Source organism: Lepeophtheirus salmonis, chromosome 13 (assembly GCF_016086655.4).
Source record: "Lepeophtheirus salmonis chromosome 13, UVic_Lsal_1.4, whole genome shotgun sequence".
NCBI lineage: Eukaryota > Metazoa > Arthropoda > Copepoda > Siphonostomatoida > Caligidae > Lepeophtheirus > Lepeophtheirus salmonis.
The window spans coordinates 23,488,459-23,560,547 of NC_052143.2; the positions used below are offsets into that span (position 1 = coordinate 23,488,459).

Genomic DNA, 72,089 nt, shown 5'->3' on the forward strand with positions numbered 1-72,089 from the left:
CACTGTACAGAAAGGGGTTTTGAGACTATATTATTCGAATGGTCGGTGTAACCTTAGCAAGAAACAGAACAACCATAAGGTAGGGAAATAAATTTTATTTTAGGACTTTGAATGGGATTATTTGTTAATTATTATTTTATGGTCATGCAGCTATCGACGGTTTTTGATGATGATTGAAAGGTAAATATGTATTGTAGTACATGATTACCAATGTTGATTAGAATGAGGTGATAAACTGAATGCCCTTGTCGCCAAGAAAAAAAAAACTTGCCCAACTCTGATTACTGTAAGTATTTGGTAACCCGGGGCGCTTATGTTGATTTGATAAAAAAAGGAAGACATTTCAATTGTTTATGAACATACTGGTTAGATAACTTTACATTTTAAAGTTATTGGCAGTGTAACATGTCTCCTCCGTAACAAGTATCCTCACTATCCCCTACATGCCAATCGCCACCTGCAAATCAGATTTTAGCATTCTGTTCCAGTAGTACTTACAAAAAATTGAAGATTTCAAGGGTTATATATTTTGGGAGACCTATAGTGTCATAGGGGGGGGGGCGGTCTGAGTGGGTACTTTTTGAATGATCTTATAGATCATGAAAGTTTTTAGTACTCCAAACATATACAACTCGAACATATTAACTTGACCAGTTCAATAATTCCGAATCATGGGACTAAGGCTCATCATATAGACATGAATGTAAGCAAATGGCCCACTAAAAATAATAATTTCTGCTCTTTTTTGTTGCGAGGGCCGCAGTATAGTCCTGCTGGAACACACAGTTTCCCTCTGAGTGGTTGGACTTCACCCAGGACAAAACCACCTCCTTGACAACGTTCTGGTATTCCTTGATCCCAATTTTCAGGGCTTTAGGGAACCAATAAGGGGGCATCCTCTTCTCGTCTGATACCACGATTCCCAGCATAATCGCAGGGACTGGGAACTATGTCTGGTTGAACTGCAGAACCTCATCGACCACGTAGGCGAGGTAGCGGTAGTTTATAGAGTTACTCGACTTGTCCATTATCCAGTTTTTCTTGTCTTGTAGATGTACTGGGACTGAATCAAATCAGCTTTACTTTGCATTTTGGCATCCATCTCGACAATGAATGAGCCGATTTTTCATTTGAACGCTAATGTGCATCTAAATATTTAGGTTAAAAATATTGAAACCTAGTTCTCAAATGCGGCCTCCCTGACACTATTAAAGTGGAAGTCACGATTTACTGTCATACAGTGTATATGGTACTACGCTATGGTTGAAACGAGGAACGGAACGAAATAATGGCTGAACGATGAACGCTGAACTTTAAAAAAAAAAATCAAGGGAACGTCAAAATAGCCTTCAAATAAACAAATGTAAATTTTTCGACATATTTTATTTGGATTATTATAAGCTATCGCAAATAATGCATGGTTGTCACAAACCGTACAGCACACTTGAACCAGCCTCAAGCACACTTTATGGGAATCACTATACATTAGCACTAATTATTATCTGATTTGCATGCAGAAATGTGAGATCCATCAATTTAATCATTGTAATTCAAAGATATTTCAATATTTGACTGAATTTCGTTAAATATAATGAAACACAAATGTTACCTTTTAATTTATACACTGTTTTCCTCAGCTACCGTTGAGAGAGTATTTTCTAAAGGTGTTCAATTATTTAAGGATAGGTGCCAGAGTTTAAAAGATGAAAACTTTGAGAAAAAAACTCAAAAGCTTTTGTAAGTGAATCAAATAATTAAAAGTTGGATTAATCATTTTATAGATCTTTTATTATTTTTAATATAATTTTAAATCTTTAAAAATAATTTATTCTTGTACCTTATTTCTCTTCATTTTTTGGGAATTAATAATTTCAGGAAATGAAATGAAATTGTAAAGAGTTGTCAAATTTAAGTACTCCTTGAAGAACGAGAAAAGGAGCGCCTCTCCCGTCCATAATTACTTTAAAAATGAGCAAGGGTACGCTCACAAAAATAGTGGCTGAGCGGGAGCAGGAGAGGGCTCAGGACTTCTTGAGTGGACTAATGCTCTGTAATATACACAAATCCCATTAATCCTCGTACTTGTGATATAAGGTACTTGTTTTTTTCGAACAAATACAAGAAATAAAACTTTTGTCTAATGTTATTTTATTTAAAATATATCTATATCAAGGTTAATAGAAATACAAGGTTAGACCATCATGTAATCGGGCTTGCTAGAATTTTCAATTTATGTATCGTACTGACTGCTGTGCAAGAAAAACAGATTCTGACAAAACACGCAACTACTCATCTACCATGACCTCAATATTAAAAGCGTGGTGGAAGTCAAATATCAGTACTACACGCGTTATGGTATAACCTTGTATTTCTATTAACTTTGACCCATGTATAGTGTGACCCTCAGACAGAACGTACTTCTTAATGCAGCCCTAGACAACCCTCTAGTAGGACATGACGCCTGAGATTGCATTAATTCATTTGTTTGCAGTATGAGAACACCACATGAAAACGAATAACATTCTTAACTGAAATACCCAATTAGCTGAGAACAGTTTACATTTAGATTTATTTATAATAAGAATCGTTTAACTGAGATAAACACATTAAAATGATATAAATATATAAGGCTTTATACCTCTGTTATATAATTAATAAATAATATAATATGGAAGGAAAAAAATAAGTGAAATTCGTCATTAGTTTGTAAATTGGTCATATTTTGTTTTCAAAGGAGATTACTGAGTGTGGATATTTTGGATAGGATTATTCCAATGAAAGAAGACTTGTTAAAGTCAACAAACATATCATGTAAGTGTAAGATAAAATTGAGTTATCATAGCAATGCATTCTATACATGAAATGGAGTAGTGTAGCGTACATGTATAAATAAGGAGATAAGAATGGATAGACTTGATTTCTTTTGGGGTATTTTGATTGGTTTAATTAGCACGCAACTGTCAGTTATTTGCCTTCTTAAATCTTTGAACGTTGTTTTTTCGCTTTCTTTTCTCATTCAATTTCTTCAATTCCTTTTGAAAGGCTTTGATAGAGAGTCCGTACATGATGGGGTTCGTGAGAGAGGAGACCATCCCAATACAAAAACTCAAAAAATTCCATTCCATTTTGGATTTGTCCAAGTAGAGCGTGGCTGCTGGGAAGGGAGTCCAAAGAGCGATAAACACCAGGACAATGATGAAGGAATTAAATGTTGTTATAATTTCCATTCTTCTGGCTCGTGTTGGGGATGGACTTTTTGTAATAGAGAGAAAGGAAGAGGAATTTGTTGAAACAACGCTTCCTCGAGAACTGAAGGAAAATACACTCTCATTATCAACTCGAGAAAGAGACTCTGAAGAATATTTCCGTCGTGTAGAGGTTCTATTTTGAATAAAGATTTCAGGGTCGTTGACTATGGGTGGAGCAAGGAAGTTAGGATCATAGTAAACCCCAGGAGATGTTGAGAATCTTCTTTTTCGTTGTTGGATTACATTATTAGGATTGTTCGTTTCTACAGACTCATCGTCGGAGAAAATATATGATAAACAAGGAGCACCTGGACTGAGGACAGTAGTGGAGGTCGGATTTTGAAGGCTTAGCGGAGAAACTGGAATCTGAGACATGGTACAGCTTTCTTCTGATGATGGTTGATTTATCTGAAACAATACATGTATATTTAGATTCATGAACGAGAGTACAAAATTAAATGCTGGACCAAGGCCGTCCGAAGTATTATATTTTGGGGAGGGCTTGGTTTTTGATTTTTTTTTCAGAAATCTAGATCGATTCACAAATAATTACAAAAAATATTTTTTTCAAAAAAAAATTCAAATATTAAATTTTTTGAAAAAAAAAATAAAAATCTACAGTTATTCACAAAAAATTAGAAAAATTAAATTAAATAAACAAAAATCAACAGATATTTATAAAAAAATTCAAATGTTAAATTTGTTGCAAAATTTTTTTGGAAAAAAAAAAAAAAATCTACAATTATTCACAAAAAATTAGAAAAATTAAATTAAGTAAACAAAACTCAACAGATATTTATAAAAAAAATCAAATGTTACATTTGTTGCAAATTTTTTTTGAAAAATCCATAGCTATTCACAGAAAGTTATTTTTTTGGAAAAAAAATTGGAAAAATACATTTCTTGGAAAACAAATTCAAATATTTAATTTTTTGAAAAAAAATTCTAGTAAAAAGCAAAAATTTCTTAATTGGGGAGGGAGGGGGGAGTCTACATCCCCTCCAGCCTCCACCTGCGGACGCCCCTGAGGACATACTTGAATAGAGGGTAGAGACGTCGTAACTTCTCTTTGACTTTGGTTTTTATTTCTCTTACTCTTCCATATGGGTTGTAGTTTTTTCCTTCTCTCATAAAGCTTGGAGGTCAGGCGGAGCTTGGGAGTTTCTTTCTCAAAAAAGAATTCCTCTCGCTGAAGAGGGATGTCAAATGGATTCACGGTGGTACTTGTTCCAGCAGCTGGAGCAGTACCTACGGTCACAGGTGCTGATAACTGTCTAAAAAATCTATTGTGATTGAGTTGTTTGGCTTTAGTAGGATTGTACATGAAATACTCGAATCACTATACCACTATAACTGAGGACTGAAAATAAATACAAAATAAATATTATTTTTGCTATATTTATTCTTCAATACAAATAGGCAAGAAAAATGTATCGTGGTGTTAACAGTTAATTATTTTATTGCCAATGTACATATTGCATATGTGATGCACAGATTAGCTTTTCTTAGAGCCCGCAGGTTCTGCATCTTTTGAGTTATGTAACCCGACCCAATCTGGAACATTTTATCTAATTTGACTATTATAGAAATATTATATGTATTTAATTACAATTTAGGAATTTATTTCTGAAATTGCTCATAAACCTTTCAACTCACACTTTGACATATTTCATCATGAAATTACATTCTAAATTATTTATTTACTGTGTCGTTACCTTTTTAAACAGAAGTTACTATTCTGTCACAATTGATAAAACCAGTTGTCACCGGCATGAAAGAAGCTGCCACCCTCACCCATTGCGTTCAATGTTTGTTTCCAAAATAAGGACATCACATCAAATTCAAAAGTTACCTGTATTAATGTTGTCAAAATATAATATGTGGCATAGAATCATAAGAAAAGGGTGAACTTGCTTGGCTTTCTAGTCTTTCGTTCGAGACTGGAGAGGACTAGAATGGGGACGACACTTTTTTTAAGTAAGAAATAAGACTATTTAAATAAAAAAATATTAAGTGAGGAAGGAGCTGATTTTTTTTAGAATTGCGTGTTGAAAATACACAGCCTTATTTGATCTGGCCCATAAGCTAAAACTCAACCTGCTCATCACAAATACATACATACTAGGTGTGTTCAAAAAGGGAGATGTTTGGCGATTTCTTCCTTCTAAAAAAACCAGGATCAAAGAAATTGCATCAAATTTTGTGTAGAAAATTAAATTAAGTGCTCCAAAACACAGGAAATATTAACTGTGGCATTCGGTGAAACTGCTCTGAGAAAAAATAAAATATTTTGTCTCGTACCATAATTTTTTTTCGAATGTTTTGGGCATGAGTCAAGCGCCAGCGAAGTTTGTTCCGAAATTACTTAATTTTAACTAAACATTTTGTCGTATTTTTTTGCCAAAAAAAATACCACAATCATACCTCAGCCATCATATTCACCGGATTTGGCCCCATGTGACTTTTTCTTTTTCCTAAAACTGAAGACTAAGAGACCTATGAAAAGGCAGAGATTTCCAACGATTGAGGATATGAAGCGATGAACTCTTTATATCCTCAATCGTTGGATATAAAGAGTTCATCGCTTTATATCCAACGATTGAGGATATGAAGCGATGAACTCTTTATATACTCAATCGTTGGATATAAAGCGATGAACTCTTTATATCCAACGATTGAGGATATAAAGAGTTCATCGCTGGAAGAGGTCAAGGCAAAAATTGTTTATAAGAAGTGCTTCGAGGATTGGAAAAATTGTTCGCACAAGTGTATTGTACCTGAGAGGATTACTTTGAAGAGGACAACATAAATATTGATGAATCAATAAATTATTTTTTCCTAAAAAAATACAATATCACCTTACTTTTTGAACACACCTCGGATGTAGGTATATATTTTATATTTCTAAGTGATGTGTGTTTCAAAAACATCCAGAAAAATTTGAAGGAAAATTAGTTTTACAAGGGAAAATTCGGAACTCAATTTAGATGAATATTTAATGTAACCTATTATTCAATAGATAGGATTACATTAGCTCCTCAAAGTTCATTGCTCTCCTCGTATCCCCCCTTCTATTACTATCATAATATGCATTGCCTTTCTAATTCACTTACAATAATAAAAATAAAAACAATACCAGCAAATGCACATATATATATTTATTTAGATATATATATATATATGCATTTGCAACAAATTATGGAAATTAAAAACGTTTCTTACTTGTTATAAATAATACAACAAGGCCAATGGGCTGATGAACATACAAGAAGTTATTGTAGAAATCCTCGTACTTGGAACTCTTACGACAAAAGTAAACAACAGCGTTGACTGGGAAAAAGGACCATGCGAGAAACGCAACAATAAATCCCAAAATCCATACGATCCCTGTTTGAAAAATTAACTTTAGTAGAAAACATCTTATTAAAACATAAAATAAAGCCTATTCAGAACCCTTTTTTGAATTATGTTCTTTTAATCACGTGATTTACTAAAAATATTCTTTTTTCCTCCATGGATATGTATTTACATGTTGTGTACAAGTTGTAACTTGTATAATCAGATTGTACAAGTTAATATTTCTACGTCTTTTAACTACGATATTAATCATTTTAATTATCAACTATTCATTAATGCTATCATTTCATTTTTATCAATTAAAGTGATGCATTTATTATGTACGAGTTATTTACGAGTAATAGACATTTAAACTTAACATTGTGTCACTGAATATGTCTTGTCAATGAGTAATTTTCACTTAGAAAGTCAATATAGCTGTACTTACACCATATGTATATAGCTAGGCCGCCTAAAGAATATTCAACTTTTGGATAATCATCATCACATGCACCATAAATTATTTATCTAACTTTTGGGTTGTAATGTGTATAATCAGTTTATACATATGACATCATGTACAAAATCGCAACTTGTACTCAATATATAAAATAAAAACAAACATGTACACTTATATAAGCATGACTTGTAATATATCAATTATATACGAGTATATACAGAGTGGACCATTAAAATCTGAACACTTTGAGTTTTAAACTTCAAGAAGATATAATTTATTAATTAACAATGACATTTCAACAAATTAATGCTATAAATAGATTTGTGTTTGAGCTCTCTTAATCATTAATGTAGCCGCTCCTAATGGCAATGATGGCTTCCGGGCGCTGGAAGGCCTGCCACTCGCAGTAGACGTAGCCCTCTGAAATAGTATTCCAGTGCTGGCTTAAATTGGGTTTGAGGGCCTTGGTGCTTGTATAAAAGACACTGCAGGCCTTCTCCTCGACATGCACACAAAAAGTGTAGTTGAGGAGGGGGGGGGTGGCATCATGGCTGAAGGGGGCCAAAAGTGTCAAAAAAGGGTTCAAAACACTAATTCAAAAGAATCTGGGAATAAAGGAGATATATTTTTATGATTGGTGGTGTTAAAAATGGCCCCTCCACTCTCAAAAGGCTCTTTCCACTGACTTTTTAACTATGGTTATTTAAAAAATACCACTTTTTTAATAAATCTCTGGGCAGTTTGTTGTAAAATCCCGAGATCCCTTGCATGGGCGCTCATGGACTTGACGAAATTGGGATGGGCTGTTTTCTTTAACTCCTCCGGATCCAGTTTGGCCTTTTTGACAGAACTCTTCTTCCTCTCTAATGGTTTGAGCATGTCGAAGGTGTCGACAGTGGTCCAAAAGACGCCAACTGCTTGGAGTGCAAGAATCGAAATTTGTCTATCAAGTTCAAGTGTCATTTTCTCGACTTATAGGTTAGCAAGATCACTCTGGTTTGTTTTGTTTTTTAAGTAATTGCTTATGCTTTAATATATCGAAATATGAATTAATTTCAATTACTCAACTCTTCATTAATTATTGAACCATATATTGAATATATGTAGGTAATTTTTAACTCATGTAAATGCCAAGTCATACAGATAATTACGTAGATTGATGGAGGATATACATATATAATAATATTTATGTTACTAATTTTACAAGAATTAGTTTGATCTTTCAGGACAAGCCCCCTCCCCGAATGACAGACATTTGCTCACTCTGTCTCCCTCTGATGGGTTTCAGCCCTTGTGTTTATAAATAGATTGTAATTATTATCCCTTCAATAATATAAATATTAATCCCTCAGTCTTTTCTATATACTCAATGCTCAGTCCTACAAGTAGTCATTATTACAAATATCTTACCTATTAAGACGTTGATACGTCGAAGGTTTGAGTCACGATCATAAGGATTGATGATGGATAAAAGTCTTTCAATACCGATAATGGAAATAAAAAATAATTGGACTGTGGAGATGAGGCTTTGTTGAAGTATTTCTGCGGAGCATATCCAATCAAATGGCTGTAGGTTAAAAGTGAAAAATATATTAATAAGGCAATGATTATATTTATGTATGAATGTATGTTTGAAAAAATGCATTTCGGATCAAAGAAATAACAATTGTCATATTAACAAAGTCATGTAGAATCGAGTGTGTATACAGGGTGTATTGTATATAGTGCTCCCCGATGCATACGTATATCATATTAGGGGAGAAGAAATGATTATAATGTACAGGGAGCACTGTATAAAATGGAAGAAATCTCCCAGACGTTTAGTTCAACTCATATTAAAAAAGAAATAAAGGGAGCTTGTTATTTATATAAAATTAAAAAAATGAATAGGACTTAAGATGAGATTAAGCAAGGAGTTAAAGTACTCCCTGGCCCATGATTTAAATTATTACTAAAGTTTTGTTCTTCTTTTATTCTTGAAGAGATAACGTCTAACGCAAGCCCACTCACTCTTCTCAACAACTATGAGAAGGAGAATGATGATTATCCAAATGGTAGTTTTCGAAATCCATTTCTTAGGACTTCCTAAATGGAAATATGTGCATACATTTATCTAATTATAATGCATTTATGTTTCTTTACCTTGGTTACATAATTCACTTGTATTCTCAAAGAAGAAGTTGAGTGATTAATACATCCTGTCAACATTTTGAGCAATAAATTACATTGTAGTCTTTTTATAGAATTAGACTGTATTTAAGTCCGAGTTTATAAGTATATGATGATTTCTTTACATATATTCTTATCAGTACTCTTATTTTAACCCCAATGAGTAGATACATTTGTAGAGTTTAAATATGTTATAAAATCAATAATAAGCCAGCCAAGTAATTTTTCTTTTACCCAACGAGATATACAATAATTGTTTGGTAAACAAGTATTGTTATAATATAATAAATTATTCTGATAAGGTTAAATGTGGAACTCTATAGGGATATGTGTGATGGATTAAATAAGTTGATCTTTCTATAGAACTTAGGAGACTTCCATTAATATACAACTGAAGTTATTTCTTTTTTTTTTTTAAATTAGTATAATGGACTAAGTCTGCATCATCTCTGCCTTTATTAAGCGACAGTAAAGTTATGTACAACAGGATTGATCTTATTTAGTGCTACACATTTTATTATTCTCAATCTGTAAGGACATTGGTGCAAAATCACGGAGGAGGACAACAATACATCTTATCTCTGAACAGAGCAGGCTGAGACGGTTGGAAAGAGCAAAGAAGATTCTAAATTTTTTTTAGTGGCAACAAAAATTTGGGCAAAGTTTTGTTCTTTTCAGAGTGCAAAAATTTCAACGCTGATGCGACTGTGAATATGCAGGGCAGCCGCTACATCACAATTCAACATCAAGACAATGTGTCAGCTTCCGTAAGACATGTCTTCAGAACAAAAAATCCAGCCAGGGCTATGGTTTTGGGTGTTGTTGAGTCTGTAACCCCATTTTTTCGGAGAGGAAGGAGCGTCTCAATAGAGATGCTTACATCGAACTTTTAGATAAGAAAGTGCTACCTTGGATGAAATAAAAGTTCTGGGACAACTTTTTTTTCCCACACGATGGAGCTCCATGTCATTGCGTCGTTAAGTTCCTCAGAGACAACTTTCCCGACTTTTGAGACTTGAAAATGTGGCCGCCCCCCTCTCCAGATGCAAACCTCTTGAACTAATTTATTCAGGCGCGTATGGAGGAAAGAATGGGTGCTACTCCTAACAGGCGTTTGTAGTCCCTAGAGGTTTCTATGAAGAAGGAGTGGACTCAGTTTGAGTCTGACTACATAGTTATGGTTTGAATGGGACTTAGTTCTCGTATTGGGGCGATTATTATCGGTAAGGGGTCTCAGATTTAATAAAATTTATAGCAAGCACTACTTTCAACTAATTTTGTCAAATAAATGTCCTCACAAAAACTCTTTCTAAAATTTTACTGTAGACAAATTGAAAATAATAAAATATGTACCACTAGATAGGATTAACCCTATATATATTCTCGTATACATCTGAAGAATCAAATCTTACATTTATAGTATCACACAACCTTTCATACGAACAGAAACATGGGGGGGAATGCCCTAAATCAGTTGGAACTTAAGCAATTTTTCCTTACCATGGATTTATTATCCAATAATTTTTGCGAAGTGTTCAACGCTTAACAAGAGCTAATTCTAATTCAACCAATCAAAGTTCAAAAGAAAATAAGTAGAACGATTGACATACCCCCCCATATTTGTGTTTGAGAGTTAACGTCATGATATCTTAAGGCATCCTTTAGATAATTAAGTCTGAATCCGACTCAAAAGGCATCCCATGCAATAATCTTTACAATATGAAGTCATCATCAATCAACCTTGTCAATCAAAGTTCCAATGTTTATAATAATAATTGACTTAAGAATAATGGCAAACTATTCTTGTTTATGAAAGAAACTTAAAGTCTTATAAAACTAACTCAATTTGTAAGTATGTGAAGGTACTTTTATGTAATATTAGCGAAAATTATACCTTGTAAAGAGTCTTTTAAAATTAAGGACTTTTTCTAGAACCAATTACAGGGACAAGACAGTACAGAACGGAGAACGAACCGATTTTAAGTCCCATATTAAGTATAGATACAATCTGAGTTTGTAAATACGAGGGTATTTTGAAAAGTCTGTGCAAAGTCCGAGAGAGGGTACCATTAGTCCGCATCATGTTTATATTTAGTTAGCAGCATCTCTTGCAAGAACACACAACAACTTTCAGCCAGATCAATTAATTTCTTTCTGTTTGGTATTCGTTTGAATAGAAGTATCGGCCAGAAAAGAATATGGCAACAGTCCTTTGAATTCGCAAAAAATAATCCTCATCGCCTATCTGGAAAATGATAAAACTATTACAGGTGCATATTATTCATCCTTATTGGAGTGTTTGAAAACCGAGCTGTAAAAAAACTCCAACGATTGGCTCTCAAAAATGTTTTTTTGCTATCACGACAATGCACCAGCTCTCAACTCAGCAGTTGTGATTGCAAAATTAATGGAAATAGGGTTCCAATTAGAGATGCCCATAGCCCTAGCAGCCTCTTGATGTGTTTTGAATTTAATAAAGTCTATATTTTAATAAATTTAATAAATAAGATTTAATAAATCACTCCACTTCCTCGATTCAAACGAATGTCAAATACAAAGAAATATATCGATCACACTGAAATTGGGTGTGTGTTCTTCCTCTTTCAAATTTATGTAATTGCTAAATAGCCAGAGATAGTTACATTTATAAAGCCCAGAATAATGGGAGTAAAAAAAAAAATTGTACTGTAGTAGCGATATAGCGGATGTTGTTAAATATAGAAAAAGTCTTTCCAAATAATTTCCACATGGTTTCACCTTTAATTTACATAAAATATGTATTAAAAAATAACTTTTAATCTTTTTTTCCTAACTTTATAAGAAAAAAGGAGGAAAACTGCCAATTAGGGAATATTTTGCGTCTTTGTACAGTAAAAGGATTTACATGCAATCAATAAAGTTGATCTGTAGGTAAATCAAATATAAATAAGCTTTCTCTTCACTTAAAAAATGTATAATTAAAAAATCAAATAAATTTTTCTCTTGTTAATAAAGTAATTGGAACCTTATTGATGACCATGGCTATTTTTATAAAAAAAAGTTTCAAAATTGATTGCCTCATTGTTTATAAATGTATGCACACCATAAAATATTATTCGTTTTTGATTGCAATCCTTCCTATTTATAAAACAAATATGAATCCTTTGCCAACATTCATGATTATGAGTTGCCTTATTTTGTAGGGAAGCAAAAATAATGAGATCTCATTTATCATGACTTCAGTTTTTGGAGAATTAGAGTTGGATGGAGCGATAAAAATAGGGTTGTTGTTAAATGATTTGACTACAATCTTTATTTTTAGACATACAGATCCCTTTATTATTCCAATACTATTAAACGGCTATTGGCATAGGTGTTGCAATTTATACAACCATGATAATAATATGTACAGTTGCTCTAAATGTGTGTATATAACAATCAAGTTCTAAAATGAAGAAAATGTATATACATTTGTGCTATTTATTACCGTGAACAAACACATTGCCGAGTAAAAAATAATTGATGATGATTCCTGTTGCGAAAATATCTAAGTATGATTCAGGGGCGTCTGCAGGTGTTGGGCCGAAGGGACTGTAGGCCTCTTTAATTTATGAATTTTTCCTCTTACTTGAATTTTTTTTGTGTCAGTATGAAAAAAATTTATCAAGAAAATTGGCGTAAAAACTTTTTTTATGATTTTTTTTCTTTAAAAAAATTTAATTCAGGTAAATTATGCAGAAGAGTAAAAAATTGAATATTTGCAATTTTTTTCTTAATACCTTATGATTTTTGAAATTTTTTTCCAAAAAATTTAATTTTTTGTGAATAGGTGTAGATTTTTGTAATTTCTTTCAAAAAAAAATTGTATTTAAATTATTTTTTTTCATAAAATTTAATATTTTTTGTTTTATTTCCAAAAAATTTAATTTTCTATAAATAGGTGTGGATTTTTAAACATTTTTTGAGAAAATTTTTTTTTTGATTTTTTTTGTGAAAAGCTGTGGATTTTTGAAATTTAAATTTTCATAATAGCTAGTACTTTTCAATTTTTTTTTCCGAAAAATTATTTTTTTAGTAATATTGAATGTTGAAACTTTTTTCAAAAATTTTTAATTTTTGGATTTAAAAAAAAAAAAAGTCTAAAAACCAAACCAAAAATTCTACCGACGCCGCTGTGATTCCCACTCATGTTAAACAAAAATGGAAGGATAAAATGTTTAACTATTTGCCACGTATTGCAATTTGTTGATTAATTTCGTTATGAGGATGCCTTAGCGGTTCGTACCACTATTAGAACAAAAATCATGTCAAACTTTCAATAGTTAAATAAATAAATCAAAAAAAGAAAAATATATTTAAAGAACAGAAAATACATCATGCAATGAAACTCAATAGACAATACAAACTAATTAATCGTTCAGATCAAATGTGTTTGAGCTCCTATGTACCTAGGCAAGTCCTGATCGATACTACTCTATCCCAAGGTCTTCTCTGACTCGAATTATTATCAAATATATTTATTATTTTTGTTCGGCAAAGTGGTTTTCGTCAATAAAGTTTAGGGAAAGTGCCATTTTAACAATGAAATTTTTCAATCTTTTTTGTCCAAAAAAATAAAAAAGGAAATGTATTTACATATAGTTGTGGCATAGTTTTTGGACAAGCGAAGAAATATTACGTCCTTTTTGCATGTAAATTCCGCTGTTTGAAATTAGAAAGCAAATACAAACAGTTAAATGAAGCAAGTAAGAGGCCCACAACTTATTACGCATTTATAAAAAATAGCTAATGTTTCATATTGTTACTTCATGCTTAAATGGAGAACTTAGATGCTTAAACTCCCACACATGTTTGGATTTTAATAATATGTAACTAACAGCTAGATATATAACTATGGTAAAAAAGGATTACACAAGGTATATGTATAAAATATTACAGGGTGTTGAAGCCAAACTTGGAATTTTAAACGTTTATTTTGGGAAAATGTAGTATATGGAAATGATTTGAGAGACAATTAACTTTTATATAACATATTAAGGAATGCTTAAGGCAGAACTTTTATTCAAATGCTTCAATAAATGCCTCCACACGTGGTCTGAAGTTCAAGCAACGGTTAATGATGAACTGGTTAGAAAGGATGTCCTACTACTTGATGATGGTGGACGTGAGATACTCAACATTGTGTTGAGAAGTCCTATGGGTCTCGGACTCCAAAACGCCTCACACACCATAATTACGTGACTATTTCTGAGCCAGAAGTTAGAGGGCCCGAAATTTTCATATACAGAGTAAAAACTATTTTATTTTATCCACTGCTTCTTGACTGCCTTATCACACCTCTCCAGGGCCTTCCTGATGCTGTATACTGTGGCCAAGGACGTTATTGGGACCTCTTCTAGGCAGAGACAATCAGACCCACGTTTTCTTTTTAATCGTGCTGAAACGTTTTCCAGTTTACGTGAACTTATTGGGCATAAACAGAAAACTGAATATCATAACTTTCAAATGTTTTTTAAAACAATCTATTAAGTTGAATATTAATGGAGATTAATGGATTTTAATTACGTTATAAGTTTTGACCGCACATTATATATATGTATTCTCTTAAATACATTTGAGACAGGTGTTCTCTATAAACTAGTATATATATATATAGACTTAATTTATTTCAGATTTTGTCCTTATTTGTTTCTTTGTCATAGAGGTTCTGCCAAGGATTTTTTTTTGTCCAGATACCATCCGTAACCAGTGTCGATTTCGTTACCTACATTTGTTAAGGAATGTTTTTTGCATGACGATAAAGAGAGAAAGAGCACGAGATCAAACAATTCTTTGAAATGTTTTATCTGACTTTAATAAACATTTTATATATTTCTAACTATCTATATATTCTAATGATTAGTTGAGGAATTGTATACTAGTGGGCACAATTACTATTTTAAGTGACTCAATGATTTATCGAACCTGATAGATTGAACTTTATATGGAATTAGTCCAAAAAGAAAGCATTTCAAGCATAACTTTTATGCAGTCTTCAAGCTCGACAATGCACAAGGTCTATTCAACGCGCAAAGAGAATAAATTCATTTTATATGTTCGTTATTTGACAAAAAAAAGAATAATATATTCTTAATTATTTTATGACGAAATAAAAACTCGACACATTATTGTGACGAAGAGGAATACAAAACATTAGAACGAAATTTTACAAAACACGCCGAAGTGAATACTGTATGCAACACATCTGTAAGAAGCAATGACGAATGACAACACACCTTAACAGATGAGTTAATAAGTAAAATTTAATGCAAATAAACTACGGATTTACAAAATTATAATGAAAAAAAAATTATTTTTAGTTTGCAGAATTTTGGAACTAGTAGTTTTTTTTGGTAAAAAATAAATTTTTGACCTTCTTTTGATTTGGCGCACCTTTAAAAATTTTTTTGGGTTCATAGATGACTGATTTAACATTTTAATTTTTAGCAAATCAATTTTGATTCTTGTATATATTTTTTGCTTCAATTGTAAAAAAAAATCTCATTTTCGTCGCCTCGTATTTTTGGAACCTTATAAATATTCATTAAACGGGGAGGGTCATAAATCCTAAGGCACCCTACCACTTTATTACTGATAAAAAGCTATTGACCCACTTTTGGGCTGGGAACCACCAGTTGAGAAACATTGTTCGAAGATTAATGATATATAATTCCTCGTAAACACCTACAAAGGTTTATTTCTATTTAATGATTATAAGTATACACATATTTAAATATATGAACAATGTACCTACAATAAAGGTACGCATAATTTGAGACTACATAGACAATATATATTTAATAACCTTATTTTCTTTTGAAAGAAATAATGAATATGTAAACAACATTAATTATCGTCAAATAATAATAGTATACCGGGTGATCCAATGAAATGTAAATACTTACTAATTCAATAACTAATGCAGTTTGAGTGATATAAATTAATTCATATTTCGATATATTAAAGCATAAACAATTAGTTACAAAACAAAACAAGCTTGAGCTTTTTAGCTTACGTACAAGTCGAGAAAATGACACTTGAACGGGATCAAGAAATTTCAATTGGCACACTCCAAGCAGTTGGGAGTCTCCAGGACCACTGTCTACCCCGTGAGAAAGTCCGAATTGTTGGATCGAAAGAAGGGGTCTGTCAAAAAGACAAACTGGACAAGGAGGAGTGAATGAAAACAGCCCCTCCCAATTTCTTGAAGTCTAGAGGGCTCATCAAAGAGATTTAGGTGTTTCTCACCAGACCGTACAAAGGAACTATTACAAAAGTAGGTGGAAAGAGCCTTGTGAGGGTGGAGAGGCTACTTTTGACAACAGCAGTGGAAAACCCCATCTACTACGTTGCAAGACTCTTTTGAACCCTTCAAAGACACTTGGTGCCCTTGTATCCCTGATGACAACCCGTCGACTTAACTTTTTGGATGGATGTCTAGGAGAAGTTCTGGAGTGTATTTTATCTGAAAACGAGGTCCTAAAAGCCATTGTCAGCTACCACTGGGACGCCATGATAACAGACTACACCCGAAACAGATGCCAGGCCTTCCGCTGCCTGCAAGGTATCATTGCCGCTAAGGATGGCTACATTAATGAATAAGATAGCTCAGACACACATCTATTTAAAGTATTAATTTTGTTGAAATTCTATTGTTAATTAATAAATATTTATCATGTTGAAGTTTAAAATTCAAAGTCTTCAGATTTTATTGGACCACTCGATATAAAAACAAACTATTACATAATCTAAGGATGATTGTTTAAGCCTGCATCTTTGTACTGCATCTTTTGACACACAAGCCCCTCGTGTTTCTAGGGCACATACTCATAAATAAAGATGATACGCGTTCATACACCGAATTTACTAAATGATTGTTTCTATAATGACTTCGACCTATATTTTGGTTCAGACCGAAATACAGACCTTAGACTAAAATTCAATTGTTTTCAAATCGTGAACCGATTTTTTCTGATCCAATATGTAAAAACATTTTCTATCCTATCCTGAAGTGTACAAATTTGATGTTTGTACTCCATTTATTTTATATGACAAGATTATTGTGCAGATGTTCACAATTTAAAACACTCATGACGTCATCAACAATTCATCTATAGAATTTGTTTACAAATACTTTTAAATGAGACGATCTAGACCGATTTTTTCTTTGAGAATAGGTTCTAGTGGTACTTCATATAAGGACTGAATGAGTTCGGTAAACTAAAAAATATTAGGGTCTAGGACTTTTAGAACGACATCCCCACTAATAAAATTATGTAGTACGAAATCTCGGTTGAGTGGAAACGAACCCTATTCGGTAAATTAGAAAGGGTAATAAAGAGATAGACCCGTAGTCAGACTTGAAGTCATCAAGGACTGGACCTCACTCATTCATCCAAGATTTTTTTTTACGACAAATATGTAAAGTCAATAAAATATACAAATATAAAACATCTTTAATCAGCATATACCCTTGAGTGATACCTGAATATTAAAGCGATTTAAATTGATGATGATCAGAGTGAGAGGTACATTTATGATGAGATCCAAAAGACTTGAAAATGACAAATGAAGAACAGTTCTATTGATGGAGCATCGATATAAGTTACGGGATTTTAGTATCGTCCAAATTACGACCACATTACAAAAACCACCCAAGAACATGAGAGATGAGCCCCCAATTGTAACCAAAAGAGTCGTCGTTCCACTCACTGATGACGTCATTTCAGTGAACAACAAATCTGAAGAAAAAGAAAGATAATAAGACGAATTAAGATTTTCGAATTTTTTTATAGAATATATTAATTATATATGTATAAGTTAATTTATTTAATTTCCTTTTGAATGCCACAATTTTTCATTGTAATATTGAAGGTATTACACGCAAATTTCACGTCAAATAAGTAAAAAGATTTAGAGAGTTAACAAATTTAAAACAAATGAAAAATAAATTTCTTGTACTGTCGTAACATATTTCTGATTAAATAAAGCTATCAAATTTCCATTTCTCCTTACTTTTCATAAATATATATTTATGAGTATGCACATAAGACTGTTTCTTAAATTCTTTTTTTTAAAGTTCGGAAAACATAGTTCCAAAATGTTTATTTTTATATAAAATGCCCTTGATCTTTCTAAAAATATTTTTTTTTATAAATAACATCATTTTACTACGGGTCGAGTGTGGCCTGATAAAATGATTAAATAAAAATTGAGGATAATTAACAGAAATACGTATTATTTTCTTAAATTTATGCATTTGATAGTGACATTGTGTTTTTACGAAAAAAAAAAAATCCATATGGGGGGTCTAAATTATTCACTAAAAGTCATTCGACGACCAATTTCAGTGTTCTCTGGTTTGATCCTATATTTATATATACTAAAGATCATTGGCATAATTATGGACTTCTATAGAACTCAATATGAAGAACATCAATAAGAATGAATAGTGACCTCTCAAGCAGAGCTCTCCTTGCTCTAGCAAACTTTCTTCTTTGAATGTCTTACAAAGGTGCTCCTCTGTCTACAATGCAGGGGTTTTCAGCACTTTTATTTATATGCTTTTCTATGATGACTGAAATTGTACTCCTTGTGGTGGGCACAGTCCAAGAATATTAAAGGTGGCACAAAAATCTTATTATCATCATAAAATGCTATTTGTTCTATATAAATTATGAAAATAAGAAAGTTCAAAGGGATGTGCAACCTCATAACATTGATCAATATGTCTCAAACTTTATATTTCTTCAGTTTTTACCAAAAAAAAAAAAAAAAATGGATTATATACCCCAACATTTCAAAGGAAGCAAATGTAAGAACCAGGTTAAAGTACGTAAATACATTGATCCTGCTTTATAAAAGTTTTCTAAATCTCAAGATCCCTTATTTAAGGAATAAATATTATCCTTATGAAGAAGAAAAAGAAGATAGCCTACAGCTCCTTTCTAATATTGAGGTTTATAAAGAACGTGTAGAAGGCTCAGGTCTCCCCCTACCACTCACACTATGATAAATTACCCTTTTTCTAAACTTATTAATCATTTTTAAAAAAGAAAAAAATGTTGGGGGGGTATGGGGGGGAACATATCTTTTATTTTGTTGTACATTGGTTTGTTAACATTTTGAAACCTATGTATTAAGACAAATATAATCACACAAGAGAGTTCAAAAATAATTATAGATTTGGATCCTTTATCTAAAGCTCCCTTTATTCATCTTTTGCAAAGTCTTTTATACATTACATGTCAAATAAATGAGGCTTGAAGAAATAGAGGGAAAACACCCAGCAAACATGGAGGCCTATTTCTTTTCAAAGAAAATGCTTAAAGATATTCCATAGTCTTTTCTATCCCCTCACGCATAAACTCTATTATATGATTTTATTTTCACTTCTTCGTCTCCTCTTATACATATGTACATATCTAAATAGAGACAATAAGTCATGAGCACAGTTGTTGTGAGTCAAAGTCAGATTCAATTTGTTTTTATTTAACATGAATAATTATTAATATATTCCACTTTTTATTTATTATTATAAATAAAAAGTGGAATACTCTTCCCCATAAAATTTTTGGTATTAGGATCCTCTACAATATGAATAATGAGAGAAAGGTTGTTGACGTCAATCGCAATAGGAGAAAGCCGGCATCATTTAGAGGATAATATCAGATGACAGCTTAATATTTTTGAGTATAAATATTTGAAGATGTTATATTATTGTGTATCTACCAACATATCTATGTAATATTTCGTTACACACACAGAACATTTGAAAGTAGATCTCTCTTGAAAATGCTTCAATTTATAAGTTTATCAATGAACAAATTTTTAGGGATGTTCATAAATTGATCCTTTTTTCTTTATGGCAAACATTCAACGACAAGGAATATAATAACTTCATGTACATATGTACAGGATGGGAACTCAAAAATTGTAAATTGTATGACTAAATTAGAATAAATTAGATATTTATCAAATCAAGATAATATGACACAAAAGCAATTTGTGATATGTTTCAGTGCTTTATTCAGCTATTTTTTTTAAATTAATAAACCAAAGTAGTATAATGATATTAGATCAAAAAAAACTATTTTGATCTAAGAAATAATAATGTAGTCATATTTATGGAAGATACTCTAAACTGCAAAGAGGCTGAGTTCAGGGCTGGAGGAGGGTTACATGGAGACATACCAAAAGTCAACCATTTTTTTGCTGCAGAAGTACTTGTTCTTTTTGGCTGTATGGGGCTTTAATTGAATTCTTGTTGTTATAGGCAGACCGGATGGAGATTCCAACGGACTCTGTAGCCTTCTTGTTACTGACTCCGGTGCGGAGGAGGTTGCACACACGTTGCCTTTTTGCTGTTGCTCCAAATTTTTACACTTTAGTAGTATGGTACAAAAAAATAATTTATTTATGTCGCAGCTGCTATTTGGCTGTGTAATGAAACCTTGTGGTTAAAAATAAAGGGGATCAAATCGTAATTAAATGCTACTGCCAGTTTTGGGTCCCTACTTTCTATTTATATACACATCCTCTATAGACGACTTTATCTCTTATATTAAATCTTTTCAATATATATAATAAGAACTTTAAAGCCTTTAAATAAAAAATCCGCTGTCCGAATATAATTTCGAGTCAGAGTCATATTGCGACGTAAAACACTATATAGATAAAAATAAAAAGTTCAAATCAATTTGTTAAAAAATTTACAACATATGAAAGATTAATGATTTATTCTATGTATTATCTTCATTTTAATGACTAAAAAATGTGTCTAATCATATAAAAATTGAGTAAAATGAAGAATCTTATTTGGAGGCTAATATTTTTCTTAATTGCGATAAATAGCTTTGCTAAAACTAAAGATTAAACCTTATATTACAACTTAAAAAAACCTTGTCGTAAAAAAGAAAGTTAATTTTGATTGATTTTTCCGTTAAGTTTTAAATTTTCTTATGCAATATTTAATCAATAAGCAATGAGAGGCTGCATAAAAAATGTTTCAAACCCAAATATACTTCAGTTTATTTATAAAATTAACCCTAATTTATATATGCTTCATATCAAAAATGTATTAGATTAGTATTAATTATAGATTTAGTCATCGAATTAAATAATTTATATTTAATGTACATCACATATCTTTCGTTCTATATATATACATATATTTAAATTCTTCTTGTATTAAAAATATATATATATATCACACACTGAGCTTTATATACACTCAGTTCTTATAGCATTGTTATTTTTACTCACACGTAAAAACCTAGGTGTCTAAAAGCAGACAGATTTTTGTTTATTGATATTGATAGTGCGCAGGTTATAGCCTATGGGTCCAGCTTTGTTGAATTCGAAATGTCATAAAACTAATTTTTAGCAGAGTTGAATATTGTATAATTGTGAAATACACGATGATACCCGTGGGATCAAAGTTACCTCGCGCATCACTAGAATCAATGCCAATTTTTAACATCAAAGTGATACATTCAAAACCACATTATATTCCCAATGCAGAACTTTTGTGCAGATATGGAAAAAGTTTTTTGTTTGGGAGAGGGACAATGCCACGTTAGTAATTTTTGTTTGTTTAAGAAAATTATCACAAATCCCAATAATTAAATTAATATTTTCCAATTATAAACAGGCTGGAATTCCTTGGATGTCGATTTTTATTTCCACACCAATTCCAACAAAGATATGCAAAGCTCTTATAAATAAATTACGTGCACACACACAAATGTGGAAACTAGTGTTGTGTTGGTCCTTATTTATTCGATCCAGTCCAGTCTTATGACAGGTTCTATCGGTCCTTAGGACTGTCTATCATTGGGAACGATCCTTGAAATCGGTCCTTGGGACTGTCAGCCCTTAGGAACAGTCCTTAACTGTCGGCCCTTGGAATGTTTCATAGAAATATCTATGGATTATAAGTCAAATTAGATATATGAAATTTGTATTAAAATTATTGCACGTATCTTGTACAAAATATGATTTTTTAATAATTGTTACTTAGTTATATAATTTATTCTATTATATAAGGGAATAATTAAAAAAAAGAAAAACACCCTCATTGACGTCACGAGGGATCGATTTTAACTTCTTTAAGGACCGACAAATGGAACTGGACTGTACGGTTCTTGCCCCTAAATAAGGACCCACACAACATTTGTGGAAACCCACCTTTACACTTATAACTCTCGAGCAAACCCACATCACGGCTTTACCACGCTAACACAAAAATAGCCTATGTATTTTGTTGTCATCTGTGGATTCCCCCCCCCCACCCTTGATACGTCATACCTATTTAATAATATGTTTTTTTTCATAAATACATAAAGTAATAAGTTATTCTATACATATTCTTCTCCGCTTCCAAAAGAACAGGAATACAATTGCTTGTCGTTTATATAATATACATATTGACCATTTTATTATTTAGCCAAAATTTCTTCATAGAAATAATATAATAACTAATCATAACTACTCTTTTAATCAATTATTACTAAGTAATATTATAATATAGTATCAAATAAAATATTATGTAATTTATTTTAAAAATGGTGGGGAAATAATATGACAGTGGATGTCTGCGAGTATATATGATATAAATAACGGTTGATATGATTGACTTATTTGGCTATCTAACATATAATTTTGGGCCTTTTTTCTTTTCTTTTCTTTTCGAATGAAAGGTTGCGTGGTACAACTAAGATAACGACTTGAAATAATTATTAGCCGTCATTCATGAGTACAAAGGCTCGTAATTACTTAAAAATGAGATTTTCCCTTATCAAAAATTAAATAATAACTAATTATAATAGCTTTAGAAATCAATAATGATGTTCAGGTTGCAACTACAAAAAACCGCTCCTGTTTTCTGAGGCATATTTTATACACATCTTACATCATCAATCTAAATATATATGAATATGTTAGCTTACATGTCACTAAATGTGTGATAATACTTCTAGATTCATGGGTGTTATGAGATGGAGTTATGTTAATTAGCTATTCAGCTGATTAAGTACCTACAATCCAAATGCATAATATTATGTATATATTTATATGATATGCTTTGTTTATGTATCATATAATTTGAAATTTTTATTTGTCCTCATATTTACGCAAATAATAATTAGAAAAATAGGGCCTCTTGTGCAGAATTATACCTTCAAAACAAAATATCAAACATTGACCTCAACGTATGGTATTTTTTATATTTGTATTCAAATTATAATATTACTCAATATTTTGCACCAAGAGCTTCGTTTCCTAGAATTTAGTCTCATCTTTATTTATATTACAGGGTGAGTACTCAAAAATTAGAATACTCTTCGAGGTTCTCTAGCCGAATGCAGCAAGATGCCTCCCTACTTCTCCAATGCCAACGAGAAAGTCAACCCAGACGTCTACTACAAGGTCCTCAGGTACCATATCTGGCCATAACATGGCTTCCTAATTACCAACAGACTTCTGGCATTCGTTCTCTACCGGTATGAACCCCTTTGACTTTGCTGTTTAGTGCGTCTTGGAGGGCAAAAAGAACAAGATTTCTTACCCAAATTGATGCTCTGAATGCAGTGATCACGGAGGAGTGGAACAACTTGTCCTCGGACTTCATCAAGGCTAGATGTGCTTCAGTTCGTCCCCGTATTGAAGACATCATTCAGAACGGAGGAGGACATAAAAAGTGTTTTCAGTAGATCAGGTACAATATGTTGTGACAAGAGAGGAAGGAAAAAAGTATATAAACAATGACATTTGATGAAGCAGGAAATGGGAAGGCGTGAACTTTCCAACCTTCCAAACGATAAAACGGAATGGAAGACACAGATCTCAACAAGCAATAATAATTGATCGAAATACACTGAAAAAGAAATAAATTAAGTGCAGTTTAGAAAGGGATTCAGCCGTTTTATCTTCAAAATTAATTCCCCTTCACTTATCCAACTTTATGGGCTATTTTATTAAAAGGTTTTTCATCTAGATTCTTCATGGAAAGGGGGTTTGAGGTGGTTGCTAATCTTCTTAAACTGAGTTAAACTACAAATAAATGAACATGGAAGCTTGAAATTAAATATAACACATTTGAAGCCTAATGTTGAAAAATTGTTATCGGAGCATCAAACTAACCCTTCTCAATAATGATTAAATCATAATTTTATTTTAATTTTATATAGGTAATAATATTCCTATTTTTTTAATTAGTTTCGTTCCAACCTTAATGTTTCAATGAATTTTGCATTTTTCAATAAAAATTTTCTCTTTTTCAATATATTACAATTAAAACACTATCAAAGTGAGAATCACTGAGTAAGCTGTCAAAAACATTTCAAACTAATAAGTTTAAGAAAATTTAATTTGAGGATAAGTAAATAATAAAAACCTTTTGCATTTGAAGAAAAATATCCTTTTGTTTACATTTTTTCATCGTCATTAAATAAACCTCTGTTGATGAATATATTTACAAAAATAGATCAATGTATGGAAATATTCATTACGTCATTCCTAGATTATATGCATAATTAAATAGAAGAAATAAAATTATTATTTATATAACACACTTAAATACTAATTTCGATTCATTCAAATTAAATAAAATATATACATTGTTTCATTCAGGTAAAATTTTTGTTACCTACTTAATGATAATTAGCCTTGAACAAAAACCAGAAGTTCTTTTATTAACACTTATATATTATCATATACATTTGAAGATTTTGGTTTATAAAAAACAAATATTGATTGATTCATATAAAAAACTGTACAATTCTGTCAAAAATGTCAAATTTCGTATTAAAACAAAATAAAGTTATTAATTTATTCTGAAAAAAAAATCATCCCGATAAAAAATCAATTCTGACTAGTAAAAAAGAAAAAGAAAAAAGAAAGTCCTACTTACAATTGTAATTAAATTAATCTGTTACTGGATATTGACAAACTCCCTCACTGTGTATGAACAGTGTACATAGGTATTAAAACTCCCAATTTACTTTTGGGATATAACTTGTAATATACAGTATCCTTAAATTTTACAGATTTAAAATCCCCACCCTGTATTTAGAGGTATCTTAAAGTAAATGCGTAGTGTTAATGTGTTTATTTACACATATTCACTGGCAATGTTATTTTGAGCATGTACTTGTTCAACACATTTTTCTCATAGGTGACAAAAATACATGTTGATTAATGAGTGCCTTAGTGGAAGGAGGTAAAATGGATAATTTACTTTTATGTGATAAATTGACGGATCAATCGAGAAGAAATTGATCAAAAAATATTATTATATATTGTACTAATAATTTATTAATTATATCAATAGGAAATATCTAATATTTCTTCAGCTGATGAGTTTCAAAATCGTGTATTCAGTTTGGGAATAAGCAATATAATAGGGAGACCCAGCTATGCTAAGCTGTAGCCTTTTGGGCATATAAAAACAAACACACAGATAAAACCGAAAATAAGCATGGTAAGCCTGACAAGTATGTTTTCGAGGACGTCATGTCGTTTCATTTAATCAGCTACAATCAGCTGTGACATGAGAGGAGACAAGGGCTTACACATATACCTCTGCAACAAATCCACACGATTACTCTCTGTCTTTTATGATGACAAGCAAATGTTCAATCCGGATTTGTATACATCAATTATATATTGTATGTATTAGAAAAAGAAGTTCACTCCTCGGGAATTAATTAATAACGGCAAGATCTAGGAAAAGAAAATTCCCTCTTCAGATTGCCTACTCCTAAAGAAACGGGCAACCTAAAAAATGCAACCAATGAGCATCACTGGAGAAGCTTCAAGTCAGAATGCCATATTTTTTGAAATATGTCATTAAAAATATTCCTGATGCAGACAAAAAAAATAAATAAATGTCTTTGATAAAAAAAAGTAAACAAATTTATGGACTTGAGCTTAATCCACTTCTACTCCCCAGCCAAAAACCCTACGATATTCCACAGTGTGCGAAGGATTAGGCTGTATGTAAAAAGCATATAGAACAAATAGATTTACCGAAAAATAGATGGTTTCAATTATTAATTTGACGAAATCTATAGCGGATGCGGAAAAATTTATTTCACGATTTCCACTTGCAAGTAAATGCAAAAAACAGTATGCTCTTATTCTGCAAAAAAAGAAGTAAATAACACTTATTCGGATTGTAAAAGGGAACACAAACATACCAGCAAAAAGTTTGTACTTGCAAAAACATACAAATTATGTTCAATAAAGTAACCGACAAAGTAATCCTCGATAACATGTTCATTTCGGAAAATTATGAAATAAAAGGTTCTAAAAATCGAAAATACTTTGTTGAGATATTTGAATATATGTCAAAATTGCATCGTTTTGTGGCATTTTATCTTACAAATTGACATTTGATTGAAAAAAATAATAAATTATTCAGAAGACGACAGATATATCAGTTAAACATGAATTTTTATTTGTCAAACTGATATGCAAACGAATTTCCTGACAAATTTCTACAAACTTCATTTTTATCTACGAATCCAATATTCCATTATCGATCCATTTTTTGCACCTGAAAAAAAAGCGATACTGCAATTTTCATCAATTTCTCTTTTGGCAATAATTATTTTCATTTTAAATAAATTTAGAAAGCGTTGTTATTCGGATAGATTGTTTAAGACGTAATTCACTTTTTGATTTATAACTGAACCCTCTATATAGTCTCTTTGAGCTTCAAAAACTCTTTTTGTGTTATGGGCATATAACACCCGTTCATCGTTGTAGTATGCCCAAGTGAACAAAAATGAACCATGCAAAGATTCAGCCTTCTAGGCCAGCAGTGTAGGCATCTATAAAAGACATACACACACAAACTATATTATATTTATATATATATGTGGATAATGTTAGTACTGTACAATATTAAGAATATTGATTCAATATTTATTTAAAAACTCCAGTATTGCTCCAACATTTAATTCACTTTATAAATGAGTTTGTAAGAAGGAGTAATAACAAAGTTGCTATAAATATATTATGAGAAAGAAAAAAACAATGTGAAGAAGTAACATTGATATAAGAAAATTGTCCTGGATGTATAACATCCATTATATTTATGAAATAATAACAAAATCAGACAGCTTGAGCACTTATTGTTCATAAACAAAATATATATGTTTTACTTATATCTATATATACCATTTCTCTATTTCTAAAAATAACTTGTTAAATAAATGGTTGAAAGAAGAATCAGGCCAATCATTGATATATAGTATACACATATATTTGATAAAGACTGAGCTTCTAAAGAAGAAGAAAGAGTTGCTATAGAAATAAATTCGAATAAATTAACTTTTACACTACGTATATTACAAAATATTTAATTCTTTGTAATGATATCTATAATTATTTCAAAAACAATAGACAACCAGAAACATTATTTCCTTTCATTTCTTTTTTATTTTATAAAAGAGGTGAGAAACTATAATATCCAACTAAATATTTTCGATATACAAACTATTGATAGTAGGCTTTAAAGGTCATTAAACGTAGAACACATTACTAATAATAATGCATACAAATGCTTAAGAAGCATAAAAGAGATGAAGTAATCTTGATGAAATAATGTAATGATATATTGTTTATTGTATGTAGACGTTTAATATATAAAAATAAAATGGTTAATGTAGGAATGTTAGTTTGCATCTGAAGAAAGACTAGCGATGTTACGAGTCGACAAGGTTTCCAAATCTCTAAAATGTGAGTTATTTCTATTAAAGTTAAAATTAACTGCATTTTCAGAGTTGATTGGAGTATTCAACAATATTTAATTAATTATGGTCTCTATAAAAACGATAGTCTAATGACGTCACTAGGGTAAGAAGTTGAGAATATATTTATCTTAAATGAAATTTTACTAAGTATTGATAAGGAATGTACTAAACAAAATATTCTTTTGGTTAGAATAATACGTTTAAATCCATTTTTGTCTGAACAATACCAAAACTTTAAAATAAATTCGGATATTTCCAACTTCTTACTCCAGTGCTATATATATATATAGATATACATCTGAGTATAGATCGTTATATAGTAACAAAACTAGTAATTACTGTTCTCTTTTCTGCTGCCCAGACCTTATAATATTGACCATGTAATTATTAATAAAAAAACAACTGTTTAAAAATAAGCAATTGGCTTTTTTACTCTCTTACGGTGTAGTACAGTGTGGTCCAATAAAATCTGAACACTTTGAAATTTAAACTCCAACAAGATATAATCTATCAATTAACAATAGAATTTCAATAAAAAATAATCTATAGATAAATGTGTGTCTGAACTCCCTTCATCATTAATATAGCAGCCCTAAGCAACAATGATGGCTTCCAGGCGGTGGCAGAAGACCTGGCATCCACTGCTAACGTAGTCCTCGGTCATTGCATCTCAGTGCTGGCTCACAGTGGCATTGAGGACCTTGGTGTCGGATGACGGAAACTACAGACCTTCCTCTTAACATGCACCCAAAAGGTGTAGTCGAGGGGGTTGGGATCAGAGCTATAGGGGTCCCAAAAGTGTATCTTGAGGTCATTCAAAAGAGTCTTGCAATAGACAAGATAGGTGGATTTCATTGCTGGTGTCAAAAGGGACCAATCCATCCTCACAAGGGTCACTTTTTTGACAGCTCTCTGGGCAATCTGCTGTAAAAACCAAAGATCTTTTTCATGGCCCCTCATGGACTTGAAGGGATTATCCTGGGATGCTTTCTTTAACTCATCCGTGTCCAGTTTGTCCTTTTAGACAAATCCCATTTTCTGCTCCATCGTTTCGGACTTGCTGACGGTGTACACGGTTGTCCTTGAGACGCCCAACTGCTTGGAGTGCACGAATTGAAATTCGTGGATGACGTTCAAGTGTCATTATTTCGACTTGTACTTTAGCTCACGTTTGTTTTGTAACTAATTGCTTATGCTTTAATATATCCGAATTTGAATTAATTTCGATCTCCCTACTTTCATTAATTATTGTTTTATAAAGTTTTCAAATTTTAGTAGACAACCGGGTATATTCAGAATTTGTTATGGAAAAAAAAAGATTGTGAGAAGAAAGTGAGTGCACGACATAGTACATCTTGTTAGTATCAGCACTCTTGTAAGTATCAGTGCCCTTGTTAGTATCAGCGGTCTGTTATATGATTTGGGGGGAGAAAAGGTCCAACTGCTATAAAGATTTAAAATATCATAAGTGAAGTGGATAATTGTAATTATATTTAAATTCATATATGTATATATATATTTTTTTTTAAATTTACACAAAAGATAGACGAGACTACATACTTCAAAGTGAGAAGTTAACACGACGAATACCCATTAAATAATGAACAAAGAAGAAGAAAGAGCAGACGCAACTATGGTTTTTTTTTCCTAATTTTTAAAAGTAATGTTTTCAATTACAAACTACTCTTCTCTAAGAATATGTATTGTACTTGAAACGATAGTGGTATATTAAAAGAAGGTTCTTGTTGGAAATACCAAACGGGTATCCTGTATAAGTTTCCCCACATGTCATACTTTCTCTTTCTATCTTGAAATTGGAGACAGTGAAAGAGGATAGCTGAAATTCAATTATCACAACCTTTCAATAGTAAGGAAACAACTTAGGTACATCAAGTCTAGGGACGCAAAGCGCGAAGAATAAATTGACGAAAGAAAAATTGCAGGATCTCGACTTTTTTTTATGTTTAATTAGAAATCATCTCCTCTGGCCTCATCCCTCAGTCAACAGATGGACTCTGAGCAAATTCCCCACCTTCCCTCCTCTGAATACTCCATGAAAACCAAATTCACAACTTCTTCCACACAATGAGGGCTTTCATCTACTTTTTGTAACCCTTCGAAGTCCTATTTAATCGAATCACTCAAAACAGTCGAGATTTTTCTTCTCTTCATCCGTCAGTATATTTTTCCTTTCACTTCGCGTCCCTCAAAAAGTTGAGATTCTTCCATTTTTCCTCCGTAGTTAAAATGTGTGGGATAGATTGATATACGCAAGAATGTTGGATATATAGGATTCATGATAATCTATTTGGATATAATATGATCATTTTGGGGAATTTCGATTTTGGCTTTGGAAAGTTCACGAAAAATTTAATTTTTCGAAAAAAATTACATTAAATTAAATTTCATGTATTAAATTTTTTAGAAAAAAATCTCAAAAAACTATAACTATTCATAATAATTAAATATTTTGGGAAAATGTTTAAAAAATGAAATATTTTGGAAAAAAAATTGAAAAATTAAATTACATAAAATTTTTTTTTAATATTCAATTTTTTCCAAAAAAATTCAAAAATCCACAGCTATTCATTTTTTTCAGGGTGGGGGTGGGACTACAGCTAATTTAACATAAGGAAATAGTACTACCGTTACCTCTAAAATTTTTAAATTACTTTGGGGTAATTTGACTGCCCTAGCTCATATTCTAGGGATACAGTCTCTGTCCATTATATAGATGAATAGGAGGGACTTTGATAGAACATTAACTATTATCGTTAAAACCGTACGAGGACCCCAAAAGTTAGACTTGGGAATAGGAAGTATCTCTTGGATTTTTCGAAAAGAAAGTTGTACTCCTCAGGTTTAAGGGCATCAAAAGGTCCCTGGTGCCGTTCAGAATGAAAACCTCGATGGATTCTACGTCAGAAATCAGCAGATGTTTAAAAAATAATTCAGTCATTTTATCAATTAGTGAGGGTGACCATCGAATGTCTGGAGCAATATCGTTGGAGGAAAGTCGTACTTACCTAATTATTTCGACACAAAACAAACATTTCACCCATTTTATATTAATAAATATTGCATATTGAGTAGCAATAAATGTTTTAAATGCAATAAGTAACTAATAAAAATGTATTTGAAAATCACTAAAGACGAATAGAGACAACCATATGTGTTATGATTATTCTTACTATTATAAAAGTTTGTTACCCCATTAACTATATCAATAGAACATATTTAGATCCCTATCGAATCCCTAATCCAAACGATAAACATCCTTCCATTGTTTTGAGGATCTTTTTTTTTTGGTAAATTGCGTGTTGACATAACTTTTTTCCCTTTTTTCCTATCTAAACCAATTTGATACTATTATAATATATCAGAAATGGTACATAAATACATTTATATTTGTATCGATATACATTTTTCAAAATAAATATATCGACAGATTCTTGTCACAATATATCTTTAATCTTATATAGAAAATTATTTCCTTATTATATGGTAGATATCCTACACACTTATATAAGTATATTTATATTCTTTGATATAGGTAGATTTATATCTCACTTTTTAATCAATATTAAAGAAATAAGTCATTTCATTATATAAAAAAAGATATTTATGCATCATGTACAAGTTGCAACTGAAAATGTCATAGAACTTTGAATAAAGAATTTAAAGGACTTTTGATAAAGGTAATGTAATAATTGAACCTTCCGTTGATGGTCAATTTATGAATTGTGTAATTTTTCACTTTTTTAATGAACATTACTATTTCCATCAGCTGTCGATTGATCTACTCTAGTCTAGTATCAGTATTCTTAATGTTGATATGTTAAATTATTACGGATCGTTCCTTATTTAGTATTATTTATTTATTTTGATGAGGGACACTGCAGACCTTCTTCTCAATATTACCCAAAAGGTGTAGTTATGCTAGAGGGCTGAAGTTTGTTTTGTTTAATAACTAATTGTTTATAATTTCGGGTCTTTATTTTCTTCGTTTGTTAAGGAAAGGAAAAAAGATGAAATGAATAGATCTATTTTTGTTATCATTTAAAAAAAGAGAATATCTAGACAAAAAAGTAATCATAGTTTCACTACATAGCATGGGTATGCAGTACCCATGCCCCCTAAGCCCTACCAATGCAAATCATCCTTCTTTATTTCTTCAATATATTACAACTTGTGTTAAAATTTTGATAAGGAAAAAACTAAATTTAGCAAATGTAAAAGGAAAAATAGATGACGCATATTGTCTTTTTTTTTTTTGTTTACTATTTAATAGACTGTCGTGGTGTTAATTGAAAGATTTAACACAGAGTAAATCCTCCTTTTCCCTGATTGATTTGAGTGATATTAGACAGAAGTCTCTTTAATTCCTCACTAGAGTCCACTATGAGGTAGGCATCACTGATCATCTTGAGTAATTGGGACTTAGTTTCATACTCTTCACTACAAAGTGAGAGATTTTCAATTGGTTTGTATGGCTTTAATATAATAAAAAACATTGTCATGATTGATAGAGGAAGATTAAGATAAGTAGGAGACGTACATGGGACTTATTTATTGTATCATGCAAGCTTTAACACAAAAAGAAACAAAATAAAGGGGCAAAATCGGTTGGTAGTTAGCCAAATAAGTTAAGCATACCAATTACTCCCTAATTTTTATTGTCATATTATTTTTCCACAATGTTTAAAACAAATTATATATATAGATATATATTTCATAATATCAAAATCCTACATAATACTTTTTTCGATACTTTATTATAATATGGCTCAGTAATATTGTATTAATTTGTAGCTATACATTCATATTCGGATAAGAAATCAAAACTTTCTTTATAGAAATAATAAAATGGCCAATGCAAATATATGTACAGATGATGCCTATTAATTTAACCTTAAACTATTTTGACTTGGACATTTTGCCACTATAATTTTTTCCCCTTAATTTATAAATAAATGAAGTGTATACGTAGTTATTGTTTATTAATGGTTGAAATTGATGTACTTTAGGATTGTTTAAAAATTCAATATGCAGTATTTATTAATATAAAATGGGTGAAATGTTTGTTTTCTGTTGAAATAATTATGTAAGTGCGATCCACCTCCACAGATATTGCTACAGACGTTCGATGTTCAACCTCACTAATTGATAAAATGGCTGAACAGTCCTTTAAATTAAGGTTAGGTCATTTTATGGGCGTTAAAAGGCCCCCAGTGCCGTTCAGAATGAAATTCTCGATGATTTCTACGACAGAGATCAGGAAATGTTAAAAAAAACAACCTTTTTGTGACTATTTGGAAAGGAGAAGCATCAAAAAAGGATCCACAACATCAAAGTAATAAAGATTAAATATTTGACATCTTCGGAGAGATGGTCCAAATATAGACTTCTCTCAGGAACATTAGAGACTGGGTCAAAATTCTATAATGACCAGAGGAGTGTTTGCTCGTTTTGCAATGAAGTAAGGGAGACTACTAAATATCTCTTCTGGAGCTGCAGGCTTTTAAGCGTAACTTATGGGCGAATCTCATATGGATTGCTGGACAATTTTGGAGCAACAGCTGGTAGAGATGAATTTTTAGGACACTATTGTGGCAAGGGGGAAGGCAAGGACAACGCCAGTATTACAAAAACTCAACAATTAATATATGCAAAAAGGACTAAGAAGGACATAAGCCTTACACACGTCTTTCTGTTTGTTTTTATCTTTAGTTTTAGTTAGATAATTTTCTTATTTTTATCGTTATTTTTTTAAGCTTATAATTTTCACGGTTTATGCGATGTTTTTAGCTTTTGGTTTTATAAAATTTTTATATTTGGGTATGAATATAGTTACGCCATATGGAAAAAAGAATAATAATAATAATGTCATTATGCTCTTGTTTCATATTATGTTTGTTCGTCAATGCATGAGTCTTTTCTGGTTTGAATAATCCATCATGTCTAATCATAATTATTAACGGATAAGTTATTAATAATTTTTCTATTCTAATCATTGTCGTATTTTTTATTTGTATTTTTCTTATTTATTTATTATTTCAGACTTTTTTACCAATTTTGTCTATGGTTAGTATTAATTTAAAATGAATTTTGTTGGTTTATGCATTGAAATTTTAGGGCATTGTTTTATCCTTTTTCCAACAGAAAAAAACAAGTTAATGCGTTTTATCCTAATACATATTGCATTTTTTGATTAAAATATTCCGAGTGATCATCAATTTTAAGTCAAAATAACAAAAAAGACGTATAAATCTCATTTATTTATATATTAAGGCGAAATATCCGAGAGGCATAATGGTTTTCAGGCAAAATTAACTAGCACCTAATATTTATGCATATCCGTTTATTCTTAGCTTATTTTTTGGTTATTTCGACTTTATTTTGGATTTTTAACTATTGTTTCATTAGTTTGTTTGCATTCTTTAGGTTTTTTTTTAGAGAAGAGAGGTTGAGAGAGCCTTCCTATTCGTAGTTGTTAAGATATTATTGACATTACACATCCACATATATTTTAAAAATAGCTAATAATAGCCCGGTGAATGAAAGCATTTATTTTTTCGAATAACAATGTAGTATCAACCATGAAACAAAAAATAAATAATAATAGAAAATAAAAAAAAACTAACAATTTTTTACATTGATAAATTTCCCAAGATTATTATCGTAAAATTTTGTATTCAAACCAAGGGAATCCTTCATTGTATTGATTACCAATATTATTGAAAAAAATGTATGTACCTAAATAGATAAAGTATCCATTCCAGGGAGCTTAACTTCAAGGTACATATTTCAACATCTTCATATATTGACTATTTTTAACAATAGTTTTGCATACTCCATGAATTACTTAACATCTGGATAAACTATTCATTTTTTTAAATCATGCGACTTCTCTATTATAACCATTAGTGTTTGATTCAATAAATTATATTATTTAATTATCAATTAGTTAAAAATAAATATATAATTTCTATAGATTGGGATTCTTCTTCTTATATACGATATATGCCTTCAATTTGCAAGGTTCGCAATTGCATCATTGGAAAAGTATCTGGTCAAAATTTCATAAGTAATGCAAATATATATTTTTTTGTATAAATTTCTAACATCTAACATGGAAATTTTTAATAAATGGAAATCAGCTATAGTTATTAGATACCTGGTAAAAAATACTATATTTTTATTTTAGTAGTAGATTCGACGGAAGATGAAGCTTGTATAAAGCTTCAAAATGATATATTTGTGGAAAATATCATCGAAATGTAGATCGTCTGTTGAAAATTTAATTTTTCGTGGTTGAAACTCGAAAGAGTGTCAATAAAGAAATTATCAAGTATGATTAAATTCTTTCGGAGAAAGAGATAATTTTTTCCATATCTACTAAAAATGACGATTTGGAATTAGAAGTTAGATCTGAAAGAGATAGAAGAAAATCTTGTATTCAAAAATAGTTCTTTCTTCGACAGAACTTAACCATGCTTGGTTATTTCTTTTGTAGCACTCTTTCAAGTTACAACCACAAAAAATGTAATTTTCGGACAAAATCTTTCAACAGTCAATCCACAATTCCATGATTGATAACTTAAATAATAAACGAGGGGTTTCAATGGACAATGTCTCTGCAGTCATGATTAATGACTTTTTTACAAGAATTTATTATTTTCTTCTACAATTGTTATTTAATGGAATAATTATTTATTATAAATTATATTCAAGGCTCTATCGAGGAGGTTGCGCGGCTATTGTATATCGATATGTTATGTAATTTATACATACTCTAGCTAGTTTTTCACCGTTAGTTATTCTTATGTGTGTTCCGTAGCTAAACACTAAATGGGTCCTGGCTGGACACGAGACAAGTTATGTTACACCATATCTAACTATACAACCCCCATCAACTCACCCTTTTAACTGGATGAACAAGGGGAATCTGCAAAGGGAAGAAAAAGTTGCATACGTCAAGGGGAAAATGATAAGGTGACGTCATCTGTAGTATAATAAAAATCGACGTCTTACGAAGGGGGGGGGGCATTATATGTTGAAAGTGAAGACAGAAGCATGACTAAATTACGAACAACGTAACATTTCAATATGCTTAAATATTATATTTTATACTTAATGTGTCCTCCTTCACAAATAATAATAGTCTTGTCTTGCCGGCGAACAGATTGTCAGCTCTTGACGTTGAAGGTCGTGTCCATGACTTACTATGATGCTTGTGATGATGACAACTCGGAGCTAGTACAGATTAAGATGAAAGGTGCAGCAGAAATTCTTCTTTTGTACGCTCTAAGCTGGAAAATCAAGGGGGTTGAGTTCAGGGCTGGAGAGTGACCACATGCAGTTAGGCCAGAAGTCAGTCATATTTTTGTTGCGATTTGATTCTTCTTGGGTGTCAGGGAAGGAGTGATCCTTTATGGACTTGTTGATGTTGTAAGCATTCTGGCTGGAGATGCAAATGGTCTCTACAGCCTTCTTGGTACTGACAATGACTTTTCTTTATATTATTGGTACATTTTTACATTTAGAGACATGGGATTAAATCAAAAATTCTTCATTTTTGTTTAGCAGTCCCTTAGTTTTGTAATGAAACCTCGTACTTAAAAATAACATCCCATTCTGTACATAATGAATACTCATGCTAACAGAAACTTTTAAATATTCCTTTATGTTCATATCTATGTAATATGTTGGTATGCATGTAATTTACGTGGAAAAAGGACTTAAAATTTAATATGTAAATTAGCTTTAATTAGTCAATTACTAAAAAGAAATTATTATGTAATGGGAATTTATGAAATTATTTATACAGCTCTTTTCTCAAAAGTTTTCCTTATTAATAATTTTTAATTCATTTAAAAAAGTTATTTATTTAATATTTATTTATCGGGATATGTTTGCAAATAACTGGTGTATTATATTTACATGAATACATACATGTATTTACATTTAGATATATATTTCCGTGTTCTATTGTATATACCAATATATATTTAAAATTGTTAGTGGTTATTATTGGCTCGAATAATAAATGGTTACTAACATCTGGTTCCTTTCCTCCTTTTTAGTTTGATTACTTTGTTTTTTACCAATCCAATTACTGAATAGATTTGGTTGTTGAGGAAAAACTTTGTTCAACATTTTAAATATCATATCTACTACGCCAGGGATTATCAACCTTTTTTTAGTGATATACCACTTGTAAAATATTTATTTAACAAGTACCCACTTAACAGCACAATTTATTTTGGGTTTCAGTGACAGGGGCGTCCGGATTTGATTTTTTTTTCAAAAATCCAAAGCTATTCACAAAAAAATAAATTTTTTCTAGAAACAAAAATCAAAAATTCATATTTATTCTCAAAAAATTAAGTGTTTTGGAAAAAATTATTCAAAATCCACAGTTGCTCATAAAAAATGAAATTTAAAAAATAATCAATTATTCAAATATTAAATTTTTTTGAGAAAAATCTAAAACTCCAGCTATTCACAGAAAATTAAATTAAATTTTAACAATTAAATTTTTTTGAAAAAAAATTAAAACATTAAAATTTCTAGTAAAAAACAAAACATCCTTATTTGGAGGGGATAGCATCTCCAGCAACGTCCTACGGACGCCCCTGATTTATGTACCACTTGTATAATATTCTTTCAAAATCTCAAGTACCCCTGGAGTGTCTTCAAGCACCATAAGGGGTACGCGTACCCCCATTTGAGAACCGTTGCACTTAATAACAGATTTTTTTTAGATACCTATTATTGACACAAGACACCTAATAACCAATCAGTGATTTGTTGTATCAATTAAATCCATCTCTAAATAGGACAATGCTATTAATTTATAAAACTGGCATTTCTTAATAGATAATGTTTATCTTTTTCTTTGGGAGGGAAAGGGGACTGTTCTTTTTTATTCTATTGGTTTTACAAAAAACCAATTTCACGTTATTATCTTTGTTATATTATGCAACCTTTCCACCAAAAAGACCCAAAATCAGTTAGTGTTTCAGTTCATTGAAATATTGTTTTTTAAATTAAAGTTCAGGCTTGGATGCCAGTTAACAGCATTTCTTATATGCTGCTTGTGTAATTAGAACTTAAGTGCAATTTTTTATTCATATAAAAGAAGTCTTTAATTTGGCGCTTGAAGAGTTTATCGTAAAGTTAAAATAAAAAAGAATAATTATAACAATATATACAGTGTTAGCTACATTTTAGTCTGGAAAAGCTCTCAGAGTTTTCTTTTCTGTGGTAAACGGATCCAAATGGTTTTTTGCATTTAAAAGTTAGGCGATCCCTTTCCTAGACTATTAGTGTCATATCATTTCCCCACACTGTTTAAAAGGAATTATGTACAATATATTTATATATAAATATTTCAAAGTATTAAAATACTACATTGTGTTTCATTTACAGCTCTACTTTAATATTATCTTGTATTATTTTATTTAAAGTGTTGCTATATATTTGTATGTGATATGTTGAATAAATAATTACTTTGTTCATTAATCAAAAAGGAATAAATTATATAATAGCCATGACATATCAAGTGAGACAGAAGAATCGATAGCTGACAACGAAATACATAGGGTATTGTTGTGTAACGAGTAAATGTCGTATATTACATTAAACCAAAATTAGGCACCTTTTCTATATAAATTTTATCGATTTCGGCTAAATCTTTAAAACAAGGTGGAACACTCACCTGTTAGCTTGAGTAGATTCCTGGTCGTACTGATACAGGAGTGGGCAGAAATATCCAAACAATATTTTCAAGTAAGTTTAAATAATAGTAGATGGCATTCTAAGACAAAGTTTATTACATATGAAGTTTAAATTGAACAATTAGCTATTGTATAAGTTCATATTATCACCCTTAACATTGATCACCAAATGTAAACAGGATATAAAGGAAGACTAAGTCTTCAACAAATCTTTCTTATTGAAGTTGACTATATTCCTCTTCAAAGAGAGCTTCACAGCGAAGAAAATAAAATTGTAAATTTTCTCTAACAGCATCCATAACAATGACAAGAGACAAAATTTGATCTAATTAATTGAATTAATTCTTAATTTTTTTAAACCAATTATAATTCAACAGATGAAGGCCTTTTCTATGGCGTACCACGCTATCATGATGCCAACTCCAAGCTAATCCTGGTTTTAGAGTTGCGGCAAGTAGTCTTTTCTAAGACACTCCAAATTGTAAATTAAAGGGGCTGAGTTCAGAGCTGGAGGAGGGTTACATGGAGGCAGACCAGAAGTCAGCCATTTTGTTAATGCAGAAGTTTTAGTTCTTTTTGGCTGTATTTAAATTTTTGTTATTGTAGGGAGACCAGATGGAGATTTCAACGGACTCTGTAGCCTTCTTGACACTGACTCCGTTGTAGTGGAAATAACAAAAGTAATTTATTTTTGTTTCAGCTGCCATGTAGCTGTGTAATGAAACCTTGTAATTAAATGTTACTGCAAGTTTTAAGTACCACATCTGTAGGTCTCTCTCCATCTGGATTGTTACACATTCTCTTGAGTATATTTTGTGTAAGCTATATAACTCTTACATATTAGATGTGTGTTTATTTGAGATTATTTTCTTACCCAAAGGGAAAATGGAAGAACCCAAAAGGCTCTGATCTCCCCTTTTATTTGCATCGCAAATAAAAAGCAATAAAAAATGTTTTTTAGATAAAAATATTTGTACATGAAAGTACATACACATACTTCTACATATGTCAAACAAATTTTCCCTGCGTATTGATTTTTAGTTGTATAACTTATGTATGATAAAAAATGACTTTGAAAAGAGTTAATTAATCGAATAAAGAAAGAAAAAATATTTTAAGAAATATCAACATCAGGGGCCTGTCAATTTTTTTATGAGGCAAAAATTTACATAAGACTTAATGGCAGATCACAAAAAGTAGATTCATATATAAAAGTCTATTATATTGTAAGAATTACTTATTGTAGGTACATTATTATGCTTATTATGTTGTAAAACACTTGTCAAGAGTCGATGATCAAATATATATATATTTTTTTTTTGAGATTTGTATTAAAATGCTTTATTCATATAGGCACTCAAATTGTTTTTTTTTTTGTTTTTTTTCAATGATGAGACATTGAACTAATAATCACATATAACTCCTCTAAACATACACTACATGAGGCAATAATCCGCATTTTTTCATACATAACATCCTTTCAAATCAATATGAATATAATTATAATTGGCGATAATGATGCATTTAGCTAATGCTCATATTCAACACATCTTATAATAAATTACATTAGACAACAATCATCACTTTTTTTTATAGCTAATATCATTTATAGTTAATATGACTATAATTATAATTACCAATAATGAGGCATTTAAATAATGGTTACATTCAACTCAAATTATAATAAATTACATTATGCAATATTCAGCACTTTTTTTTACAGCTAACATAATTGATAATCAACAGGAATATAATTATCATTGGCAGTAATTGTAAATATTTTTGACAAAATAATTTTGTACATATTTTTAATGATTATCACGTATATATGAGTATATTTATTAAATGCTAAATAAGTCATGAGTAAGGGAATGTCATGGATAGCCATGCGACTTTTCTGGTATTAATAAGTAATCATAAACCCATACTTACTTCGGAACAAGGACACCTCTTAAATAGCGTTGCACTCTTTCACTAAACCTTCACTAATGAAATAATACATATGTATAGATGGAGACGTGAAAATGTCCGGACTTGTCGAGCGACTCGTGTCAATTAATGGATGAAAATATATGACAATTTCTTTCGTTTAGAAGGGGAGGGGGCGGAAGAAATCCCCGAACCCCTTTTTTTCAGAGATGCGCTTTTCTCTTGTTGGCTTTCTCTCTCTCTTTCTCCCCTATATTTTTATTTGGGGGTTTCTCATGGTTTTCCCCCTTCCCTATTCAAATTTGATTTCCTTTATGTCTTTATACATACAAGGTGCTTAATTGAAATCTGGAGAGTCATAAAAGAGAGAAATAGGAAAAACACATGAGATGAGTTGAGAATTCCTCTCATTAGCTTAAAAACTCTGTGTATTGACATCCCCCTTCCTCCAAACAAATAACCACAATTAATCGAAAAATAGCCTCACAAAGAGACAAAAAAATAAAGATTATAATGTGAAGAAGGCTAATAATTTCAGTATGGGGCATCGATTTGAGCTTCATCATGTTGGTGCACATAGCCAAGGTTAAATACTCTAAATGATTTTGTTGATGATCATCGGACACCATAAGCCCAAATGACATTATTACCACCTGTCAGATCTTCCAGTGGTTCATCAAGGCCATGATTAAAGTTGATGATGGATACATTGAAGATTAGAAACGGCAACACATGGGTCAACATCTGTACAAAGTTTAGTTAATGTAGCTCCCTTCTTTTCTGAAATTAAACTACTGAAAATTAAAGATTTAAAAAGTTTAGTTTTCCACTACCCACCCAGTATACTTATATCTACGTCCTACATACTACATATACTCTTTATTGCGCTCTATTAAAAAATAGATAAATGGTTTATGAATGTACAACGTCTTGCAAATCAATTGGGACTGAATTTAACTGATTCTAGACCAATGAAGTTTGCAAGTGAAAAAAAGTGTAATGATTCCATTTATTCTTTATTTATTTACAACAATGTTATTCAATGTAATCTCCATTTTTGGCATCTTTTGATTTTTGGCCTGAATTCCTTGCACACCTTGACAACTTCTGCAGGATTAATTGCCACCCAGTGCTTTGTAATAGAGGCCTTCAGCGCCTTGATGTTGTTATGGCTGGTAGCACAAACCTGTCCCTCTAACTTCAGCTAGAAGTAGAAGTAAGTCCAACAGGCTCATATCAGGGAGTTCTAGTGTGGGGGAGGTTTTGAGGATCAAAAAAAGGGATTTTATTGATGTTAAGAAGGTCCCGAGTCTTTTTGGCGTTTGTATAAGAACAGAGTCTTCCTGAAACTCGAATAAGGTTTGTTATTCCTGCTACTCAGTACCAAGGGAATATATATCTTTTTTAGCAAATTTAGGGACAAGAGGAATGCATGTGAACCAATAATTGAAATATAAAAGGGGATTTAATCCAGTTGAAATAGATTTGTCAAGTTTTGACATAATGTTGGAACTTGCTCACTAATCTGGTTCTTCCTCAACTCGTTGAATGTAACATCATATATTTCAAAGTCATATTGTATTCCATCCATTCCACAAAGGGGAAACAATTTAAACCCCCATTTATATGGTTTACTAGGGAGTTAGTCCCTAATATTGTGCTCTCCTTTGAAAGGGACCATTTGCTTATCGATACAAATCAATTAGTCTAATTTTTTTATGGAGATGTTATAGTAATGGACGTATTTCGAATTTTTTGACATATACTCTGACTCATCTCACGGTAGTATTTACGCATTATTTGTAACATTGAGATAACTTTTTTATATTCTCCCACATATTTCTTGTAAATGTCTGACCGATCCAATCCAACCGAAAAGTTGGTGCTCAAATAATTTCTTACTCTTTTTGCAAAGTCTTTTCTTTTTGTGTTAGAAGAAACCGACTGAAAAGTATCTTCTTGGTCGTCGAAATTTTCATGGACCATCACTTCCTACAAACATATAGTTATAAAACTTTTTGAATAAATGAGACAAGGCAGAAGAAACAAATGCTAAATTTTGACTGATAGACTGATAATAGTGTAGATATAAGTGAATAATACATTATATAAAATTAGACAAGATATAATAGTACCATAGTGAAGATTTCCAGCGCCCTCATCTTCTGAATCGGCATCATCTTCTTCAACATTTTTTCCATTTACAAAATAATTCGAGCCCTTGGAGCATCGCTATAGAACCATATAGGTTTCATTTTGATTATAATAAACTAAGGGAGGGAAATACTTCATACGATAATATACCTTTTAAAAAGGACGCCAACCAAATTTTTCATATAAATCATGTTTAAACTAAAATTTTGATTTACCTTAGCAAACTTGCTCAATGGATTACATTATAATTAAAAATATAATTTGGTGTAATAATATAGCTTGGAGTATAATTTAGTACAAGAATTTAAAAGATGCTTCACGGTCCCAAATTTATCTGAAGAGGGAAATAAAAAAATGCAATTTATTAGTGATTTTTTTTTTCACTTTTACAAAGTACTTCATTAATATAATATATCAATCTAGAATAACCTTAAACGAAGGGGTGATTGATTTCAATATTAATTATACACCCTTACCTTAAAAGACTAATTTTTATTCCGTACTTCTGAAAGGAAACTGGTTCAGATAGGGTAGAGCAAAGTTTTCCTGTCGACATCTCATTTTTGAGCACGGGATTTATATCTGAGAACTATGCTAACGTGAACAAAAAATAGCTTTATAATATCATACTTACTTGTCTCCTTTTAAAGCTTATTTCTTATTGGAGAAGTAAGAGATACATTCAATTTTTTTGAATGTATATGGATAAATGTCTGAATTACTTAAACAATCTTATTTTTTTTAGATAAAGGAATTTCTATTACTCTACTAATTTTATAATAGGTTTTACGTTTTAGTAATGTGTGTATTAGTTTATAGTGGGTCAATTGGTCTTATTTGCTATGTTTTTGTGGTTATGTATGATACTGAGGATATATGCAGTCTGTGTTTAATTTAATGCATAAAGGTACAAAAAATGTGAAAAATCATTTTTGGGAAGGACCAATAGGGAAAGTAAGAAATACAATGAAATTTAATGGACTCAGAGGTATTTTAATAGTTAACGTAAATAATTTTGGATGATTTGCGTGGAACACCTCTTTTTTTTAAAATTTACACATACGCAAGATCAAAGTGAATGTTGAAAATTTCCTTAAATTATTTTCAATTTTTGCTATATAGGGGACTTTAAAAAATAAATTAAGTTATATTTTGTATAAACTATAAACAAGATTTATCAAAATATTTTCATGTCAGATAAATTACTTAAATCATTTTTTTTTAAAGTTGAAAAACATACCTTCCTATTAATGTGCAACCTTATGGAGTGTATATACCTTTCTAAATTTATCATAAATAGAGTTGAGGGTCTTCTAAGGAAAAAAGATCATAATGAGAAGGGAGTGAGACATATATTTTACTTAATTAAAATCCTTGTTAATAAAAGCTGCCTTTTATATGAGAAAACGAATAAATGCTATAAACAGGATAACTTTATACACTTAAAATAGCATTAGAATATAAAAATATTTTAATTATGATTAAATTCATAAATGTTGATTTTATTATGCATTTTTAAAACAATTTAAACCAAAGATAGAAGAGAATGCTTCCTTTAGAGGGAGAAGTTATCAACAAGACGACCTATTAAATTATGAGTAAAAAAAGAAGAAAGAGAGCACGCAACTACGGTTTCTCCATCCTTAATTTATAAAAGGTAGTTTTTTCAACAACAAATTATTCAATTCTAATCATAAATACACATTGGAAGCCCATCAGCCTTTTCCTCTTGTTACTACTATTTAATTGTGAAATATATTTTGAAGTGTACATTGAACTACTTCTTTTGGAATTCATTATTATTATACTTTGTAAAAATTAGGCGATTAATCGGAGATCAATTATTTTCTCGCCAAAAAATTGGTATCAATTTAAGAAATCCACATCGGATAGAGCAACATGGTTTAGTGGACAATGTACTCGGGAGAAATTATTCTCCTTAGCTTAATGTTGCTTGATTTATTCGAAGTCACTCCAAGAGAAGAAAATATATATTATGTATATGAACTTCAAAGACAATTTCTAAATCAGGTAAATAAACTTTAAAACTACAATGTTCAAATCATAATCTTGAAATTAAATTCAAATTATCAGTCCTGAAAATAATGAATAAACATAAACAATTTCTTTAAAACTACTTGCATCTAAGAATAATTTATTCTGAATTTATATATTGGAATAATATTTTGTAATCTTGGCATTGAATTCAACCATTTGAACTATGCGACTCCAAATTCATTTGACTTCTTGTGAAAACTCACTCTACTCTTCCGACTTTATGAATGAATAACATTATTATCCAAAGATAAATCAAAGAATAATATTATGGAATCGACGTAGCTCATGGAGAACGTGCTCAGGTTAAATTATTCTCTTGAACTCAATGTGCGTAGGTTCGCAACCCGGTAATTCCTCGAGAGAGGAATATACTTTATGTATATGGACTTCACACAAGATTCCTAGGTTACATGGAGTTAATTAATACTATAATGTTTACTTATACTTAATCAGTGAAACTCCATCGTAAGAATTAATACGTTGTTTATTTGAGCTGTACAATAAGCGATCCTTGGAGAAGGAAATTATCAATCAATCAAGTTATCATTTTTACTGCATATATAAGCCTATTCTTGAATGAAAATACAAATGTTAACTTTTCAAACTCATTCTACTACTAATTTTATGTTCTGAATTCTCTTTTTCATTGCTTTCATTTTTAGACTTTTACGAGAAATACATATAATTAATTAAATAGTACATGTGTAATATATTATACACACATTGTGCATTGTAGGTATTTTTTATGCGTGATGTACATACGAACCAAAATAGTCTATGCTAAGATGATTTATACATAAATAGACTTATGTTTTCTTATACATTACATATACGCAGTGATGTATAAAAATGTTCTGCCTGTAGGAATAAAGTAGTGATGGTACAATTAGTTGGAAGCCAGAATAAGAGAATCGTGTGTTTTTTCTTGAATTGGAGATCAGTATCAGAAAAATAATTGTGAATTTGCAATTCCGATTCTTATCTATTACTTGTATTTAACTATTTATTACTTTTCTAAGTTAGAAAGAAAAAATAGCTCCCCTCCAAATTAAGAAATTTTGGCTCTCGCCAAAAAATTTTATATTTTATATTTAATTAAATTTTCCATTTTTGTTTTGTTTTTGAAGAAAAGCTGTCAGGACGTTTAATTTGGATCAACTGTTAACATGCGTCATAGGGAGGAAATAAACACAAATCCAACTTTATATTATAGCAAGGATTTCCAATTCGAGCAAGAAAAACCTTCATTGTTACTACCCACCCTTCATGAGCACATGCACTAACTATTTGGGTTCATCTTTAACTTGAAACAAAACAGTTATAATGAATTAACAATTATAATGTAAGAATACCACAGTTCTAATTAAATTAAAAGTGGAAAAATGATAATAATTTAATACATTATTACCTTAAAAACTTAAAAGACTATGTAAAATAAATACCAAAGTGTGTATTTGTAAGATAAATATTATAAAGTTAAAATGATATAACAAGCGATATGTATCAAAGAAGGGTCATCATGTTCAAATAATTTTCTAATGTATTTACTAAGAGTGTCGTGGAGAGCTACTTCTCTGTTTATGCTCATAAATTACTATTAGGATGTCTCTATGATGCACTCAAATTTAATATTTTCTTCCAATGCCGGATTCATCATTATGAGCCAGTCGCTCTCCAAAATCATCACTCCAAAAGCACTGAATTCTAAGCCTTCTTCTCCTTTAAGGAAGGGGATCCCCCTAGAGCAACTATAGAATAGATGGAGAGAGGACTCTACTTCAATTTTACAAAATGTACAATATTTATCTTGTGGTTTCGAGGTCTTATTATTTATAAATAATGATCCTGTAGCTAATTTATAGCGGAATCACTTTTGTTCCGAGTTTGTGAAGGATTTTTGAAGAATGTATCATGCATTATTTAGAATAGGGTAGTCGGGGAAGATACCTCACTGCTCCAGACGTATTTTATTAAATATCTGGGGTTATTCTCCATTACTCTTCCAGAAAAGGCTTTCCTGATTCTGCTGATGCTCAATGTGTACAAAGCAATAATACCCGGGATGTAGGGTCCCATTTTCAGGTAGTCTCGTTGTTGCTTAATCGCACACCCTCTCGTCAAGAAGTTGTGGGATGTCAAGGAGGATTCTCTGTAGTGTGTCCACGTTACTCTACTCATAATTAACTTTTGCACATAATATATATAAATAACCTCTTCACTCGTTGTGTACAAAACCTTTATTTTTAGTAGTAATTGTATAAATAAATAAAAAAAAGGAACAAGAATCAGATCAACACATACAAATAAACTCCAGAAAGTAATTAGTTAAATAATAATAATTAATAAATATTAGAAGCACAAAATTCCTATCCTTTAGTTGTCCGAATGAGGTGATCTAATATTTACATTTCCTCATTATGGTGTATCATTATATTATAATTTAGGGGCTCGTGTGGACATAATAAAAGTTACTACTTTATACTCATATGTTCTGTATTCCAGAATTAAGTAATAATGAATATAACTTTGCGAAATTAAAATGTTGTTCAGTTTAGCAACTACAAAAAGACACTTTTGCTTTCTAAGACATATATTATACAACTCTGAATATGCAGTATATATACATCATAATTATATAAAAAAAAGTACTGCAAAATAGTTATTAATTTAAACATTGGTAAAAAGTCATAATTAATCAGAAAGGAAAGATTATAATGAAAAATTACTACTGGAAATATACCATGGACTTTGAAAAGATCTTCCCTAGGCAGGGGAGGGGGAGGTTTCTATTCTTCTCCTTTTCAACTGTCATACTATTTGCTCTAGATTCTACTATGAAAAGCCATTTTTTTGAAAGTAAAATGCTTTTAGTTTATTCCGACTTTCTCATCAAATAAAGATTAATATTTTAAATAACAAAAATTAAAAAACGGAGTTTTATTTAGTTATTTAAAAGCATATGAAAGATTTAATAGTTATAAAAAGATGGGGTAGTAATACCCTCAATAAAATATTAATATATTTTGTATAACAGTTTAAAAGTACATAGAGTCCATATATCTCATGATTGTTGTATTCAGACCTGCAGGAAGAGCAGTCCTTTTTGATTTGTATGCATTAACTGTCGAGTAATGAGCTAATTTGAAGCCTTGAGACTTATAATAAACCTATCAGTAATGATACTCTCGACCATAGGTAGATAGGGCTCACTCGACCAGAAAAATAAAATGAATGGAACAAAGATTCTACTGCTTCCTTGCAGAAAAAAAAAAGAAGCATTCACGCTCCCTTTATTCGACTTGCTGTTGTATATCGAGGATACCCTTTTTCCTTTCCACTGAACCAATTTCTATAAAGAAGGGGGGCATATCGTAGGAAATTAGCTACACAAGTCAAGTGACCCCTGCATGTAGAATTTAATCGGCAATTTTTCCTGTGAATCTTTTTAGCTCGCCTCTTGATGTAAAAACATGTTCTTTATATAGTATGTATTGATTGACAGTTCTAAGGCGTGGGTTCAAGATGAGGGGTTCATCAGGACCTAAGGCAATGAGAGTACTAATGAATGAAGGTCTTTATTAATTTTTAACTTCCTTCTATTCATAAAATATTTTGCCTGAGAATCCATATCCATTTGATCTTTCGAATGGGTATTTGATGTCCTTATTTATAAATTTTGTCCATATTCCATTTTTTCCTACTTAAATATGAAATAATATCATTTTAATGGAAAGCCATGCAATTTTTTCCTGTCATTAAATAAATAATATAAATTTTCCGACTAACAAGCTACTTTTTCCGATTCTCATAATCTATGGGTGTAACTCCCCTCTGTGTCAATGGACATGAGTTTAGGTTTCTTTTTGAATTTATCTTTAGGTGAAAAATCCGAAATGAAACTTAGTTTTGACTCATATGTCTGATTTCCGTTATATCTGAGTTTTAATTCGAGTTTAACATTATTCTGTCATTTTTCACGTCACAAACAATCTAATAAATTGAATGTGAAGTTAATAAAACCCATATAAAATTGTCTAATGGTTCAAAAATGTGTGTTTGTTTTTCCTTTTCTCGTAGTGAGTGAGTGATTCCAAAAGACAGACATTCGAGGAAGTCCTCGGAGCAAATTCTACTGGCCAGGGGCAGTTCAGCAGACATTCCTTCCAGTACATGTACTCTTCTCCATTGATGAACACCGATACCGAATTCTGAATTATACACTCTCAGTATGGACTGGCATTGTATTTCACTGTTTTTTTCAATTTATCCCCCTACTTTTTCTTTTTCTCTCTCTTGGTTTCTATCTTTTTTCTTCTTCTTTCTCTTTGGTTCTACCTCTTCTAGCTGGGGCGGTCCAATACATATGGATTTGAGATCGCCTAAAAAAATGAGTGTTATCCTTGAAATATTGTCATGGCCTTATCTCAAATAGACAACGATATAGAGTGTTTTTGGGAGAGGCTCTTTTTAAAAAAATCAAATTTCATACTTTCAGCTATACAATGGAATACTTTTAAACTTTTGTACTAAGTTGAGCATATGGTGTTCATGTTCATAAAAAAGTGTGATCTTGTTGGATAGTCATAATCATATCACAGATTCAAAAATATAGATAGTGCAACAATAAAACAGAAAACGGATCACATTCAGAAATGGTATCTTAGTTTTTTTAGTTCCAGAGTTAAACCAAGAAAAGACTCTCTATACTTAAAAAAAAATCAAAAAAACCAAACGAAGACGATTGGAATCTCTAAAATGTTTTTACACCACTTGCGATACATTGACAAAAAACTAAAATCTAACAAATCACTGTGTCTTTCTAGATTTAATGCCCAACTTTATAAACAATTTCCGGAACTAGCTAAATATCTAACAATACTTTTATATACAACATTTTTTGGGGAAGATCTTACAACAATGCAAAAACTAGACTCATTAAAAAGGGGAAATGATAAACAAAAATATAACATTGGAGGGCAATAATGTTGTTAGAAAACTTATATAAAATTTATTCTGCCTAATTAACGGAAAAAATAAAACCAAATTTTGAAAAAATTCTCCCTGAGACTCAGTTTGGTTTCCGGTCCGGACACTGTTATGTCTTGATTTTGAGAAGGCTTTTGAATGCTTGAATAACTTGCCATGAGGACTCCTCATGGCAAGTTCTTCAATAAAGAGCTTTCCTGCTGTGGTCTACTACGCTGTAAACACTCTATTAAAGCATGTTGATTCAATTATTCATAACGAAAAAAATACCTCAAATTAGATTAGAACGTGGAGTAAAACAAGAAGATCGAATAAGTCATCTCATGTTTCTTACTTCTGTTGCTTGTCTCCAGAATACATTGGATACGTGTCTTGAAGGGATGGAAAGTGAAGGAAAGAAGGTGACCAATCTCTTCTTTGCAAATGATTTCATTGTCATCCTGAGTGGAAAAAACATCCCCAATTATGTAGGGAAGCTTTACCAAATTCTGGATGACTTTGGGGAGAAAACTGGTCAAAAAATAAATGAATGCAAATCACATAGGTTAAATAATCGGTCGAAAATACCTCAAACCTTAGAAGTCTTCAATAAAGTGGAAAATCAAATGTTCTTGGAAACTTCATCTCTATCGACCACGCTAACACTGTGAATACAAAAATAATTGACTAGCGTATTAGTAAATTGAATAAAGAAAATAATCAAAAGATAGACTTACAACAATAATTTCAAAAATGTTTTTACTAAAAATGTATCTTGTATAAGCTGAATCTAATGTCTTTTTAGTTTGAAAAATTATGAAAAACGACACTCTTCCTATTAGTTATTCTCCATATTAGAGTAGTATATCATTCATAATTTATATTATGGAAAAACTTATCATCTTCTATTTAAAACTGACATACATATTTAACAAAATGAACAATATCTCAATGTATTTTGTTCGATATAGTATTTTTTGTAGTTTTTTTTTTGTCGTGAATATATTATTGCAAATAAAACATTATTTGATTATATACGATTTCAACGTCTCATAATGACGTCACAACTTATCCGTAGAGGATTCATGATTTATCTTATTATTTTTTTGTGTAATTCCATGTACTCCATAAATTGATCCCTTCAATCTTTGGAAACTATTGTTCATATTTATCCAAATAACCCCAAGGATGGATTCATAACTGGGATAGCCAACTCTACATCACTAAAAGGCTAAGCTCTTAGTACAGAGAAGGTGTGACGACATTCTTGGAATGGTACACATTAAGATATTGTGATCTATTTGATATTCATACTCTCTAAGGAAATGTTTTCTCTAAAAGTTAAAGACTTATCCTGAATAATAAATTCATCATAAATTCACAAAAATATTAAATACATGGGCATTGGCCAATGCATATATGATTTTCATATTTACTCAATATTACAATCTAAGAAAAAAAAAAACGCTATCTGAAAATTCATATGACAAATCTATTGTCATAAAAAAATTCTATTAAAGGATAAGGAATAGAGAGTCAATACAATGAACCTTTTTTGAAAAGCTATGAAATCTAGTATAAACTAGGATGTTGATATGTAAAGTAAAAATTCGGTAAATAACAACAAAATAAATAAATAAGGGGAGTTAGGGAAAATTCTCCTTAAACGCTGTGAAGTTAAGGGTGGACTTGCAGGTTCCCTTATACATTTTTTTTTTTGTAAATGAATCGAGTTAATTTGTAAAATTATTAATATTTATAAATGTTTACTAAAAATAATATTATTAGCAATAAGCAGGTCCCTCTAAGTGGTCTTCCGTTTATTAGTAAAGGTATCATTTCCCTCAATACTTCTAATAACATCAATATTGAAGCTTTAAGAAAGACAAAATAATATAAAATAAAAATAAACTTTAGATCAGTAGTTACAAAATTGGGCCAAATTTATGAGGGGTATAATTTTGGAGGGTAGAGGAAATGAGACGAGTATTCTACAACTTTTAAAAATAACTAAAAATGAGACAGATAAGTAAATAAATTTCAACTATTGAATCTTTGACTGGGAATTAATCTCGAACCAAATACTGAAGATAGATTTTTTTTTAAATGCTGAAGAGGTGAGAAAATAATGATATAAATTTCTAGTCGCATAGGGTGGCAATTAAATCACTTTTTGTGAAAAAGTAAAAAAATGAGGGTTCAAATGTGTTCCTCTTGATAAAAAAATACGACTAACAATGTGTGAAAATTTTCTATGAACATTTGGCCCTAAAGTTTTGAAATTTTTCATATTTTTACAAATGTGATTTTGTTTTAATACTATCCGTATACTACACATTCCAGTTCTTAGAAAAATTAAAAAAATTAGTTAAGTTAAACTTCTATCAAAAGTTTTTTTATCAAATGTTTATGATAAATTATTTTTTAAGTGTCTTAAAGAAAGATTAAAGTATTTAATTGAAATAAAGCTTTTTGCCTGTCAGTCAGTTCACCTGTGTATCACAGCAAATGAGCAGCTACTCATATCTAAAAAAAATGCGAATACGATTTTTACTTAGATTCACAAAAAGAGGCACCAGAATTTTCAATTTATTGTATCATACGTAGGTGGCCTACGCTACACGAAGTGTTGCAAGGTGCAATTTGACATTTCTTTTGGTAAGTTTGACATTTTTTTAACATAATCGTACCCAGAATGTTTTGACGTACGACCATCATTTGTGTTGTTTACAGTGACTTGAAAAAATTAATTTGGCAAAAAATGGAATTAAGTCGTGAACATTTTCGTGCGATCATTTTTTACAAGATTCGACGTGGATTATCACGACAGGATTACATTTATGAGCTTAAATCTTTGTATGTCTATTAATCACCATCCTATAGCACTGTAAAAAGCTGGTTTAATGAATTCAAAGACAAATTCCGTGAAGGTCGCCCAAAAACAGCCGTTGATGCCGTGCGTGATGTGATAATGCAAGATCGTCATGTGACATACCGTGAGATAAAGGCATCCTTCCACATTTCTTCCACCAGCATACATTCGATATTGCATGTACACCTGGCTGTAAAGAAGATTTGTTCTCGTTGGATCCTGCACAATTTGACAATTACTCAAAAGAAGTCTCGTGTCAATTGGTGCAAAGAAATGTTGAACAAATACGCTCGTGGTACTTCAAAAGACGTTTATAAGACTTTCATTGGTGACGAATCATGTATCCATGCGTATGTGCCCAAAACAAAACAATAATCGACCATTTGGCTCGTCTTTGTAGACGAGCCGAATCCAACGAAAGTTGTCCTTGGAAGAATCACTTCGATACAAACGTTCGCCTGTTTCTTTGGCAAAACTGATCATGTGGCGACTGTTCTCCTTGAGCATCGTAGGACTGTCAAGTCTGAGTGGTACATCACAATTTGTTTGCCTGAAGTCTTTGGAGAAATTAGAAAAACGAACAAGAGAAGACGAATGCAAGCTCTCACACATGGGCTCAAACCAGCGCCTTTTTGAACGACCAGAACTTCGAATTGATGGGTCATCCGCCGTACTGCCTTGACTTGGCACCCAATGACTTATTTTTATTCCGGCACATAAAGAAAAAAATGTGTGGTCAATGATTTTCGTTGCCAAAAGATGCTGTTGAAGTGTTTAAAAACCATGTTTTGGAGGTGTCTCAATTGTAGTGGAAAAAGAGCTTCGACAATTAGTTTGAGCGTATGCAAAAGTGTATAAGTCATGCCGGAGAATACTTTTAAAAACAATAAAACCCTTTTTGATGATAAATATTCGCATTTTCATTATTAGGCCAGAAATATATATAGTTGCCTACGTACCGACTGATAGACAAGACAGACAGATTTTGATGTCATAGAGTATAACAACAGTATATTATCAGCATATCAAACCAAAAATTATATGATTAACAGTAACATTTTAAAGAATTTTTTAAGAATAGCTGTGAATTTTTCAATTTTTTTTCGAAAAAATTTAATATTTGAGATTGTTATAAAAAAAAAAAATTTTTGTAAGAAGTTCTGAATGTTTCTTTCAATTTTTTTTCTTTCCAAGAATCAAGCCCCTCTCCCCAAATATAATCCTGCAGACGTCCCTGACCAAAGATTGCACTCCCTATACTGCAGCAAATTTTATTCAAGAACAAAATGGGATTTTAGTTTTTAAATAATATTTTATTAATACAATGATATTCATTCATAAATATGATTGTAGATACACCAAAAAAGCAAAAAAAAAAACAACAACAATAAAACTCGCCTTCACAGACAAAAAAATATTTAATTTTTTAGAATAAAAATAGACATTTCACTATAAGTATAATATATCAAATTTCCAAGGTCGATATAATAATATATGTATATGAATGAATATTTTAGAAAGACCTTTCTCAATGTAATATTATGAGTAATTATTTCTATACTGTTTATAATCTTTTCAACTAATTGGAATGTTCCGATATGGAAAATAATTGCACAATAATTTCTTATTTGACTAAAGTCATAATGATTGAGAAGCAATTCCCTTCCTTTCCTTATACATATTCCTCCAATGTATCTATAAACATATTTCTTCCTCTGATATAGCATTTTCTTCTCTCGATATTCCAAACATTTTTTTGTTTGTTTTTTTGCATGGGAAGATGAGAAGCTGAGAAATATTATAGATATATTTATTCTAGAGTACAGTTCTATGAATATAACATATCCTTTATATGTATATAAATATAATACTTTGATGAATGAAATTTTTTTGTTCAATAATAACCTTATTTATTGTTTCCTATCTCACCCATAAAAATATAAAAAATGAAGTAGATAGAAGTAACATGATCGTCAATGAAATTCTGATAAATGAACAATAAGGCTAATGCATTCAATGTGCCTATACAGAACAGTATAGATTGAGGGCATTTGTCCCTCCCAATATTGAAAAAAAAATTACCCTTCTTTGTTTTATTCGAGGATAAACCTACTGCAATGAATAATCTAGAGCAATGGGTACCAAACCTTTTTGAGTTCGACCCTTAAAATATGCAGATAGAAAATGTGCAACCCCTACATCTGTCATAGAAAGATGAATATAAAATTTGGAGTGTATTTTATGCAAATAGATCAATTGGTTATATTATTTAAGTTTAATTACCTTTTTTTTTTTTAAAGAAAAAATAAATTATTATCCCTATTTTCCCAGAAAAAGTAGTTTCATCCTCAAAAAAAAAATATATTGTCAAAAGCAAAAATTCCATTTTTTTTAGGGGAGGGGGGCGGGGTGCTATAGATCCTCAATCTTCACATGCAAACACCTTTGGGAGTGTCCAGTAGTTTTTGTGGAGGACTATCTTCTGGGAAATACTTTTTAAAATGATCCACTTATGATAACTTATAAAAATATATACATTCATCATTATTTCAGTTTGAATGGTATAATTAAAATTGAATTCTTCTTTCATGGAAATCATAAAATGACCCCACCCCAACTTTGGGAACCACTGACCTTAAGTAGAGTTCTCATGAAATATATCAGGAGTTGCAGTTAACATTAAAGCTTCAAAACTCGAGTCCAAGCTGAGGCTTCCTAATCTATCCTCTGTAAAATCAAATAGTTGGAATAAAATATTATTCAATATAGTCACCTTTGCCGTCAAAAACGACCTCAACTCGACGTTGTAAACGGTAGCAGGTCATAACGGTATTCTTTTATGGGGTCGTTCGATGTCGAGTGTACACACTTTTTGGAAATTTTTTGACATGGTCAGCAGCCATTTTGATAATTTTTGGTGAGGGTCTAAAATTTTAGACATGTGCCAGCGTGAAGGCATGCTTTGGAGTCCCTCAAAGTTTGCCCTTTTACGAAGGATACTCGAACTTCAGTGAGATATAAATCCACTCAGACTCAATTGGTTTCAAACATGATTGCTTTAAATACTCATAGGGGCAAATGTTTTAATTTAATTTTTATTCAAAAAATATTTCTGTAATACACACTACACATCCGGATCTTCTTATAAAAAATGATCATTTTGTGTAATTACTCATGTACAATTATCTTAAAAAACTACAACTGTCATTTGATCATCTCAGTACATTTATTCGAGTACCAACTAATTGTATATTTGAAAGCTACATTCAGAAATTATAAAATGACTTCTAACTTTTTAGACGATTATGCTGCTCAATACTAACACCGTAAAGCCTTCTTAAACCTTACTCGCCACTAAAGGAGCCTTCATATTGCAGAATTTTGGTATTTTTTCTATTCTTCTATCATTAACAGATCAATTTTAATTTGTACACAGGCTAAAAACTGAACAGAGACTTTTGATTCAATTATGCCATAAACTAAGAGTTCGTAAAGAAAGTAATACTGCCAAGTCAAGAATTGAATTGGTGCTTCATAAGAAATCATTCATCTCACAGGTTTGGTAACAGTGAGATATAATGACCAATGGGGATTTCCTTGTATAATTAATCTGGACAAAGGAACAATGAAATCACCCTAAGTTTTCTCCTTCCGCAAGGTCCAGTATAAGTTTATATATGATCCCTAAAAACATAGAAAAAATATGCACCTTTTATTTTCTATTAATCGAGTGACAAGTTTTGCAAGACGTAAAAAAATCAGTAGTAAGAACTCAAAAGAGTAATATTATTGTACAAATATTAAAAATGAGTGATTTAGTAAGATATAGAACATTTTTAGTCATGGAATATATTTTGATATCAAATTAAAATTGATCTGTTAATAATAGAAAAATTGAAAACATAGAATTTAGCTTTGAAAAAACTAGTTATGCAAAGACAGTCATTTCTACGATCAACTGTAATATGATTCATTTAAATGAAAGTTTTAAGGTGATGTTAACAATAAAATCAAAATTTCTCGTGAAAATATGAAGCTAAACTTAAAATGCAGTACAATATTGATAAAATAATAGAATATTTCATTAACTTAGAGAAGGTTCTATGATGAATAATAAAAATACATATGTGACGTGATTATGTATATTTAAAAGTTGGAAGGGTTAGAAAGGAAGGATACATAATGGAATTAAATATTTTTACAAGAAAAATAAGGAATCTACTTTTATGGCAAATATGACCTTCTTCAATTATTGTCCTAAATTAAGATGATTCCATTAATCTGCCACTCTAATTTTTTGCATAATTGTATGAATAGGTTAAGATTCTTACAAAAAATTGCCAAAATTTCAAAAAAGAAGTAGCCTATTTTGTTGTGATATCAAAGACCTCAATTATCCATCTTTGGAGATAGACAAGAAGAGAACAAGACTATATCCTTCAGCTTTGCAAAACATTGTCCACTATTCTCTAAATAAGTGAGTGAAAGGATAAAGTTTTCGAATCTTCATCTAACTTGGTACCTTTCAATAATCAAAGTGGATGTCTATAATTATTGATCTACTCAGAAAAAATATAGTCCAAGAATGACCTAAGGGAACCATATTGTGACTGAACAGTAACAGAAACTAAATCGCTTTCTATGCTATTTTTATTATTGGTTATCTACTTTGGAGGTTTACAGCTCCACTTCTTTTAGTAGTACCCTTGAATGATCTCAAAACAGTCAATAACTTGATCAGTTTTATTAGGATCTATAAACTTCTGCAAATGCAGCAATCATGTCATTCTCGGGACATTTGTGGTACCTAACTGAAGAACTCGTACCGTTAGCATTATTTTGTGATCAAGTTAGAAATGACATCGGAACAAACATGGAATCAAATTACTGACTTTTGAACAAAGACATTGCAGCAAGAGGCATGACTCAAGATATTCACTTCCAAATCAAAGAAAAAGAAAGCAAGAACAAAGTAGTTGGTAATTAAAAATTGATGGATGATCTATGTATTTATATGTGCAACGTAGTTATTAATTTAATTATAATTATAAATTTTATATTATTATGTGAAGATAATAATTAGTAAAAAGAAAATAACTAAAAAAACAAACAACTATTATTATTTTTTACTTATTTTCTCAACTGAAGTTTAATAATGTCTTCTTTATTTAATAAACGGTATAGGCGCGATCACAGATTGATTGATACAATAAAGGAAAATAAAGCGACCAAAAAGTTATAAGATAAGATATTATTTGCTCGAATATAGAGATATGTTACTTTAAAACATGTTTTTAATAAAATGCATTATAAAATGTTTGTTTCATACACGTTACAAAATTGCAATTTTGCCAGAGGTAAACGTAACCAAATTTCCTAAAACTTTGTATTTGTATTCTACTCATATACCTACAGTACCAAAATGAGTGTTGATAACGTTGGGTCAACTGCATCACCCTAATAAACACTCACAAAAAATTATCAAAATTGTAAATGATGATGTCGTGAGAGTGTGTATACCTGATATGGAATATCTCTTTAGGTAATTCTGGAATTTTTCCCAGATTCTGTATATCAGCTCCGATTCTGTCTTGCAGGAGGATGTCTTGGCACGTTGCTCAACTATTCACACACAAAGAACTCCATAGTGTTGAGATTTGGTGAGCAGGTAGGCCAAACATTTGGTCCGACAAGGTCAACAATAAATCATGGCAACAAACTCAACGTTTTCTTTACATTGTGGCATGGAGCAAAGCCTTCTTCCCATACAAATGACCTCCCAGGTGCAAAATTATGAATCCAGGATTTGACATTAGTTTCCAGGACCTTGATTTTTCAGACCAAAAAAAGAAGACAAGAAACGATGAAACGCATTAAATGAAAGAGAACAAAAAAATGGGTTTGAAGATTCGATCAGAAAATCTCATTACAAAACTAAAATCGGAATTAGAAAACTATTTCTTTAAATACGAAAGGTGGAAGAGAGAGAATAAGCTGATATGCTTTGATGTGGATAATCATTGGAGTTTCCCCCGACAGCGTATGTCTACAATATATACGTTCAAAGTACCTTCAACTTACTCAGAATTGTGTTCTTTATGGCTTCCCCTAAATTTAATTTCTTCTTTACTGGATCTAACCGCTCGAGAGGAGTTCTTACCCTTATTTTCAAATTTATGTACAATGCAGTGTGCGTTAGTGAATACTTTGATAAAAGTGATTGGCACAAGATAAAATTATAAATTGATAACTTTCAATTTTTAATTATTAACGCATATTTGCTAATTGAGAAATCTTCTCTGACCTTTCAATCGATCATTAATTATTATAAATTTAATTAACTCCCTCTGATTTTATTAGATGATCTTAATTTTGATTTAGATAAAGTTAGAAAATAACACCGAACCTATGAAATTCTTATAAAGCTCAGCAATGAATTGGAATTGGTAGATACATGCAGATTTTTAAACAAGGATGATGAATTATTCTCTTGGGGAATGGAACTAAGGTCTTCAACAATTGACCATGAGTTAATAGCGAATAGTATGTTCTCCACTGTTAAAAGTTCGTGGTATCGCTTTGAGCCTTCTTCAGATGATAAATGTATTGAGTTAGAATTATTTTCTTCTTCTTCGAAGAAAATTTTCAAAATCTTCATATGGATATTGCTTTAGGAGAATTTTATAACTTCTCTTAAAAGTAAACTGGCTATCTCATATAATCCGAATCTGACAAAGGCAGCTTAAAGGCCATGGTGTTGTTTGGTTTTCACTTCATTTGTAACCATTGTTCCAATGATAAGAAGACTTTAAAAGCGGCTTTAAGTAATTGCAAGGCTCTCATAGCCCAAAAACTAGCTGAGGATCAATCATACGGCGTGGAATTGAGGAAGATTTCTTTATAAGCTGCATCTAGATACACTGCATTCTCAATGAAGATTCTGCCTCTGCAGGACTCAAGGTGGGAATATTCCTCTGACCTGATTAAATATTTTCCTTCTGCCACAAAAAGAAACTATAAAACTATGGAATTTATTATCAGACAATACAAAATACATCGCAACAATGCCATGAAATAATTGCGTTTCTAGGAGGATTGTGGTAATTTTTTGGAATGACTGCATTAAAACATGTAAATAAAAAATGATGTCTCTGGAGCAAAATCCTTTTCTTCTATGTTTTTTCTATAGGTTTACTTTTTAATCATTCTTTTACGGTACTCTCACTTGTGCTCCTGTTTTGTTTTCGTTTCTAAATAATTATAATTATATGTACTTCGATTGTAGTTGTTGTCTCAACTCTAAACTAACTTATAACCTGATAATCTTTTATCATCTGGATTTTCGGCATGATCGATGTCTGCTTTGTTGTGCTTCTTTTATTATCGATTCATATCACTGGTGAGGTGTTTATATTAGAGGTCTGAAAAAGGGAAATTAACTGTCAGCTATAATGCTTGCTTATGTTGTATATGAATGCAAATTTTTTTTATATTTTATTTTTTTGTATATTTACTTATTTGTGTGTGTATGTGCTACGACCCCTCCATCCCACACTCTGTGGACGCCCTTGGTCATAGAATGAAACATAGGAAGCGAATAACAATTACGGGTGTGTCCCCTAATCGCTCCGACTGAGTTTCTATCGGAAAATTTAAAGATGCAGCATTAGAACTATTGACATGAATATTTCAATAAATATAATTTCTAAAAATTCCTTATTTCTGTATTGGATGAATTGAAATCCGTTAAAATGAAAGAGTCAGTATGGATCATCTTTTGTTTTTTTTTAAATTGCAATTCTCAGACACATTGTGTTTAAATAAAATATCTTCACAATTTTGCCACTGGGTACAAATGTATATGTTATTTTTGTCTAAATATCTTGAATAATATTATTTATTTTATAAAGAATTTTCCTTCAGGCTGTTCAATATAATTTCCTCAGCATTGGTGTGGGGAAGAATGACATGATTTCTTTTATTTTTTGAAGGAAACGTAAAACCTTTCTATGAGGTAATCTTATATCAATGGGAACTTTAAGATAATTTTTCTAGTCATTTCATGAACTACGATATAATTTTTATTATATTGTGTTTATATAGTGATCTTTGGTATTTTTGCTTTATCATTTAAACTTCGAGTCTGTTTTGTAACCCCTGGACTGCTTCGTATTTCCCTATTTTGTTCAATGAAGGTAAATTTTCAACTGTAAAGCATTTAACGTTGGCTACATGACATAACTTCTTTATAGCTTGCTAATTTGTATGAAATTCCAGATTCAGCTTCCGTATATCAAACCTCAAGACTAAGCAAATTGAAAGAAAAGATCGAAAAAGTTGGGGAAGAGGGAATTTCCTAATAGTGCCATTTATAACATATCGACTAACCAGGTTGTACTTCAGGGCGTGGTTATCGCATAATTTCATGCTAACTATTGCGGGGGAACTTATGCTATATATATTTTTTCCCTTATGTAATAGTGTAAGAATTTCTAATTTATATATGTATTTACGTCAAAAATCCCCCCCTGCAATAATTGACAATAAAATAATAATGCTCTCATATAATCTATATTGATCTACCTGGGCAACAGCTACTATACACTATGAGTCCACAAAATCCCTTGAAATGTTTCAAGATATTTTTTGCAAACTCCACACTTTTTTTTTCTGCTGTTCTGTCAACAACGGCTGTGGAATACGCCACGGAGACTTTCCTCCTACCTTTTTAAAGCCTTGGACACCACTGATGGGAAATTGTTTATCTCTCTGATCATGTCATCAATTGAGGAATTCTGCTTTTTCTTGAAGGCCTACTTCAGGTGGTTATCAGACACGGAGGGTTTTCTGCCTTCTCGCGGAGAGGGCCTTAGTTACTCCCCAACCTTCAACCGTATGGATAAAATGTAAATCGTCTTCATCGAGGCCCCAGTCTGTAATCCAATGACCTTCAGGAACAACCCCGTATGGAGGAGATCTACGATCTTAATCCACATCTCGTACTATGTGCTCATGTTGGTGACTAAGACAATGTTTTACTTAGTAATCGACAGCTAATTATATATTCTACGACATTGCTGATTGGAATATTTAATTTGCAAAGTAGACATGAGTAAATAATAAAGGTTGGCCCGTTATGACTCACCTAACAAAGTTTTTAACCTAAATTATGCTGTGATAAATAAATTTTGCGCTGTTGGTATGTTAACAAAAAATTGAGGTTAAATTAGTTCATAAATATATATCTTATATGACATAATTATGATCTTCTTATACCAACCGTAGAGCGAATAATTTAAAACTCTTCAAATAGTGAGTTACTGGCTTTGCCGACTGACAACTGAAATTATTCCAGTTTTTATATTTGGAAGAAGTTCTTCTGATCGCCTAGGTCGAAATAGTTTCTAATTACTCCTTCCATAATAGAAAAAAAATCATCGCAGCTTTTCATTTATTATTAAAATTAATCAGCCCTGTGGAAGAGGTAAAACTTCTTCTACAATTAGTTGGTCCTGGAATTGGCTCCTTTGGTCGATTAACAATTAGTTTGGATGATAAAACTTCAAAATAATCAAACAATAATATATATATTATTGTTTGATTCCAAGTATCCCATCATTTAAGCAATGGATATTATGATTTAATTTACTAAAAATTATCTAATATTTCTAACATGAAACAAAAGGAAAATTTAACCTTTACAAAAATCCATTATATATCGAAGCTTAATACAGTCATTTCATAACACATAAATAGAGAACAATTAATCATATTTTGTTATTCAAGTTTAATGGATTAAATAGGCAATTTCATCATTCCTGACAATACTACGTACATATGATTACAATTTAGTTGTTTTTTTAGTATCAAAAAATGTTTTAAAAATATAAAAGCTTTTCTTTGTGAGGATTTGTTCATAATTTTTTATTATAATTTGCACATTTCCCTCTTCATTTACAAGAAAAAGGTAATCATATAAAATATTAATAACTCATTCAATCTGTAAGGCATAAAATCTTAAACGACGAAAAAAGGTTAGATTCTTGAATATCCGGGAGTAAGACAACCAACAATTCTCCTTGTTGGACTTAGGAGAAAAAAATAAAAAAATTTCAGTGTACAAAAATATATTAAACTTCTTTTTGGGAGCCTTTCAATTGTAACTGATTATAATAATAATAAATATCTTTTTATATAATTCTTAAAAAAGGGACTACAATTAAATGTCTAATGACTTATTTAAGACTCATATCATTGTGGAACCTTCGGAAAAGTGTCATAATTGTTTTATTATTATTTTATATTATTATTGGTATAATAGTATTTTATTTGATATTTAGAACATGAACTAAACAAGCCAGATAACACGATGGAGCATAAAAGAGAGTACATTTTCGTTGTATTCCGGATTAGAAAGAACACGTCGGACATCATGCAAACAATTAGAAACAATCTTAAGGAAACGCTTGAGGGTGGTAGACCAACAAAGTTTAAGTTTAAAGCTTTGGTAGGCATTTGATAAGAATCCAGCCATGAAGTTGGGCAAGTATGCCAAGAAGAAGAATGTAGACCAGCCCACAGTTAGCAAGGTCGTGAAAAAGACTAGTGGAAAGTCCCTCAAGTTAATTGAGTGGTCTTTTCTTTCACCACCACAGTCAAAAACCAGTTAAGAACCTTGCCAGCGATTAATGAATGACTGAATAGACAATATAAATTGGATAATTTTATCACATACCATTAAAGAGTCTTCGTCTTCTTCTTCTGCGTCAAACATTTCATTCAAGGCTTTGCATATTTCGCTCAATTTCTTAATCAACAGGTTTTTCAATTGGAACTCTGCTTAATGCATCTGCGATAAAAAGAGTCTTCCCCTTCGTCCATTCTATGTTAAATGTGTATGGGGCTAATTTTTCTATGAATCTCTGTATACGTCAGTTATTGGTTGCTCCCATATCCGTTCCATAATAATATTAATCAACCGCTTTTGATCCGTCTAGATTTTAAATTCCCTTCCTAAAATATAGATTTTGTATTTGTCGAAGGCCAAAAGTATAGCAACTAGTTCCAATTCACGAGTTGCGTATCTTGGTTGAGCTTCACTATAAATTTTGACCGCCAAGCTGCCAATTGTTGACATCTTTCTTATCCTAATCCATGTAGTCTTGATGTCTCGTTCATTATTGTTACTTGCTTCTTTGGATCATAGTGAGTGAGAATTGGTGATATACACAACAGAATAAGGACATTCAACTTTAGGGACTCAACATGCCAATAAATTACTCTCTCTATTCCTTGTTATCTACGGTTAGTTAGTGTGATTGGCTTATATACTTTCAAAATACTGTTGTTAATCTTATCAGGCTTTATAAAAAATTACTCGACTATTATTCCAGATTATTGGTAAATAACATACAATAACTTGATTGAGAATTTGTACAACACAATAATTCTCTCATAATACTCATTATGTAAATTTTAATTAATTCACAAGGACAAATCCATCAGGTCCTGTTTTTTTGTTTTTTTTTGTTTTGTTTTTTCATCTTCTTTACAATTTAAAAACGTCCAAAGTTAGTTGAATTGTTATATTATTCGTCCATGTTGTGTACATGTTTTGAATCATTAAATAACATTCCTATTCTCGTTCTATTATGACCATTTTCTAGTTCTATTTCAGCAGATATTGCTGAGTAAGAATCTACATCCTTGCATCCCTTCCTCTAATGCCTTCGTCTCTCCAGTTCGATTATCCTCCTATATTCGGTTTTATATTTTTAGTAGTCAATTTTGAGGCTCCACTGGGGTTTCCTTAATTTAGCTCGGCCTTTTAGTTGCATTTCTTAATCTGGTCAGTTTTATTGTTCACCATGGTTTAACTCATTTATATTTTTTCACTATTATTTACATTTTATCAATAAAATTTCTATTTATGAGGTTTCATTACGCTGAAACAAAAAGAAACACACTTTTTGTTTTCATCTCATGTTTCTAAGTTTAAAAATGTCAGAGTAACAATAAAAAAGGACTCCACGTCTGGAATCTCATTTGCACCGGCGTTAAAAGTGAGAAGGGAATAAAGACCGTTGGCATCTCCATCATGACTGCCTACAACATCAAGAAGTTAATTATGGCCCCATAAAGCCAAGAAGAACGAAAATACCTGCAGCGACATTGGTTAATACTGTGTCCCTCATCCAGCCCTGACCTCAAACCCATAGACTTCGTAGTTTGGGCTGTCTTGGAAAAAAATGTATGTTGCACCTACCATACAAATTTTGATTTGATACAAGGTACCCCCCTGACGGTGCGGTACGCCATGGACACAGCCTTCATCGTCTTAGCTGCCATCTCTTCGCCGTCGTCTCAAAACTGGTATTGCTTGTGAAGGAGAACATATTGAATAAAAAGGTAGCTAAATATATTATTTGAACATATCACGAATTGTTTTTGGATTTTTCTTTTCTTGATTCAATATAAATCACATTTTTTGTAAGTTTTGGGTCCCCACTATTATATATATTATTTATCTTCATCTGCTTAAATTTACCAAAATAAGGAAAAAAGACTGCCTTCTATTTAAAATTCCATTGTAACTGCATTTAAGAATCATTCTAACTTAGGTATATAATATGTACGTACATATGTATATAAATAGTAAGTACATAAATATATTTAGCCCAAAACTTTTCAACAAACCTAAGAGAAAAGTAAAAGAAATGTATTACCAATAAAGTTTGACAAAGTTCTATATTTATTTATAGTTCATATTTATGTGCTCAGAAAAGGGACAGTTAAAAAAAAAGATAAAAAAAGAAAAACACTTTTTACTTAAGATCATAAATTGTGAAAAGAAGATGAAGGAGTTTTTGCAAGAATATGTAGAAAATAAAATAAAGGTAGCTCAAAGTTAATACAAACTATTTTGTATTTTAGTGCATTTGTATGTTTTGGATATATAAAAGCTTTTAAAAGGGATCATCTATACAAACTCAGACATTCAAACATATTTGAAAGAAAAATAAAATTATAATATAATCAAAGGATCAATTTAGGAATAGTTATATAATTTATTAGATAAAATTGACAAACTTTGCTTTATGGCAAGCTTAATAACAAATTATAGTAATAAAAAGCCCTTCTCAAATATTGTCTTAAATGTGAAAGTAAGAAAGCCTGTCATTTTCAAAGGCTTTTACAATGTTTTTGTTTTTTTGTTTTATAGCTACAAAATATGATATCAGAATTAAATTTTATTCAATTTCACTAAAAGGGTGAAAACACAATTGTACGTGTGGTTACCTGTAAAAAATTTGTCTTGTTTAAAGCAAAGTTTTCTCATTTTTTATGGATCAATTTTTCCTTTGAATTTTGGTCATGTTTTTACTTATTTTATATTTCAAATAATATATTTTTTAATTCTAAACTTACTATCAAATAGAATCAAACCAACAAGCTGTTGAGATACATTCAATAATTGCATACAAAAAATTTGAAATGCCGTTTTTGAAAATAGTCCATTCATTTCGGAATAATTAAGTTATTATTTCATCAAATTAAAACAATTAATCTTTGCGCGATAAAAATATAAATATGCTATTATTCTATATATTTTTATAAGTTAATATAAACTACGACTTAAAATACTAAATTTTGAAACTTTACAACACTTTGGGCAATCAAAAAAGCATGGTGCATTGGACTGCTGATATATCTTATTCCACGTGTTGGAGTATCACTAAGAAATATTATTGCGAGCTTCGAAAATTCTTGGTAAAAATCTCTTGGAAAAATCTGTTGAAGCTGTTTGTTGGCAAAATTGATAGCTTATTGTCCTTTCTCTATAGTGTGACATGCTTTTTCACTATTTTATATTCCCGATTTATAATTAGTGTCAGTTGCTACCTTTTATGGAATTTTTTAAAAGTAGAACCTCTGTAGAAATGGTATCTCCCACGCATGTTTTTCCCCATAAAAACTTGATATTGCTTTAATAGTAATATTTTATTATTTTTGAGTACTCTAATGCTGATATAGGAAAAATGACAAAGCCATTTGTAATGAACGTAATTTATTTTCAGTCAATTTGGTAAAAATACGCCAATAAGATATAGGTTACTTTGAAATTGTATTGATTTTTTCCTAGTGTATCTCTTAGCACTTTGATGTTTACACAGTTTTTGTTGAATAAACTAATTCTGATTAACTTTTCTGTTATTAAAAATATTCCTATAGTATATCTCATAATATTTTTGTCCAAATTAGCATCCGTACTAATTAACATTTAAGGAAACTACAATGTATTGTGTAGCATTATTTGTTACTAAATATTCGTCAACTATAATAATTGTTGTATGAGGGGAGCTCTATATCTAATGGATTTAAATTGTAAACAAAAGTACTCCAGATGTTCATATGAGCAATGATGCTTCATAGAGGGGAAATTGAAATTTGGGACACCTATGAAGGACTGATAAATGCGACAGATATGTCATCCCAAATTAAGGACATACACAAACAAAAAAAAGAGTATTGTTTTACAGGAGGAAAAAATTAAAATACAAAAGATATTACATGCAACACGTTCTTGATCTATTAACTAGCTCTACAACAATTTGCATTGTAATCCAAATTATAAATATTTTTTGTCAAAGCAAAAACCATACTTCTATGATTAAATTAAGTCATCTTGAAAAAAGTATGAAAATTTTTAAACGAATTGTTTCCAAGACAATCGAAACATAAGTCACTTTTTTGAAAAAAACATGGCAATTTTCAAAACTTTGAGTCGGTTGAGCTACCTCTAAACATTGTTCTATTTTGCTCAAAATTGCTTATTTTATCAAAAGGAACATATTTTAAACCGGCAACTAGGACATTTCAACAAAATAAAATATTAGAAATATCCTATTGTATTTGTGCGTGAGCTTATAAAAAAATGGAGAGTAACCCTTTGTCTGGGATCCTTCTCCGGGTTTTGCTGGAAAATATCATTAGCATAATAAACTTTTTATTATGCTATAAACTAATTTGTTTCCTAATATTAGGTCAATTAAAAAATAATAATGGTAGGAGCAACCTCCTCTCTTTTGGAACCCGATAAACGATGATCACGCGTGTCATATACACATGTAAATCCGTTGTGTTTTTTAGGTGGCCCGTTAATTTGTAATTGGTAGTAAAAAGAACGATTTATATTTTCTAAGTAGATTGACTTTTCTTTATTAAACTCTATGTCATTAATTGCAGGAAAGCTTACATTATAAGACCCAATATACCCTTACGAACTTAGAGCAATTTTTATGGCATCCGCTGCTAGATGCCTCTTTCCTCAAAAATCCCCAATGTTGATGGCACGTCCTGGATCCTTGCAGCAAAAATTATTTTCCATCGATATCATTCAAACATAGGAAGCTACTAAAGTCAATCCTTAGAAATTTTAGAATTTCTAACGTTGCCTCTTTATTTCTAGAACTTATTTTTATATAGTAAGAATTATCCATGTGTTTTATTAATGATGTTTTTTTTATTATTATTATTTATGTGCTTCATTTTTCTTAAAATTTTAAATCAATGACAATTAACTATCCACACTAGAAAACACTGCTTGCTTGAAATAGGCTATTTTGTGCCTTTTTCTTCAACACGCCTATTAGGGTCATAACTTATTCATAAAACTCCGATTTTTTTGATTTGCTTCGCAACTATTATGTGAGAACTTGAAGATTTAGTCCTTGACCGAAATGCATTCTTAATATCACAATTTGTAATGGATTCTAAGATAATGCTCGAAGGAATAAATGGGCCTTATAGATGCTTTTTTTACTTTTATAATACTTTCTTGAAAGTTAGAAACTCTCGCACTAGAGGTGAAATAGCTGTCCCACTGAGGTCAATCAGGTCGATTTATAGATCTCTTCGGCACTAATGAAACATGTATTGCAATTTGTCGGTTCGTTTCGACCGAGAAGAGGGGCGACTGAAGACATGATGAAGGTCTAAGATCTACCTATGTTCAACCGTGTGCCCTTTATCCAAGCACCACTGAAAGTGTTTAAATGACAATGCCAAGCAAAAAGTTGTGGGAGGATTGTTAAAATAGTCACAGGAGCTTATTCACAGTATTTCTCATAGATAAATAGAGCTGGAGCAATGGGGACTCAGGAGGGCAGAAGGAGACTGATGGAAAAAAATAACTCCAAGTAAGACCTCTATAACCTTCTAAAATCATAAGAAAGATATACTGAAAGAAAATGTTGAAAGTTTTTTATGGATTCAAATTTAATATAATTATTTCATCATTTAATCAAACAGAATTTTTCTTATAAATTATTCTGGATTGATATATTTATGTTCTCTTATTATATATTTCAAATCAAAATAAACAAACTTATAAAATATAACATTAACAGCTATTCATCTTAAGGTTAACAAATAAAAGTATATGTTTCTAACTATTATCCAAACAAAACAGTGTTAAAATTACCGCATATTTATCTTTTTTTAAGGTGCACAAATAACTAGTTTAGAATAACTTATGATTAAAATTTCTTCATATTTGAACTCTTCACATTAAGGACAATAAATATACATTCCTTTAATATTAATATCTATAAATTAAATAAAGAAAGCCAGTACTAGAAAATATTTAAAGAAAAACAACGCATTTTCTCTCATTTTCAAAAGGTAATTGATGAAGCTTAGGGTCATTTTATCTTTTTGAGTATTACATTTTTGAAAGTATCATGAAAAAATACAGTAAAAACAGAGTACTTATTTTTCAGTTTCAAAAAAAATGAAAAGTACGATCCTGCTTATTTTGGAGTTTGCCCACCCATATTTGTGGAGAGGAAGGGGCAGCTCAATACAGATCCTTATATTGAACTTCTAGATAAGAAAGTGCTAGCTTCGGCTCAGAAAAGTTTGGAGACACTTTGTTTTCACTAAAGACAGAGCTCCGTATCATTGTAGAGCTAGGACATAGACCTATCTAAAAGCCAACTTTCCGAAGATGCAAACCTCTTTAACTACTCATTTTAGGCACGTCTGGAGCAGAAGGTGTGTGTTACTCCTCATAGAAGTGTCCAGTCCGTAGAGGTTTCTATCAAAAAGGAGTGGACCAAGTTTGAGTCTGACTACATAGTAAAGGTATGCAAGGGATTTAGGCCTCGTATTGGGGCGATTATTAGAGGTGAGGGCTCACATATTGAATAAATAATTATGCCAAGCACAATTATCTGATGATTTTACAAAATATATGTTCTCACAAAACCTCTTGCTTAAATTTTACTTTTGAAAAATTAAAAAAAATAAAATGTGTACCTCAAGAGATGATCAACTTTGTAGATAAATCAATAATTGTTTTTTTTTAGAATAATATATGTTTAATTATTATATATTGGCAAGAGGTTTAAAATATGGTTTTGATTTGTTTTGTGTTTTTATCTGTATTTTTCATTTTGAATTTTCTTAACTTGACTATTAGAATATTGATCACATATTATGAGTATCATTAATGATAATAATTAAAAAAGAAAGAAAGTAAATTGTTGTTAGGAAGAAACAAATATATGAAAAAACCACAACGCGTCGTCCATCATTTGTATGCATCTTTCCTTATTAGTTTTTTTAACAACCAAAAAAAATTATGATTATAAATCTTATTTCAAACTATTAGTAAACATGCGGTTTTCATCAACAGGCTTCTAATAAATCAATATTTTTTTGTGGATTTGGGAAAAAATTTATTACTGTTATAGAAAGGAGAACCTTAAACAGTTAAAATAGCAATAGCACATGAAAAATGTTATATAACTATATTTTTACATATTACTGGAATATTACGTGGAGTAGTTGGCATTGCTATACGGTTTTTGGCGTCTACAAAATGACGAAAATATTTTTTTTTCAGTTAATTGACATTTAGTGAAGAATTTTAATACATTTTTAAAAGTATTAAATTATTATACATCATTTCCGATATTTGAAAATATTTCACTAATAATAGGAAAATCTTATAAATTGCCCCAATTGCAAAACTAATTGGTATATACTCAAGTACTTATGAAACATTAATAAAGGATGTGCCCATTGCGTACCACGCTGTCATAATGCTATCTCTGAGGGAGACCAACTTTTTATGATAAGTGCAGCCGACATTGTTCACCAAAACTGCAAAGTCCAAGAGGCTGAGGTCAGGGCTGAAGAATGGGCACATAGAAGCAGGCCAAAAGTCAGTCATATTGTTGCTTACAAAAATGTAAGATAATTGGATTAAGAATACAAACATTTATACTCCCATTCATTCCCATCTTTAATAGATTAATCGATGTTGTAGGCAGTCCGGATGGAGATGCCAACAGTCTTTGTAGTCTTCTCGTAAGTCAAACTGGTGCAGAGGAGAGCAGGCACACGATGTTTTTTTGTTGTTACTCCGAAATTTGTAGACTTAAAGACATGGGATAAAACAAATTCAATCTTGTTTCAGCTGTTTTTTTATTGTGTTATTAAACATTGCAATTGAAAATAACGATAATTAAATCCTACCGCATTTTTTGGGTTCCCCCTCTGTACAAATATAAATATTTCTATATACATTTGTGGTTTGCCATCTCAACAAGAAGTTAGAATTATTTTTCTCAAAATTGAGTGTGGATTACATTACATTTGTATTCTTAGCTAAGTTGAATTACTCTTATTAACCCTTTGGGCGTGCCACAAATGGCATTAAAAGTCCCATAATTTGTTATCATTCATAGATTTGATTTGAAATGTCAAATCGGGGCTAATAATATAAGTATCTTTAATCAAATAAAGGTTTTAAACTATGACTAATATTCTTGGATATATTAACTAATCACACAAAATCGAATACAAGGCCTAAAAGCGACTCAAAAATGTTTATGAAACATTGAGTTTTACGTGTATACGAAATAAACTGTTTAAGTGGGATTTTTCCTTTACCTGATTTTTGATTAAAATTATTTTTATGCTCACTCACGACATATGTATAAAGTTGAAATATAACGAATTAACCCTCGGGATGGTGTAATGGGATAATTTTTAAGTATTTACATTCATTATTTTGCAAACTCGTATATACATGCACTCTACACAACTAGAAAAAATGGGTGAAATGAAAAAGGCTAATGTGAAAATGGGTCAAGATTATGCAACATTATCTCTATTTAATACTAGAATTACATACATATTTATGAAATGTAAAATATTATGTCAATACAATTAATGTCGTTTGATAGATTTTGCACACAAGATATAAAATTTATGTAGACATAAAGTCGATATATTTCTTATAAATGAAGTTACATATTATTTGGTACGATAAAGATATTGTAATAGAAGAAAGTCTTTTAAATGAATATC

General features: G+C 30.8%; 1 protein-coding gene and 1 long non-coding RNA gene across 4 annotated transcripts; both read right to left on the reverse strand.

The window, feature by feature from the left end:
- Positions 1-2,550: 2,550 nt before the first annotated feature.
- On the reverse strand, positions 2,551-40,788 carry LOC121128576 (uncharacterized). Of its 3 annotated transcripts, XM_071892967.1 has the most exons (6): positions 40,664-40,788; positions 17,716-17,972; positions 8,455-8,611; positions 6,471-6,635; positions 4,285-4,608; positions 2,551-3,656 (listed from the first exon to the last, which is right to left on the reverse strand). In XM_071892967.1, exons 2-5 carry the CDS (start codon positions 17,953-17,955, stop codon positions 4,556-4,558), a joined length of 615 nt encoding a protein of 204 aa, XP_071749068.1. In that variant the 5' UTR covers positions 17,956-17,972; positions 40,664-40,788; the 3' UTR covers positions 2,551-3,656; positions 4,285-4,555. The 3 variants fall into 3 exon arrangements, with proteins under 3 accessions (XP_071749068.1, XP_040580104.2, XP_071749067.1); XM_040724170.2 differs by lacking the exon at positions 40,664-40,788 and having other exon boundaries at positions 17,716-18,018; XM_071892966.1 differs by lacking the exons at positions 17,716-17,972; positions 40,664-40,788 and having other exon boundaries at positions 8,455-8,997.
- A 4,170-nt stretch (positions 40,789-44,958) lies between these two features.
- Positions 44,959-50,662, reverse strand: LOC139907021 (uncharacterized). Its single transcript, XR_011783320.1, has 4 exons — positions 50,575-50,662; positions 50,426-50,502; positions 50,129-50,368; positions 44,959-45,382 (listed from the first exon to the last, which is right to left on the reverse strand). It is a non-coding gene; the product is annotated as an uncharacterized lncRNA (long non-coding RNA).
- Positions 50,663-72,089: the final 21,427 nt, after the last annotated feature.

Bases quoted from the DNA above. Each gene is read 5' to 3' on its own strand.
- LOC121128576 (XM_071892966.1), bottom strand. From the start codon at position 4,572: ATGTACAATCCTACTAAAGCCAAACAACTCAATCACAATAGATTTTTT. The intron at 3,657-4,284 runs GTATGTCCTCAG...GTATTGTTTCAG, and splicing joins CGTCTCTACCCTCTATTCAA to ATAAATCAACCATCATCAGA.